This window comes from Triticum dicoccoides, chromosome 2A (genome assembly GCF_002162155.2).
Source record: "Triticum dicoccoides isolate Atlit2015 ecotype Zavitan chromosome 2A, WEW_v2.0, whole genome shotgun sequence".
In the NCBI taxonomy this organism is placed as follows: domain Eukaryota; kingdom Viridiplantae; phylum Streptophyta; class Magnoliopsida; order Poales; family Poaceae; genus Triticum; species Triticum dicoccoides.
Genome location: NC_041382.1, coordinates 423,336,655 through 423,408,743, shown reverse-complemented (window position 1 = coordinate 423,408,743; position 72,089 = coordinate 423,336,655). Strand labels below are relative to the sequence as shown.

The window sequence follows — 72,089 nt, the reverse complement described above, 5'->3', positions numbered from 1 at the left end:
TTAATCTTAATAGTAGGTTCCCACTCATCATAAAGTTTTCTAGGGATAGAAACTTCCAATTCAAGCTTTTCTTCAAAAGATTGCATCATGGCATCAACGATATGTTTAGTAAAAGCTTTGTTTTGATTATAAGCATGAGGTGAATTCAAAATAGATTGCAATAAGGAAATAATTAAATTCTTTGAAATCCAAAAGAGTGGGTTCATTGCTACTTAAAGTTTTGACCTCTCCAATCCCACTTTCATCAATTTTTGCATCAAGATCTAAAAACTCCGAATCATTGGGACGCCTTTTAACTAAAGTTGACTCATATCCAGTCCCATATTTATCAAGATATATATTGGAAAATAAAGATTCAATAGGAGTCACATCAATCACTTTAAGATCTTCATCATTATTTTCTCGGAAACTAGAAGAACACGCTTTTATAAATCAATCCTTTTTAGCACGCATCTTAGCGGTTCTCTCTTTGCAATCATCAATGGAAATTCTCATAGCCTTGAGAGACTCATTGATATCATGCTTAGGTGGAATAGATCCAAGTTTCAAAGAATCAACATCAAGAGAAATTCTATCCATGTTCCTAGCAAAATCATCAATCTTAAGCAATTTTTCTTCAGTCAAAGCATTGAAACTCTTTTGAGAACTCATAAATTCTTTAACACTATTCTCAAAATCAAAGGGCATCTTATTATAATTTCCATAAGAGTTTTTGTAGGAATTACCATAATTATTAGAGGAATTACTAGGGAACGACCTAGGATTAAAATTACCTCTATATATAAGCATTATTACCAAAAATTTTCCTACCAACAAAATTCACATCCATAGATTCATTATTATTCTCAATCAAAGTAGACAAAGGCATATCATTAGGATCAATAGGTGTACTCTTGCTAGTAAATAATTTCATAAGCTCATTCATCTTTCCACTCAAAACATTAATCTCTTCAATCGCATGCACTTTTTTATTAGTGGAAGATCTTTCCGTATGCCATTGAGAATAATTAACCATAATATTATCTAGGAGTTTAGTAGCTTCTCCTAAAGTAATTTCCATAAAAGTACCTCCCGCAGTCGAATCTAAAAGATTTCTGGAAGCAAAATTCAATCCGGCATAAAAGTTTTGTATAATCATCCACAAATTCAAACCATGAGTAGGGTAATTTCGTATCATCAATTTCATCCTCTCCCAAGATTGTGAAACATGCTCATGATCAAGTTGCATAAAATTCATAATATCGCTCCTAAGGGAGATGATCTTAGCGGGAAGAAAATACTTGGAAATAAAAGCATCATTACACTTATTCCATGAATCAATACTATTTTTAGGCGCCAACTTTGACAACAAGTGTATGTGATATGCTGCTTTGTTCCCTATATTTGCACTGGTGGCGAACTTTGATGCCAAGTGGATGTAATCAGTGTAATCGCCATAATATCCTAGCATTAGTTGCTTGCTTATTTATTTTGTTAGTCTTATTTATTTGTTTGCTTGTAGTTATGGAGTTATTTTTTCTCGGTTTCCTAGTGGCCGTAATAACAATAGGCCACATATGGGCCATTGTAGCCATGGCCCTCCTACATGCCATAGGATCCATGGTTCTCCTCCGGACCGTAGGATCCATGGTCCTCCGACAGGCCTTAGGATCCATGGGTCTCCTACTGGCCTTAGGATCCATGTGTCTCCTACGGGCTGCAAGATCCATGGGCCTCTTACGGGCCGCATGATCCATGGGCCATACTGATCGTTGACCACTATTTGAACACGATTTAGACCGTAAATGGTCCAGAATCTGAATAGTCTGTTTATGGGCTCAGGCCATAATGGGCTGTTAACATACCATAATACATGACGGGATGAATAAGGCCCAAAGGGTTAACGGGTCATAGACGGGCCGACTATAACCATGGGCCTCATTTGGCCCATTAGAGGAACATGCCAGTAACGGACCGCAAGTAGTCAGAGGCCTGAAATGAGCCCGAGAATATATGGGCCTTAGAAGGTCGAAAGATAACACGAGATGGAATCGGGCCAACTGAATCATGGGCCATTAATGGGTATAAAGCAAGTTACTGTATATTATGGGCCAGACTCACCACGGGCCGTTAAAGGGCCTAAAGAAACAAAAGGCCTCATATGGGCCGAAAGATGCCATGGGCCATTCATGGGCCGAAAGTGAGAACGAGCTCGAATTATATTGGACTGCCCACAAGAAGCTAATGGCCCGAATTTGAAAGGCCATAACGGGCCGTAAATATACGCGCACAGGCCGCTAGCAGGCTTTCGATGGGTCGGCTCATTAACTTTTGACCAAGTCAAATGGGCCGACCTTTTTAACCTAAATGGGCCACTGTTAGGCCGGGCCATGTGTCGATGTATCATAGGCGCTGTCGGTGTCAAAACCGGCGGATCTCGGGTAGGGGGTACCGAACTATGCGTCTAGGCCGTATGGTAACAGGAAGCAAGGGACACGAAGTTTTACCCAGGTTCGGGCCCTCTCGATGGAGGTAAAACCCTACATCCTGCTTGTTTAATATTGATGATATGGGTAGTACAAGAGTAGATCTACCACGAGATTAGAGAGGCTAAACCCTAGAAGCTAGCCTATAGTATGATTGTTGTTGTGTATGTTGTCCTACGGACTAAAACCCTCCGGTTTATGTAGACACCGGAGAAGGTTAGGGTTACACAAAGTCGGTTACAATGGTAGGAGATCTACATATCCGTATCCCCAAGCTTGCCTTCCACGCCAAGGAAAGTCCCTTCCGGACACGGGACGGAGTCTTTAATCTTGTATCTTCATAGTCCAGGAGTCCGGCTGAAGTTATAGTCCGGCTATCCGAACACCCCCTAATCCAGGACTCCCTCAGTAGCCCCTGAACCAGGCTTCAATGACGACGAGTCCGGCACGCAGATTGTCTTTGGCATTGCAAGGCGGGTTCCTCCTCCAAGTACTTCATAGAAGATTTTGAACACAAAGATAGTGTTCGGCTCTGCAAAATAAGTTTCCACATATTGTCATAGAGAGAATAATATTTACATCAATTTAATCTGCTGACGTATTCCATAGCGTGACACACCACGGCCAAGCCTTTATCCGAGTCGTTCCATTATCCCACCTCAGCGCGTTTTGCGAGGCGGTTTCCTTGGCACGTCTTGTTAAAGCAGAGATCGTGTCCCCTTATCCCGGGATTCTCATCAATACGGGCATGGGTAACCCAACCACGCCATTGATTACGACGCTTGGAGATAAGCGAGTTTTACCAGGCTGGTGGGGACATGTAGTTGCGTCCACCCATATAAGGGGATAAGGATCCACCTTTTCACCTACGCCTTCTTCCTCCTTTGCCTATCCATTCTTGCACACTCGAGCTCCAGCGCCCAAGTCCGCACTCCCCACCTCAACCTTCTCCAGCCATGTCCGGAGCGGGAGGCAAGTGGATGGTCTCCTCCGTCACGGAGGGACACATCAAAAAGCTGAGGAAGGCCGGATACCTATCTAACGACATCGCGTACCGGCTTCCCGAAAAGGGGCAGCTCATCCCCACCCCTAGGCCCCATGAGAGGGTGGTGTTCCTCCCCCATTTCCTCCGCGGACTGGGATTCCCTCTCCACCCATTTGTCTGGGGGCTCATGTTCTACTACGGCCTGGATTTCCACGATCTGGCCCCAAACTTTGTCCTCAACATCTCGGCATTTATCGTCGTGTGCGAGGCTTTCCTCCGCATCTGCCCCCATTTAGGCTTATGGCTCAAGACTTTCAACGTCAGGTCGAAGGTGGTGCACGGCAACCAGGCGGAGTGCGGAGGCGCCATGGTAGGAAATATGGCCAACGTCCTATGGCTCGAGGGCTCCTTTGTGGAGACCCTGAAGGGGTGGCAATCGGGGTGGTTTTACATCACCGAGCCACGCGACGCCGAATGGGTCGCACCCCCCGAGTTTCGATCCAGACCCCCTATGCGGCTCACCTCCTGGAAGGAGACGGGCCTGTCGTGGGGTAAGAAAGGAGAGCTGACCGGACTCCAAACATGCATCCAAACCCTGGTGGACAAGAAGCTCAAACTTGTCAACATAGTCCAGGTTATGCTCATTCGCCTGATCCTCCCGTGTCAACAACGGGCTTTCAACCTGTGGGAGTTCGACCCGGCGCGGCACCAAACTCTGAGCAGGCTCTTCGACACGATGTACAAAGATGCATGGAAGGTGCTTTTCAAGGGCGCCGAGGCCCCATCATCCGCTATCGAGGATCGCGGATTCAGTACGCAGCGTCACGCTCATGCGGTAAGCTGTTTTTTCCTTTTACAGGGTATCAGTTTTTCATAGTTTGACTCCATGCGGGATCTAAGCTCCCTTACCTTTAACAGGACTGGAAGGTGACGTCCGGATAGATCAACTATCCGGCTCCTTTGCCCGAAGGCCCAGCGGACGCTCGCTTGGCGAAGCTGCTAGTTCCGGCACCCTATGTGGTGCCGGAGAAGAAGGCCGCGAAAAAGGCCACGGGGACTCGAAAGAGTGCCCGGCGCCAGGAGGTGTTGGATCCATCATCCGATGGTTCCGAGGCGCATTCCTCCCGTGAAGACGAGGAGGAAGAAGAAGAGACCTCTCCCCCTCCAGCGGGAGGAGAGAAGAAAAGGAAGGCCGCCCCCTCTAGGGAGGACGGAGGGTCCAAGAAGGGAAAAACCCATCCTCCGGACTACTCCACCGACACCGACGACGGCGGAGAGGTGTGGCATCCCAGGGCCAAGCCCCTGGCAAAATCGTAAGTATCCGGATACCAGAGTAATTCATAGTATCCATTTATTGCATAGCTTTCCCTTACGTCGAATATGTTTATGCAGCCCACCCAAAGACCGGCTCGACGCGTCGTCGAGCGGTTCACTGGACTCATCGGATGTGAACTCGCTTCCGACGGCTTCCTCCCCCCGCCCTACGGACGACACCGAAGTGTTTTCCCAACAGGTTCCAAGCCGGGAGGAGGTGGTCCTGGAGGCGCCGCAAGGCGACATCCCGGACTCCAGGAGGAAAGGGGATGAAACCCCCCAGGGCTCCAAGTCCGGCTCTAGGCCGGACACCGCTCCGGAACCTTCAAAGGTTCCAGAGTCCGGTGGGGGACCTCCTTCCAAGAGGAACAAGCCCACCGTGCCGGTGGCCCCTGTCCAACCAGAGGCGCCGGACAATATGTTGGAGGCGCTCCAAGGCGCCTCCATCGACGAGGAGCACCGCACCATTATGAGTGCGGTGGTCCAGAAGGTTCAGTCTGCCAAGAGCGGACTAACTGAAGCTTGTACTAGCTTTTTAACAGGCTTTGAGGTAAGAAAATAATATTACCGCATAGACAGTAGCCCCTGATGCTCTGTTTGGCGTTCGAGAAGAAAAGCCGAATAGAGGATCGAATAAAATTCGCAGGAGTCTAACGAAAAGGAGTCAATATGCGTATGCAGGCTTCTTGCGTCCGCCGCACTGACTGCGGAGGTGGACACGCTAAAGCAGAACCTCGAGCGGTCCGAGCAAGAGCTCGGTCGTGCCAAGAGGCAGCTCGAGGACAATGAAGGTAAGAAATACCTTGTTTAAATATATATAAAAAGGTGCAATTGCAAAAAATGACAGGATTATCGTGGCTATTGTAGGGGCCACGTCTGAGGTGGCGACCCTTAAGCAAGCGCTGGTCGAGGCCGAGAAGAAGGCAGCCACGGAGCGCATCGAGTGGGAGAAGTATGAGGCCGAGGTTGGCAAGGTACGGCAAGAGCTCCAAGCTCTCATGGAAAAACATGAGAGCTTGGAGCTTGACTCAAAGACGCGAGCGTCCGAGCTCGCGGTGGCTATTGAAAATGCCAAGTCTGCCAAGGCCGAATCCTAGAAGACTCTCCAGGAGTTGGATGAGGTGAAGAAGATAGCGGCGGGTAAGGCATTCTTTATGCAAAGCAAACACATAAACGTGAGTTACTTGTTACTTACCCGAATCGGAGCTCTCCAGGAGCGTTCGCAGATCTTCCCCGGAGTGTGTCTGATGCCGCTGCATTCTATCGAGCCGAGGAGGGCAGCTCGACAGAGAAGGTGTTCTGGTCTCAGTATGCTGAGGCCGGACAACCCATGCCCCTGAGCGACCAGCTGAAGCAACTGGTCGAGCTCCACAAGGCGGCCGAACAGGCCATGAAGGGCCTCGTAGTTCGGCTGTGGCCTGGAGGGGCTCTGCCTGGGAGCTATTTCGGGCTGGTGCGGCGGCTGGTGGAGGCCTGTCCAAGGCTCGAAGTCATCAAGCGCTCCATCTGCATTGAAGGTGCCCGTAGGGCCCTTGCCCGTGCTAAGGTGCACTGGGGAAAACTGGATGCTGAGAAGCTTGTGAAGGATGGGCCACCGCCGGGCAAAGAGCATCACAAGCCCGAGAATTACTATAAGGATGTTCTGAAGGGTGCCTGCCTTGTGGCGGATGAATGTTCTAGGGATGTAAATTTTGAGTGCAATTTGCTTGTTTTGTCCTGTGCGCTGAAAACTTGTTCATATGCGCTAAGCAATGCTGTTGGAATTTAAAATATTACCTTCTGTGCGGCTGTTTATCAATTCTGAGAGATGGCGAGTCGTCGGCTTCTGCCCCCATGCCGCTAGTGCTGGGGTGTTCGGGGATAAACCTGAGCGCTCTTTTTCCCATGTTTGGGTCCTTCGAGGGAGGCTCTCAGCCCAACGAACAAGCCAATCGGACTATAATGCGTGAACACTCTCACTTAGCCATAGAATTCTATGATTTTAAATTTCGGCGAAGCCCTTGGTATTCGGAAGACCGAGTTCAGGGCGCTATCCACGCCTTGGCCGGACAGAGCCGGCTCCTCGCCCTAAGCGGCATAAGTCTTTAGGGACTCGAAAAAACCACTCGAACAGCGACCAACTCTCGCATCATCATGATAGTCAGTTTTAGCTTTCTCCACTGACGTGCTCGACCCAGCTCAACTGGGGCACAATCGCAGTGGTTCTCCTAGTGCTACCTTAGCCGATATAGCGGAACGTAAGGCACCAAAACATAGGAGCCGCGCAAACCCAACTATTGACCCAAGACATGATTCGGAGCCGATGCATATAATGCTATAAGTTCGGGGTGCCGCACTTGTTAAAGTGTTCGGACTTCTCACACCATATTGAGGGGTACTAAAGCCCCTGGCGTATTTTGGCCGTACCAACATGTACGGGTGCAACATGTCGTTAAGGAACATATATAAAGAAAAAGGTAATGCAAAAATAGACGAAAGCTATGCATTGTTTATTAGAAAGGGCTACGATCAAAGCAGAACGATACAAATAATGTGATAAGTGAAAGGTTGGACTAGTTAACATGTCCGTTCCAGGGGAAAGCTGTGGAATAGTATGCGGAACATGTATACTGCTCATGATAGAGACTACCTGGAAGTTCCGTAATGCGGCGTGGCTTGTCTGCTTCCCTGGTTCTTGCATCGTTTGTGCGGCAATTGAACTGCCGAACAGGCCTTCCGAAGGATAGAGTCCTAAATGTAAGAGAAAATTAAAAAATCGGCAGCCCTGGTACGGTTTAAGCCGTGTTTCGGGCGTGCCGTGATGGTGCCCCTCCCCCTGTACCCATGGTATCTCTAGAGCATAGTTATGTACGCGAAGTACTGGCGTCGCCTTTTTGCGAGGGTTGGGGTTGGGGCCGCATTGCTACGCCAGCTCGGATCGTGCCAGGTGATCTTGTTGTAGGTTACTCCGGGTGCGCTTGACGGTGTCCGGTCGTTTAGTGGCCAGACTGGAGAACTGCCTTGAGAGGCTGCTTTGTACTTTCGCTGCAAGGGCCACCGTGTGCTCCTCCGTTCGGAGGGAGCGTTCGGTGTTTCCATTGACCGTAATTACTCCTCGAGGGCCTGGCATATTGAGCTTAAGGTATGCATAGTGCGGTACCGCATTGAACTTGGCGAATGCGGTTCGCCCGAGCAGTGCGTGATAACCACTGCGGAACGGGACTATGTCGAAGATTAACTCCTCGCTTCGGAAATTATCCAGAGATCCGAAGACCACTTCAAGTGTGACTGAGCCTGTAAAATTGGCCTCTACACCTGGTATTACGCCTTTAAAGGTCATTTTGGTGGGCTTAATCCTCGAGGGATCTATGCCCATTTTCCGCACTGTATCCTGGTAAAGCAGGTTCAGGCTGCTGCCGTCGTCCATAAGGACTCTAGTGAGATGAAATCCGTTAATAATTGGGTCTAGAACCAATGCGGCGAATCCGCCATGACGGATGCTAGTGGGATGGTCCCTTCGATCAAAGGTGATCGGGCAAGAGGACCATGGGTTGAACTTTGGGGCGACTGGCTCTACCACGTATACGTCCCTTAACGCGCGCTTCCGCTCCCTTTTGGGGACGTGGGTTGCGTATATCATGTTCACCGTCCGCACTTGTGGGGGAAAACTCTTCTCTCCACTATGTTCGGCGGCTGGGGCTCCTCGTCGTCATCGCTATGCAGCCCCGTGTCTTCATTTTCGGTGTTTAACTTGCCTGCCTGCTTGAACACCCAACAATCCCTGTTGGTGTGATTGGCCGGCTTTTCGGGGGTGCCATGTATCTGGCACAAGCGGTCGAGTATTTGGTCCAAACTGGACGGGCCCCTAGGATTCCTTTTGAATGGCTTTTTCCGCTGACCAGATTTAGAGCCTCTGAATCTGGCATTAACTGCCGTGTCCTCAGCATTGTCGCCGTTAATGCGGCGCTTCTGCTTGTTGCGACGCGACCTGCCACTACTGTCCCTGGTGTCCGAATTACCAGGGTTCTTGGTCATATTGTTGCTACAAGCAAGCCAGCTATCTTCTCCCGCGCAAAAGCGGGTCATGAGTGTCGTGAGTGCTGCCATAGATTTCGGCTTTTCCTGTCCAAGGTGCCGGGCCAGCCACTCGTCACGGATATTGTGCTTGAAGGCTGCTAGGGCCTCAGCGTCCGGACAGTCAACTATTTGATTTTTCTTTGTTAGGAACCGTGTCCAGAATTGCCTGGCCGATTCCTCTGGCTGCTGAATTACGTGACTTAGGTCATCGGCGTCTAGGGGTCGCACATAAGTGCCCTGGAAATTGTCGAGGAATGCGGCTTCCAGGTCCTCCCAACAACTAATTGATCCTGTTGGCAAGCTGTTAAGACAATGCCGAGCTGGTCCTTTAAGCTTGAGTGGGAGGTATTTGTGTTGGGTTTCGTAGTAATTTCAAAAAAATTCCTACGCACACGCAAGATCATGTGATGCATAGCAACGAGGGGAGAGTATTGTCTACGTACCCAACGCAGACCGACTGCGGAAGCGATGACACGACGTAGAGGAAGTAGTCGTACGTCTTCTCGATCCAACCGATCAAGCACCGAAACTATGGCACCTCCGAGTTCGAGCACACGTTCAGCTCGATGACGATCCCCGGACTCCGATCCAGCAAAGTGTCAGGGAAGAGTTTCGTCAGCACGACGGCGTGGTGACGATCTTGATGAACTACAGCAGCAGGGCTTCGCCTAAACTCTGCTACAGTATTATCGAGGAATATGGTGGCAGGGGGCACCGCACACGGCTAAGGAATAGATCACGTGGATCAACTTGTGTCAACTTGTGTGTTTTGGGGTGCCTCTACCTCAGTATATAAAGGAACCAAGGGGGGAGAGGGGCGCCGGCCAGGGAGGAGGGCGCAGGAGGAGTCCTACTCCTACCGGGAGTAGGACTCCCCCCCCAATCCTATTCCAACTAGGATTCCCAAGGGGGAAAGAGGGAGAGGGGTGGCCGGCCACCTCTCCTAGTCCTAATAGGACTAGGGGAAGGGGGGAGGCGCGCAGCCCCCTTGGGCTGCCCCTTTCTCCTTTCCACTAAGGCCCATGATGGCCCATATGGTTCCCGGGGGGTTCCGGTAACCTCCCGGTAACCCGGTAAAATCCCGATTTCACCCGGAACACTTCCGATGTCCAAACATAGGCTTCCAATATATCAATCTTTATGTCTCGACCATTTCGAGACTCCTCGTCATGTCCGTAATCACATCCAGGACTCCGGACAACCTTCGGTACATCAAAATGCATAAACTCATAATATAACTGTCATCGTAACCTTAAGCGTGCGGACCCTACGGGTTCGAGAACAATGTAGACATGACTGAGACACGTCTCCGGTCAATAACCAATAGCGGGACCTGGATGCCCATATTGGCTCCTACATATTCTACGAAGATCTTTATCGGTCAGACAGCATAACAACATACGTTGTTCCCTTTGTCATCGGTATGTTACTTGCCCGAGATTCGATCGTCGGTATCCAATACCTAGTTCAATCTCGTTACCGGCAAGTCTCTTTACTCGTTCCGTAATACATCATCTCACAACTAACATATTAGTTGTAATGCTTGCAAGGCTTATGTGATGTGTATTACCGAGAGGGCCCAGAGATACCTCTCCGACAATCGGAGTGACAAATCCTAATCTCGAAATACGCCAACCCAACATCGACCATTGGAGACACCTGTAGTACTCCTTTATAATCACCCAGTTACGTTGTGACGTTTGGTAGTACCCAAAGTGTTCCTCCGGTAAACGGGAGTTGCATAATCTCATAGTCATAGGAACATGTATAAGTCATGAAGAAAGCAATAGCAACATACTAAACGATCGGGTGCTAAGCTAATGGAATGGGTCATGTCAATCAGATCATTCTACTAATGATGTGACCTCGTTAATCAAATAACAACTCATTGTTCATGGTTAGGAAACATAACCATCTTTGATTAACAAGCTAGTCAAGTAGAGGCATACTAGTGACACTCTGTTTGTCTATGTATTCACACATGTATTATGTTTCCGGTAAATACAATTCTAGCATGAATAATAAACATTTATCATGATTATAAGGAAATAAATAATAACTTTGTTATTGCCTCTAGGGCATATTTCCTTCAGTCTCCCACTTGCACTAGAGTCAATAATCTTGATTACACTGTAATGATTCTAACACCCATGGAGCCTTGGTGCTGATCATGTTTTGCTCGTGGAAGAGGCTTAGTCAACGGGTCTGCAACATTCAGATCCGTATGTATCTTGCAAATATCTATGTCTCCCGCCTGGACTAGATCCCGGATGGAGTTGAAGCGTCTCTTGATGTGTTTGGTCCTTTTGTGAAATCTGGATTCCTTTGCCAAGGCAATTGCACCAGTATTGTCACAAAGATTTTCATTGGACCCGATGCACTAGGTATGACACCTAGATCGGATATGAACTCCTTCATCCAGACTCCTTCATTTGCTGCTTCCGAAGCAGCTATGTATTCCGCTTCACATGTAGATCCCGCTATGACGCTTTGTTTAGAACTGCACCAACTGACAGCTCCACCGTTTAATGTAAACACGTATCCGGTTTGCGATTTAGAATCGTCCGGATCAGTGTCAAAGCTTGCATCAACGTAACCTTTTACGATGAGCTCTTTGTCACCTCCATATATGAGAAACATATCCTTAGTCCTTTTTAGGTATTTCAGGATGTTCTTGACCGCTGTCCAGTGATCCACTCCTGGATTACTTTGGTACCTCCCTGCTAAACTTATAGCAAGGTATACATCAGGTCTGGTACACAGCATTGCATACATGATAGATCCTATGGCTGATGCATAGGGAACATCTTTCATATTCTCTCTATCTTCTGCAGTGGTCGGGCATTGAGTCTTACTCAATTTCACACCTTGTAACACAGGCAAGAACCCTTTCTTCGCTTGATCCATTTTGAACTTCTTCAAAATTTTGTCAAGGTATGTGCTTTGTGAAAGTCCAATTAAGCGTTTTGATCTATCTCTATAGATCTTAATGCCTAATATGTAAGCATCTTCACCGAGGTCTTTCATTGAAAAACTTTTATTCAAGTATCCCTTTATGCTATCCAGAAATTCTATATCATTTCCAATCAGTAATATGTCATCCACATATAATATCAGAAATGCTACAGAGCTCCCACTCACTTTCTTGTAAATACAGGCTTCTCCGAAAGTCTGTATAAAACCAAATGCTTTGATCACACTATCAAAACGTTTATTCCAACTCCGAGAGGCTTGCACCAGTCCATAAATGGATCGCTGGAGCTTGCACACTTTGTTAGCTCCCTTTGGATCGACAAAACCTTCCGGTTGCATCATATACAACTCTTCTTCCAGAAATCCATTCAGGAATGCAGTTTTGACATCCATCTGCCAAATTTCATAATCATAAAATGCGGCAATCGCTAACATGATTCGGACGGACTTAAGCATTGCTATGGGTGAGAAGGTCTCATCATAGTCAATCCCTTGAACTTGCCGAAAACCTTTTGCGACAAGTCGAGCTTTGTAGACAGTAACATTACCATCAGCGTCAGTCTTCTTCTTAAAGATCCATTTATTCTCAATTGCTTGCCGATCATCGGGCAAGTCAACCAAAGTCCATACTTTGTTCTCATACATGGATCCCATCTCAGATTTCATGGCTTCAAGCCACTTTGCGGAATCTGGGCTCACCATCGCTTCTTCATAGTTCGTAGGTTCATCATGATCTAGTAGCATGACTTCCAGAACAGGATTACCGTACCACTCTGGCGCGGATCTTACTCTGGTCGATCTACGAGGTTCAGTAGTATCTTGATCTGAAGTTTCATGATCATTATCATTGGCTTCCTCACTAACTGGTGTAGGTGTCACTGAAACAGTTTTCTGTGATGAACTACTTTCCAGTAAGGGAGCAGGTACAGTTACCTCGTCAAGTTCTACTTTCCTCCCACTCACTTCTTTCGAGAGAAACTCCTTCTCTGGAAATGATCCATTCTTAGCAACGAATGTCTTGCCTTCGGATCTGTGATAGAAGGTGTACCCAACAGTTTCCTTTGGGTATCCTATGAAGACACATTTCTCCGATTTGGGTTCGAGCTTATCAGGTTGAAGTTTTTTCACATAAGCACCGCAGCCCCAAACTTTAAGAAACGACAACTTTGGTTTCTTGCCAAACCACAGTTCATAAGGCGTCGTCTCAACGGATTTTGATGGTGCCCTATTTAACGTGAATGCGGCCGTCTCTATAGCATAACCCCAAAACGATAGCGGTAAATCGGTAAGAGACATCATAGATCGCACCATATCTAGTAAAGTACGATTACGATGTTCGGACACACCATTACGCTGTGGTGTTCCGGGTGGCGTGAGTTGCGAAACTATTCCACAGTTTTTCAAATGTACACCAAACACGTAACTCAAATATTCTCCTCCACGATCAGATCGTAGAAACTTTATTTTCTTGTTACGATGATTTTCAACTTCACTCTGAAATTCTTTGAACTTTTCAAATGTTTCAGACTTATGTTTCATTAAGTAGACATACCCATATCTGCTTGAATCATCTGTGAAGGTGAGAAAATAACGATATCCGCCACGAGCCTCAATATTCATTGGACCGCACACATCGGTATGTATGATTTCCAACAAATCTGTTGCTCTCTCCATAGAACCGGAGAACGGTGTTTTGGTCATCTTACCCATGAGGCACGGTTCGCAAGTACCAAGCGATTCATAATCAAGTGGTTCCAAAAGTCCATCAGTATGGAGTTTCTTCATGCGCTTTACACCGATATGACCTAAACGACAGTGCCACAAATAAGTTGCACTTTCATTATCAACTCTGCATCTTTTGGTTTCAACATTATGAATATGTGTATAACTACTATCGAGATCTAATAAGAATAGACCACTCTTTAAGGGTGCATGACCATAAAAGATATTACTCATATAAATAGAACAACCATTATTCTCTGATTTAAATGAATAACCGTCTCGCATTAAACAAGATCCAGATATAATGTTCATGCTCAATGCTGGCACCAAATAACAATTATTTAGGTCTAATATTAATCCCGAAGATAGATGTAAAGGTAGTGTGCCGACCGCGATCACATCGACTTTGGAACCGTTTCCCACGCGCATCGTCACCTCGTCCTTTGCCAGTGCTCGCTTATTCCGTAGTCCCTGTTTCGAGTTGCAAATATTAGCAACAGAACCAGTATCAAATACCCAGGTGCTACTGCGAGCTCTAGTAAGGTACACATCAATAACATGTATATCACATATACCTTTGTTCACCTTGCCATCCTTCTTATCCGCCAAATACTTGGGGCAGTTCCGCTTCCAGTGACCAGTCTGCTTGCAGTAGAAGCACTCAGTTTCAGGCTTAGGTCCAGACTTGGGTTTCTTCTCTTGAGCAGCAACTTGCTTGCCGTTCTTCTTGAAGTTCCCCTTCTTCTTCCCTTTTCCCTTTTTCTTGAAACTAGTGGTTTTGTTAACCATCAACACTTGATGCTCCTTCTTGATTTCTACCTCCGCAGCTTTCAGCATTGCGAAGAGCTCGGGAATAGTCTTGTTCATCCCTTGCATATTATAGTTCATCACGAAGCTCTTGTAGCTTGGTGGCAGTGATTGGACAATTCTGTCGATGACGCAATCATCTGGAAGATTAACTCCCAATTGAATCAAGTGATTATTATACCCAGACATTTTGAGTATATGCTCATTGACAGAACTGTTCTCCTCCATCTTGCAGCTATAGAACTTATTGGAGACTTCATATCTCTCAATCCGGGCATTTGCTTGAAATATTAACTTCAACTCCTGGAACATCTCATATGCTCCATGACGTTCAAAACGTCGTTGAAGTCCCGATTCTAAGCCGTAAAGCATGGCACACTGAACTATCGAGTAGTCATCAGCTTTGCTCTGCCAGACGTTCATAACATCTGGCGTTGCTCCAGCAGCAGGCCTGGCACCCGGCGGTGCTTCCAGGACGTAATTCTTCTGTGTAGCAATGAGGATAATCCTCAAGTTACGGACCCAGTCCGTGTAATTGCTACCATCATCTTTCAACTTTGCTTTCTCAAGGAACGCATTAAAATTCAACGGAACAACAGCACGAGCCATCTATCTACAATCAACATAAACAAGCAAGATACTATCAGGTACTAAGTTCATGATAAATTTAAGTTCAATTAATCATATTACTTAAGAACTCCCACTTAGATAGACATCCCTCTAATCTTCTAAGTGATTACGTGATCCAAATCAACTAAACCATGACCGATCATCACGTGAGATGGAGTAGTTTTCAATGGTGAACATCGTTTATGTTGATCATATCTACTATATGATTCACGCTCGACCTTTCGGTCTCCGTGTTCCGAGGCCATATCTGCATATGCTAGGCTCGTCAAGTTTAACCTGAGTATTCTGCGTGTGCAAAAACTGGCTTGCACCCGTTGTAGATGGACGTAGAGCTTATCACACCCGATCATCACGTGGTGTCTGCGCACGACGAACTTTGGCAACGGTGCATACTCAGGGAGAACACTTCTTGATAATTTAGTGAGAGATCATCTTATAATGCTACCGTCAATCAAAGCAAGATAAGATGCATAAAAAGATAAACATCACATGCAATCAATATAAGTGATATGATATGGCCATCATCATCTTGTGCTTGTGATCTCCATCTCCGAAGCACCGTCATGATCACCATCGTCACCGGCGCGACACCTTGATCTCCATCGTAGCATCGTTGTCGTCTTGCCAATCTTATGCTTTCACGACTATCACTACCGTTTAGTAATAAAGTAAAGCATTACATCGCGATTGCATTGCATACAATAAAGCGACAACCATATGGCTCCTGCCAGTTGCCGATAACTTGGTTACAAAACATGATCATCTCATACAATAAAATTCAGCATCATGCCTTGACCATATCACATCACAACATGCCCTGCAAAAACAAGTTAGACGTCCTCTACTTTGTTGTTGCATGTTTTTACGTGGCTGCTACGGGCTTAAGTAAGAACCAATCTCACCTACGCATCAAAACCACAACGATAGTTTGTCAAATAGACTCCGTTTTAACCTTCGCAAGGACCGGGCGTAGCCATACTTGGTTCAACTAAAGTTGAAGAGACAGTCGCCCGCAAGCCATCTCTGTGCAAAGCACGTCGAGGGAACCGGTCTCGCGTAAGCGTACGCGTAAGCTTGGTCTGGATCGTCTCGTCCAACAATACCGCCGAACCAAAGTATGACATGCTGGTAGGCAGTATGACTTGTATCGTCCACAACTCACTTGTGTTCTACTCGTGCATATAACATCAACATCAATAACCTAGGCTCTGATACCACTGTTGGGTTTCGTAGTAATTTCAAAAAATTTCCTACGCACACGCAAGATCATGTGATGCATAGCAACGAGGGGAGAGTATTGTCTACGTACCCAACGCAGACCGACTGCGGAAGCGATGACACGACGTAGAGGAAATAGTCGTACGTCTTCTCGATCCAACCGATCAAGCACCGAAACTACGACACCTCCGAGTTCGAGCACACGTTCAGCTCGATGACGATCCCCGGACTCCGATCCAGCAAAGTGTCGGGGAAGAGTTTTGTCAGCACGACGGCGTGGTGACGATCTTGATGAACTACAGCAGGAGGGCTTCGCCTAAACTCCGCTACAGTATTATCGAGGAATATGGTGGCAGGGGGCACCGCACACGGCTAAGGAATAGATCACGTGGCTCAACTTGTGTCAACTTGTGTGTTTTGGGGTGCCTCTACCTCAGTATATAAAGGAGCCAAGGGGGGAGAGGGGCGCCGGCCAGGGAGGAGGGCGCAGGAGGAGTCCTACTCCTACCGGGAGTAGGACTCCCCCCCCCCAATCCTATTCCAACTAGGATTCCCAAGGGGGAAAGAGGGAGAGGGGTGGCCGGCCACCTCTCCTAGTCCTAATAGGACTAGGGGAAGGGGGGAGGCGCGCAGCCCCCTTGGGCTGCCCCTTTCTCCTTTCCACTAAGGCCCATGATGGCCCATATGGTTCCCAGGGGGTTCCGGTAACCTCCCGGTAACCCGGTAAAATCCCGATTTCACCCGGAACACTTCCGATGTCCAAACATAGGCTTCCAATATATCAATCTTTATGTCTCGACCATTTCGAGACTCCTCGTCATGTCCGTAATCACATCCGGGACTCCGGACAACCTTCGGTACATCAAAATGCATAAACTACGGGTTCGAGAACAATGTAGACATGACCGAGACACGTCTCCGGTCAATAACCAATAGCGGGACCTGGATGCCCATATTGGCTCCTACATATTCTACGAAGATCTTTATCGGTCAGACCGCATAACAACATACGTTGTTCCCTTTGTCATCGGTATGTTACTTGCCCGAGATTCGATCGTCGGTATCCAATACCTAGTTCAATCTCGTTACCGGCAAGTCTCTTTACTCGTTCCGTAATACATCATCTCACAACTAACATATTAGTTGTAATGCTTGCAAGGCTTATGTGATGTGTATTACCGAGAGGGCCTAGAGATACCTCTCCGACAATCGGAGTGACAAATCCTAATCTCGAAATACGCCAACCCAACATCGACCATTGGAGACACTTGTAGTACTCCTTTATAATCACCCAGTTACGTTGTGACGTTTGGTAGTACCCAAAGTGTTCCTCCGGTAAACGGGAGTTGCATAATCTCATAGTCATAGGAACATGTATAAGTCATGAAGAAAGCAATAGCAACATACTAAACGATCGGGTGCTAAGCTAATGGAATGGGTCATGTCAATCAGATCATTCTACTAATGATGTGACCTCGTTAATCAAATAACAACTCATTGTTCATGGTTAGGAAACATAACCATCTTTGATTAACGAGCTAGTCAAGTAGAGGCATACTAGTGACACTCTGTTTGTCTATGTATTCACACATGTATTATGTTTCCGGTAAATACAATTCTAGCATGAATAATAAACATTTATCATGATTATAAGGAAATAAATAATAACTTTGTTATTGCCTCTAGGGCATATTTCCTTCAATTTGATGGTGTGGAAATCATCGCCGCGGGCCATGTGGATATGAAGGAGATAATCCTCGATCCATACCGCAGGATCTGTTGTGCCATCATATGATTCGATGTTTACGGGTTTGAAACCCTCGGGGATTTGATGATCCATTATTTCGTCTATGAAGCATAGTGGGTGTGCGGCGCCTCTGTACTGGGCTATATCATGACGTAGCTCCAATGAGCTTTGTCTACTGTGTTCGGCCCTGCCGAATTTGTGGCCGGCGTGACGGTTACCAACTCGCGCCGTGGGGCGCCCCTGCGATCCATAGATCGATCTTGTTTGCCTTGCCTTGTCCTCCAACATATCTCGTAAGTCCGGCGCATATTCCCGTGCCTTGGTACGGGGTGCGTCTTGAGTGGAGGGCCGAGAGGCCTCTCTGTCGCGGCCACGAGGTGGCCGGTCAGCCGCATCAAGTGCTTCCTCCTCTAATCGGGGTAGCAACCTGTGCTTTGGGTAGCTCTTGGAGGGGCGTTCGAGTTTATGCTCTTCGGCCGCAAGGACTTCAGTCCATCTGTCGACTAGCAAATCTTGATCAGCTCTAAGCTGTTGCTATTTTTTATTGAGGCTTCTTGTCGTGGCCATAAGCCTGCGCTGAAAACGCTCTTGCTCGACGGGATCCTCTGGCACGATGAATTTATCGTCGTCGAGGCTTGCCTCGTCTTCGGAGGGAGGCATATAATTATCGTCCTCGACCTCTCTGTATGCCGCTCTCTCATGAGGGCTGGTTTCTCCATCGTCCTGTGCTAAATCTTGCTGGAGGGGATTTTCTTCGGCACTTTCCGGAGTGTTATTATCTCCCGTGCTGGAATCGCCGTATTTGTTTTGGCGGGATTTTGAGCGGCGCTGCTGACGCCGGTGCTTAGGCTGTTTCTTGGAGGGGTCATCCTCCGCTGTTCCATCGTCATCTCCTTCTTTTGGGGTGTCCACCATGTATATGTCATATGACGAGGTGGCTTTCCAGGGCCTTGTAGGCGCTGGTTCTTCATTATCTCCTTCATCGGCATCCATACCGTCGATGTCGAGCATGTTGGTTAAGTCGTCGACAGTGGCTACAAAGTGGGTGGTGGGTGGGCTTTGAATTTCTTCATCGTCCGTACCCCAACCTTGCTGACTGTAGTCTGACCAGGGCTCTCCTGATAAAGAGAGAGACTTCAGTGTCTTCAGAATATCGCCGAAAGGCGAGTGCTGAAAGATGTCCGCGGCAGTAAACTCCATGATTGGCGCCCAATCGGATTCGATCGGCAGGGGCGCGGAGGGTTCGGAGTCCGGAGAGGAGTCCGGCTCCTTGGAGTCATGACTTTCGCAGAGTGCGGGGCTGGTGTTCGGCTCAATCGCCGTTGGGATCGCAGCCCCCAAGGTGGCGTCCAATCGCCCATCCTCGATCGACGCAGTTGGCTCCGAATTAAGGGTCGAAGCTGATGCGGGTGCGGCCTCCAGGGCACTGTTCGGCGGCAGAGCTAGATCATGCTCGTCAGGACAGTGCGGCGCGCTCGGCAGTGGCTCGAATCCATCGAAGATCAAGTCCCCGCGGATGTCAGCCGTGTAGTTTAAACTTCCAAATCTGACCTGACGGCCAGGGGCATAGCTTTTGATCTGTTCCAGACGGCCAAGTGAATTGGCCCGCAGTGCGAAGCCACCGAAAACGAAGACCTGTCCGGGGAGGAAGGTCTCACCCTGGACTGCATCGCTATTGATGATCCTAGGAGCCATCGAGCCTGACGGCGACGACACAGAGGAACTCTCAATGAAAGCACCAATGTCGGTGTCAAAACCGGCGGATCTCGGGTAGGGGTCCCGAACTGTGCGTCTAGGCCGGATGGTAACAGGAGGCAAGGGACACGAAGTTTTACCCAGGTTTGGGCCCTCTCGATGGAGGTAAAACCCTACGTCCTGCTTGATTAATATTGATGATATGGGTAGTACAAGAGTAGATCTACCACGAGATCAGAGAGGCTAAACCCTAGAAGCTAGCCTATGGTATGATTGTTGTTGTGTATGTTGTCCTACGGACTAAAACCCTCCGGTTTATATAGACATCGGAGAGGGTTAGGGTTACACAAAGTCGGTTACAATGGTAGGAGATCTACATATCCGTATCGCCAAGCTTGCCTTCCACGCCAAGGGAAGTCCATTCCGGACACGGGACGGAGTCTTTAATCTTGTATCTTCATAGTCCAGGAGTCCGGCTGAAGGTATAGTCCGGCTATCCGAACACCCCCTAATCTAGGACTCCCTCAGGCGCGCTTCGTCCATTGTAGGGATGACATCTGTCCCAACACCGAGCTGACACGTGGAATCATCCAGCGAATGAGAATTTTACAAGTGGAAAATCCCCATTGGTCTGGGCTGCTAACGGGTTATCGGATCCAAACCGGAACCTGATAGCTTAACGGCGACCCGTTATGGTGAATGCCACGTGTCGGTTACCCTTGACGAAAACACTTCCATGATGCGCCATTTTTTGTCATGGAAGTGGACACTTCCATGATGATAATTTTGGTATTTTCATGGAACACTTCTACGACAGCACGGGTATGACTATCTTGATTTTTTCATAAAATCGTCATGGATGTACATGCATGACAGAAAACATGATTTACTATGACAAACACGTATCATCATGGAAGTACTTTTTTTGTAGTGCAATGGTGTATATGATTACTATGATCTGGAATTAATGGAAGAATTTTTTACTTTTAATTGTGCTTATAAAATTGAATCTTTGTTTGAAAAGTATGAATATTGTGATGATGTTCTTTACAGATCTGAAAGTTATGCTATACTTAAATATTGCTATGAAAATTATAAATACAATGCCGATATGAAAGAATTTATTGAGAAAGTCTCCGCTATCCAAGAAGAGATTAATATTTTCCAGGAATCTATGGAAGAAGAAATTGTTGAAACTATGAGCTCATTAAATGAAAAGGATAAGGAGGAAGAGTGGATTAGCTACTTGTGCCCACCTTCTAATGAGAGTAGCTCTTCAACTCATACATTCTTTAATTTCCCTTCATGCTTACCGAATGATGAATGCTATGATCCCTTGGATTCGTTTGAAATATCCCTTTTTGATGAACTTGATGCTTGATATTCTTATGGCCATGATGCCAATATGAATGATGCTTATGGAGATGAACTTGCTATAGTTCCTTATGTTAAAAATGAAACAGTTGCTATTGCACCCACACATGATAATCTTATTATCTTTTTGACTTCTTGCAGCTAGACTATATCATAAGTTTGCACTTATTAAGGATTATATTGATGGGTTGCGTCTTACCGTTACACATGATAATTTTGATGGATATAATATGCATGTGCTTGCTGCTCCTACTTCAATTATCATGAGAGATGAACTTCATCTCCACCTCTCTATATTTCTAGTACAAGAAAATTTCAAGAAAATGTCTATGCTATGCATTGGCCTTTACTTGGTGTCCATGAATTGTTCTTCTATGACATGCCGATGCATAGGAAGAGAGTTAGACGCCGTTGTTCTAGGATATATGCTGCTTTGTGCTCACTACTAATAAATCATTGTTAATTAAAATTGGTTTTTATATACCTTGGGATCCAGGTGGATCAATTACTTGAGCACTTTATGCCTAGCTTAATGGCTTTAAAGAAAGCATTGCATGGCAGACAACACAGAAGTTTTAGAGAGTCATTTTATTTTGTTGTGTGCTTTTTAAAAAGTTCAAAAACAGTAAAGAAAATATAGAGGGAAACCTAAAACTTTTGAAAAAGAAAAGTGAAAGTGAGACAGATGAGCAATGTGTAAGTGGGGGCTAGCCTTGAACTTTGTTCATGCCCATGGAAACTTTGCGAATCTTGGATTAGAGAAACTTCTCAACAAAAATAATTATCCCGGACGGAATTTGCAGTGTGACTCGAAATGACCCGGATGGTGGCATGAAATCCAAGACATGTTGCTAGAGGAGGGGGAAGATGCAGGAGCAGTGAAGGGAGGACCAGGGGCGGAGGAAGGATACCATCACCGGTGGCCGCGGGAAGATCTCGCGTAGCGAACCGCCAGTTCTTGTTAGGGTAGCTAGCAACAGCACCTTGGGGATAGCGCTGATTCTGCCTACCACCACCAAAACTAGGGTTTCCCCACCCACTGCTGGCAGGAGTAGCATGAGGAGGTCGGGAACCCCCCGGCCCACGAGCAGGTGCCGCGGCACCACAGCTGTAACCACCCGTCGCCGCCTCCCAGGGATGGATCGCCACGCCACCACCAACATGCCCATCCGAGGGAGACGGCCTATCCCTTTTGGATCTGAGCAAGTGCTGCCTCCTCCGTGCGGCACTCCTCCTCTCGATGCCACAGAGGGAGGACCAAGCGTCACGATCCACGGCGGCGCTCTCGGGGCCGCAGCTCCGCCTGGAGCTTGGCCCGGAGCGACGCCTTGTAGGCCACAAGATTTGAACCTGCATTGCCGGACTCCTCCAGAGGCCGCTTGTTGTTGCTATTGTGATCACTGGACAAACAACACGAGTGATCCATGGCCACTGTCGTCGCGAACGAGACCTGGAGTGGAAGGGGAGGGGATGGGAAGCAGAGTGCGAGGGAAACCCTAGACCGCCTCAGATCTGCAAGAGTGGCTGAAACCCTAACCATGGGCCGGGGTTGTGCTTAAGAACCCAGAATTAGCAACACGGAGCCGGCCCAGGGTCAGAAGGACTGGACTTCCCAATCAACCTAGCCAAGGGCCCAACGCATGAGCCCACCAATGCAGAGAAATCAAACACGGACAAAAGATCCACAGGGTGGGCCCTAATGTCGCTTGAACTATGTTGGTATTTCCCCAAAGACGAAGGGATGATGCAGCACAACTACGGTGGGTATTTTCCTAAGTTATGAAACCAATGTATCAATCTAGTAGGAGAACCAGGCAACACTATGTAAACGGTACCTACACATAAAAAACAAATACTTGCAACCCGGCGCGTATGAGGGGTTGTTAATCCCTCTTTTGGGTAACGACGCCAGAAATTGTCAAGTTGCCGGGACAAAATTTGTGATAGATTGGATAATAGATCTCGATAAAACGCAAAATAAAAGATGCAAATAAAAAGTGCAGCAAAGTATTTTTGGGGGTTTTAGAATAATAGATTTGAAAACAAAAGCAAATAAAAATAGACCTCAAAGGCAAATAATTGAACAGAAAGCAAATATGATAATGAATAGACCCGGGGGCGTAGATTTCACTGGTGGCTTCTCTCAAGAAATAGCACACGGTGGGTAAACAAATTATTGTTGGGCAATTGATAGAAAATCAAATAGTTATGACGATATCCAAGGCAATGATCAATATATAGGCATCATGTCCAAGATCAGTAGACCGACTCCTGCCTGCATCTACTACTATTACTCCACGCATCGACCACTATCCAGCATGCATCTAGTGTGTTAAGTTCATGGAGAAATAGAGTAATGAAATAAGAACGATGACATGATGTAGATGAGATATATTCATGTAGGAATAGCCCCTATCTTGTTATCCTTAATAGCAACGTTACATGTGTGTCTTGCTGCCCCTTCAGTCACTGGGAAAGAACACTGCACGATTGAACCCATCACAAAGCACCTATTCCCATGGTAATAAAAATCGACGTAGTCGGCGTAACTAAACCAAAGATTCGAAGAAGAAATACGAGGCTATAAAAATCATGCATATAAGAGATCAAAAGAAGACTCAAATAATATTCATGGTTATAGGTCTGATCATAAACTCAAAGTTCATCGGATCCCAACAAACACACCACAAAAAGAGTTACATCAAATAGATCTCCAAGAGACCAATGTATTGAGAATCAAAAGAGAGAGAGAGAGGAATCCATGTAGCTATTTCCTACAGACCCGTAGGTCATGGTGAACTACTCACACATCATCGGAGAGGCACCAATGAGGATGCTGAACCCCTCCGTGATGGTGTCTAGATTGGATCTTGTGGTTCTGGAACTTGCGGCATCTGGAATTGTGTTTCGTCGACTCCCCTAGGGTTTCTGTAATATTTGGGGATTTATAGGGCGAAGAAGCGGTGTGTGAGGCCACCGAGGGGGGAACAACCCCACAGGGCGCCCCTGGGCCTCCTGGCGTGCCCTGGTGGGTTGTGTCCACCCCAAGCTTCCCCTTTGGTACTTCTTTGGCCCACTGGTGGTCTTCTGGTCCAAAAAAATTCTCCAAAAAGTTTTGCTACATTTGGACTCTATTTGGTACTGATATTCAGCGAAGTAAAAAAACAAGCAAAAAACAGCAACTGTCACTATGTCAATAGGTTAGTCCCAAAAATGATATAAAGTTGCTATAAAATGATTGTAAAACATCCAAGATTGATAGTACAATTGCATGGAACAATAAATAATTATAGATACGTTGGAGATGTATCAGCACCCCCAAGCTTAATTCCTACTCGTCCTCGAGTAGGTAAATGATAAAAACAGAATTTTTGATGTGGAATGCTGCCTAACATGTTCATCACATATTCATTTCTTTTGTAGCATGGACATTTGGACTTTTATATGGTTCAAAGAAATAGTCTAGTTTTGACATGAAGATTTCAATACTCAAGCATATCAACAAGCAACCATGTCTTTCAAAATATCTACACTAAAGAAAGTTATCCCTAGCCCATCATGCTTAATCATTGATCCATTCATGAAACACACTCGCATATTAGCTACATCCAATGCTCAAGTATGATCATAGTGCTCCCCTGTTGGTGCTTTATAAGAGAAGATGGAGACTCAAGTAAAAACAAAAATTGCATAAAGTAAATAGAAAGGTCCTTCGCAGAGGGGAGTAGGGATTTCTAGAGGTGCCAAATCTCAAAGCTTAAATTGAGAGATAATCTTTTGAGAGGCATACTTTTCCCGTCAACAACAATGACCGAGTAATTCCCAACACTTTCCATGTTAGATATATCATAGGCGGTTCCCAAATGGAAAATGAAGTTTATTCCTTTTCCACCATTCTTTCACAATCCATGGCTAGTCGTATCCACGGGTGCCTTCCATACCAACACTTTCCAAGGACTTTATTATTTCACAACATAAAGTAAATTTCTTTTTCATTTCGGGACTAGGCATCCCTATTACCGTTGTACTCTCATGCAATGACAAGTGAATAAACACTCATCTTGACAATAACCCATCTAACATGGAAAATATTGGCCACCCCCTGCCGCTTCATTAGCGGTACGAGCACACAAAAAGGAAATCCATTATGAAAATTAGAGATGGCACATACAAATTTGCTTACAATTGCACAAAAATACCGCATATAGGTAGGTATGGTGGACTCATATGGCAAAAGTGGGTTTAAAGATTTTGGATGCACAAGTAGTATTTCTACTTAGTATAAGTGGAGGCTAGAAAATAGATTGAGAAGCAACCAACCAAGAAACGAAAAATCACATAAGCGAGCATTAAGCATAACTAACACAGACTAATGCCCCATAAGTAAGATGTAATTCCATTGCATAACTATTGACTTTCGTGCTTGCATAGGGAATCACAAACCTTAACACCAATATTCTTACTAAAACATAATTACTCACCAACATGACTCACATATCACTATCATCATATCTCAAAACTATTACAAATAATCAAGTTTATTTTGTCCAATGATCTTCATGAAAGTTTTTATTATATCGCTTTTGAATATCTATCACCTTGGGACTAATTTCATATGTTGCTTTTGATAAGCTCATACAAATTTAAGTGAAGAACATGAGCATTAAAATTTTATTATCTCAAAATAATATAAGTGAAGCATGAGAGAATTTATTAAAAAATATTTCTAACGCTCAAATAAATCTAAGTGAAGCATGAGAGCATTTCCATAGCTAAAAAAATTAAGTGAAGCACATAGAGCGATTCTAGCAAATCATAGCATAATTTTTGGCTCTCTCAAATAGGTGTGTCCAACAAGGATAGATGATACAAACTAAAAATAAAAACAAGCAAAGACTCATATAATACAAGACACTCCAAGAAAAACTCAGGATATGTGACGAATAAAAATATAGCTCCAAATAAAATACCGATGGTCGTTAGAAGAAAGAGGGGATGCCGTCCAGGGCATCCCCAAGCTTAGTTGCTTGGTTCTCCTTGAATATTAACTTGGGGTGCCATGGGGCATCCCCAAGCTTAGTCTCTTTTCACTCCTTATTCCTTCATCCATCGTGACCTCACCGAAAACTTGAGAACTTCAATCACTCAAAACTTAACAAAACCTTAGTGAGATCCGTTAGTATAACAAAGCAAATCACCACTCTAAGTACTGTTTCAAATCCATTCATATTTTATTTTTGCATTATATCTACCATATGCTAACTTTACCATGGCTTATACCCCCCGACGCAATACATAGATTCATCAAAACAAGCACACAACACAAAGAAAACAGAATCTGTCAAAAACAAAACAATCTGTCGTAATCTGAAAACTTCGTATGCTTTCATAACTCCAAAAAATCCTGAAAAATTAGGGAAATGTAGGCAATTTGTATATCAATATTGTGTAAAAAATTCAGAATTTTATCACTCTTCTGTGATTTATGAAAATTATTTACTGGGCGCAAAAGTTTTTGTTTTTCAACAAGATCAAATCAACTATCACCAAACATGATCCCGAAGGCTTTACTTGACACAAACACTAATAAAAAATAAAAACACAATCATAACAGTAGAATAATTGTGCAAGCACTCAAGAACATAAATAAAAAGGCAAAAATAAAATTTATCCATTGGGTTGCCTCCCGACAAGCGCTATTGTTTTATGCCCCTGGCTATGAATAAGATTTTATTGATGCTCACATAAAAAGATAAGAATTGAAGAACAAAGGGGGTATCATAAAACATGTGACAAACATATTTAAGTCTAACATACTTTCGTTGCATAGGGATTTTATAAGCAAACAAATTATCAAGACAAGAAATATATAGCATATGCAAGGAAGAAGAAAGAAACAATAGCGATCTCAACATAACGAGAGTAATTCAGTAACATGAATATCTCTACAAACATATTTTCCTCTTTCACAATAATCACATGTAGGATCATAATCAAGTTCAACAATATAACTATCACATAAAATATTTTCTACATGTTCCACGTGCATGCAAAGTTGACACTCTTCCAAAATAGTGGGATCAAATAAAGTCATGACCTCTCCAAGCCCACTTTTATCAAAAAATTATAAGGTTGGACACTCTCCGAATGTGTGGGATTATTTTTACTTAAAGTTGACGCTCTTACAAACCCACTTTTAATATTATTGCAAACATTATTATCAATATCATATTCATCATGAGGCTTAAATAAATTTGCATGATCATAAGAAGAATCACCCCAATCATGATCATTGCAATAAGTAGTGGACATAGCAAAATTAGCATCCCCAAGCTTGGGGTTTTACATATCACTAGCACAATTGACATTAATAGAATTTACAATAACATCATTGCAATCATGATTTTCATTCAAGGAGCTATCATGAACCACTTTATAAATTTCTTCTTTTAACACTTCATCACAATTTTTAGATTCACGAATCTTAAGCAAAATTCATAAAGATAATCTAGTGAACTCAATTCACTAGCAATTGGTTCAACATAATTGGATCTTTTGAAAAATATTAGCAAGTGGATGAGGATCCATATCAATAGAATTTTAGCAAGCGAAGATGCAAGCAAATAGAAGACACATGTCAACAGAAGGAAAGAAAAGATCAAACGCGAAAAAGGCAAACGAAAAATATTTTTATATTTTTGCAAAAACGTTAACTGGGGGAGATGAAAAAGAGAGGTGAATGGCAAATAATGTAAATTGCAACAAGATGAGATTTGTGATTACGAACCTGATAGATGTTGATGATGTCTCCCCGGCAACGGCACCAGAAATTCCTTTTGATGCCGCTTGCACTACGTCGGTATTTCCCCAAAGAGGAAGGGATGATGCAGCACATCTACGGTAGGTATTTCCCTCAGTTATGAAACCAAGGTATCAATCCAGTAGGAGAACCAAGCAACACTATGTAAACGGTACCTGCACACAAAGAACAAATACCTGCAACGCGACGCGTATGAGGGGTTGTCAATCCCTCTTTCGGGTAACATCGCCAAAAATTGTCAAGTTGACGAGATAAAATTTGTGATAGATTGGATAAATAGATCTCGATAAAATGCGAAATAAAATATGCAAATAAAAAGTGCAGCAAAGTATTTTTGGAGTTTTAGAATAATAGATTTGGAAAAAAAGAAAATAAAAATAGATCTCAGAGGCAAATATTAGATCGGAAAGCAAATATGATAATGAATAGAACCGGAGGCCGTAGAGTTCACTAGTGGCTTCTCTCAAGAAATAGCACATGGTGGGTAAACAAATTATTGTTGGGCAATTGATAGAAAATCGAATAGTTATGATGATATCCAAGGCAATAATCAATATATAGGCATCACGTCCAAGATTAGTAGACCGGCTCCTGCCTGCATCTACTACTATTACTCCACACATCAATCGCTATCCAACATGCATCTAGTGTATTAAGTTCATGAAGAAACGGAGTAATGCAATAAGAACGATGACATGATGTAGACGAGATCTATTCATGTAGGAATAGCCCCCATCTTGTTATCCTTAATAGCAACGATACACGCGTGTCTTGCTACCCCTTCTGTCACTGGGAAAGAACACAGCGCGATGGAACCCATCACAAAGCACCTCTTCCGATGGCAAGAAATATCGATCTAGTTGGCCCAACTAAACCAAAGATTCGAAGAAGAAATACAAGGCTATAAATTATCATGCATATAAGAGATCAAAAGAAGACTCAAATAATATTCATGGATATAGATCTGATCATAAACTCAAAGTTCATCAGATCCCAACAAACACACCGCAAAAAGAGTTACATCAAATAGATCTCCAAGAGACCATTGTATTGAGAATCAAAAGAGAGAGGGAGAGAGAGAGAGAGAGAGAGAGAGAGAGAGAGAGAGAGAGAGAGAGGAAGCCATCTATCTACTGCCTATGGACCCGTAGGTCTATGGTGAACTACTCACACATCACCGGAGAGGCACCAATGAGGATGATGAACCCCTCCGTGATGGTGTCTAGATTGGATCTCGTGGTTCTGGAACTTGCGGTGTCTGAAATTGTGTTTCGTTGAGGGTTGTACCCACCTCGGGCCTCCCCTCTAGTACTTCTTTGACCCACTGGTGGTCTTCTGGTCCAAAAAAATCTTCAAAAATTTTCGTTGTGTTTGGACTCCATTTGGTACTGATATTCTGCGAAGTAAAAAACAAGCAAAAAGAACAACTTGCACCGGGCACTATGTCAACAAGTTAGTCCAAAAAATGATATAAAGTTGTTATAAAATGATTGTAAAACATCCAAGAATAATTATATAATAGCATGGAACAATAAAAATTATAGATACGTTGGAGACGTATTAGGCCCTGGCAAGGAGCAGCCCACCAACTATCTCAGGTAGGCCTGGAACTAGGGGCGGCCCACAAGCCCGAACCCGTCGTGCACCAGGGGCTCCACACTCGCATGAAACCATAGCGTCGCCCCCCATACCAGCTAGATCCGAGGACGACAGAACCAGGACCGAGACCGGGGAATGAGGAGAGCGCGACGACTGCGAGGGGAAGGAGAGGGATAAGGATTCGCAAGAACCAAGGATGCCCGCAGAGGAGAAAGGGGCCGAGAACTTACCAGTCCGCCGAGAGTGCCGCGAGACCACTGCTGTCCATCCCATGTTGGCCACTTGGGTCGCATGCCCGCCGGGGGTTAATTTGCGGCGCCTACAGTCACCACGCGGATGGGAGAGAGGAGCAGGAGCCGCCCGCGGCAACTCTGGGAGATCCAAATCTGAATCCCCATCCTCATCGGCTAGCGCCAAGAAGCGATTGGACGACGATGGCACGCCATCTGGAATGGGTGAGGAGAAGAGCAGAGGAGACAGGGAGAAGCGACACCACATTCGGGAAAGAGGGGCCAGAGGCAAGGCCGGCGAGGATGGAAGGGCGAGGGACCGGCGAAGAGGGCCAGAGACAAGAGGGGAGAGAGGGAAAGGAAAGCCATCGACCCCCACCCTCCTCCCTCGTCCGCGGGGATCTCTCACCGGCTAGCTGGCTCGGAGTGCCCAAATCTGAGTAAAATCATGCGTCTGTGTTACCATCTCTCCTAGATGCCTACCTTAGAATCCCTATCTCAGAATCTAGCAACTCAGGTTCCGTCATCGTGGCGCTTCTCATGGCGAGCTGAAATAGCTAACTACCTAACTGAAATAAACATGAGTTAAAGAATTGGATGTGGACATGCACACGCTACGAGCCCTACTATTCAGCTAACTATCTGATCTAGGCTAAGAGCATCTCCAGCCGCGCCCCCAATAGGCCCCCCAGGCCACTTTTTTGGTGCCGGCGCCAAAAAAACGCCCCAGTCGCGCCCCCAGGACGCCGAAAATCGCCGGTTCGGCCCTTTTTTCCGCCCGGCGGTCACAGGCCGAACCCAGCGCACTGGGGGGCAATTGGGGGCTCCGACGCAAGGGAAAAGCGCAGCTGGCCCACATCGTCAGGGGAAAAGTCACGGTTTTCTTCCCTGACTCACCTCCCACCCCCCGCGCCCTCGGCCGCCACTAGCTATATCCCGGCGCCGCCCGCCGCCCTTCACCGCTAGATAGCCATTCCCCGCCGAAAAAATAGCAGAGCTTCGCCACGGCAGCCCCTCCAACAGCAGCTGGGCATTTCCAGCCGAGGAGGGGCAGTTCAGCGGCAGGTACATGCCCAACTAGGCGCAAGGTGTTCAGCGATTTGCCTGCCTCGGCGATCGACTCGGATGACGAGGAAGCGCTCGCCGCGCTGCTGGAGGAGGAAGCCGAGACCGACGTCCAGGAAGAAGAGCATGTCATGGTGCTCGCCGCCCTGGCCCAGCTGCTGGCGAGCAATGAAAAGCCGCGGCGAGGTGGCTCGGCGCCGGGGCGGGTGAAAGCAAAGAACCGGCATCGTCTCGAAGGCTACTGCATGCTCTACTCCGACTACTTCGCCGATGCTCCACTTCACGGCGAGAAAACATTTCGGCGCCGTTATCGGATGAGCCGAAAGCTCTTCCTCAGGATTGTGAATTCCATCTGGGAGTTCGACAACTACTTCAAGTGCAAGATGGATTGCACCGGCGCCCTTGGATTCACCTCCATTCAGAAGTGCACGACAGCGATGAGGATGCTTGCATACGGAGCTCCCGGTGATTCACTTGATGACTATGGGCGCATGGCCGAGTCTACCAGCATAGAGTGTTTCTACAAGTTCTGTCGGGCAGTGGTGGCAGTGTTTGGACCGCAATACTTGAGAACACCCAATGCGGAAGACACTGCTCGGATCCTAGCACAGAATGCAACAAGAGGATTTCCTGGGATGCTTGGAAGCATCAACTGCATGCATTGAAAATGGAAGAATTGCCCATTTTCTTGGCAGGGGATGTACAAAGGCGCCAAAGGCGGTTGCAGTGTGGTACTTGAGGCTGTGGCCACACCAGACCTCTGGATTTGGCAATCTTTCTTTGGCATGCCAGGAACTCACAATGACATCAACGTGTTGTAGTGTTCTCCTGTCTTTGCCAAGCTTGTTGAAGGTTATTCTCCTCCGGTGAACTTCGAAATCAATGGGCGGCACTACAACAAAGGGTACTATCTAGCTGATGGCATCTATCTGAGATGATCGATATTTGTGAAGACAATCTCAAACCCTGTGGCAGGAGGCAAGAATGCCTGGTTTGCGAAGATTCATGAGGCTTGCAGGAAGGATGTCGAGCGGGCATTTGGTGTGCTCCAATCTCGATTTGCTGTTGTCCGGTACCCCGCTCAGACCTGGTCCAAAGATCAAATGTGGGAGATTATGACTTGCTGTGTCATCTTGCACAACATGATCATCGAGAGCGAGCAAGAAGACCCAGTGTTTGACACTGAACCATACTACAGGCAGGGTCCTCTAGCCGAAGTTGATCACCAGCTACCGGCAACCTGGACTGCCTATCTCAGTATGCGTCAGGAGATCCGAGACCCACAGGTGCATCATCAACTACAGAAAGATCTGATTGAGCACCTATGGAGGCTCAAGGGGGATGCCGTGTGATGAAATATGAGTTTTTATTTGATGAACTATATAATTTGTATTGAACTATTTGTTGTTGTACTATTTTGTTGAAGTATTTGATTTTTCTATGATGAAATATGTAATAAGAAAAAATTGTGTTGATAATTGAACGCCGAGAGACGGCAAACCACGTTGAATATGAGCCTATTCTCGCCCATATGGGTCCTTTATTCGCCGAAATGGAGCTGAAAAGTGGACCAATTTCGGCGACCGGGGGCGAGCTGGGGGCGACGACTGAGCGCAAAACCGCCCCCAGCGCCGATAGTATCACCGGCTCGCCCCCAGGGGGCGATTTTTATGCGTCCTGGGGGGAGGGGGGCAACGGCTGGAGATGCTCTAACAAATATTTGCACGCAACAGATCAACTAACTGATTTTACACTTTGGTGTCTCATGAATTCAGATTATTGTTTCATTAATGCAGATTATTTTTTTAATGAGATGCGTTTTTGATCGATAGTGAGGCGTCCATGATGACTTGGTTAATTTTCAAAAGGTGAGACCGTGAGTCAGGCTGATGAGCAAAGATGCCATATCTAATGAAATGGTTACCAACCAGGAAACTTCAATTAGTGGAGCTAGCTAGCTATAATATTTGATTTTGGGATTTGGAAGAGATGCACCGGTGGCCTCCATTTTACAAAACCCCTTCTCCACCGGTGAAGAAGGAAACAGGGGAGGCCACACCGTGCATTTCTTCGATCTTACTCACGGGAGTACATCGCAGGAGTAATCTCGATAGTACCGCTAATGCTACTACTATTACTACACCATCAACTGCAGCCAATTACTACTTGCTAATCCTTAATCACGTCGCCGATCTACTAATTAAAAACTGCACGCCATGCCATGCATGCTGGGCTTGGTACATATCCGACCGAGTGATCATTCATGCGTCGCTCCACGCGGCGAAAATGGGCATGTGAGCGATGGAAACGGCGGCCGGCCTCGCCGACGACGCCCAGGAACCCAGCGGCGCCAGAGTGCTCATCAGCTTCGGGGACGCCGCCGTTGTCGTGGCCGGCTGCTGCGGCGGCTTGGCGAAGAGCATAGACAGGCCACCGCCCCGGTCTGGGCTCTCCTCGCGGGAGTTGCTCAGGCTCGTCACCAGCGACGATGCGCCCGACATCGACATGTGCACGCGCGCGCCGTTGCCGCCCTGCGCGGTGTGGCCGTCCACGGTGACCAGGTCGTGCAGCGCCGAGAAGGCCTCGCCCGAGGACATGACGTCCTGGTTTCGGTGCTGGCCGCTGCCGCCGGTGTCCGTCCCCGGAGTAGACACGGGCACCAGGGCAGAGGCGGCGCAGTCGTCGGGGGCGGGGAGGGGCAGGGGCGCGGCGTTGGCGTCCTTGTTGCGCCTGGCGAGCTCGCCCGGGAGGAGCGTGTTGCTGGCCATGATCTTGTCGACGTCGTAGCGGGTGATGTCGAAGTTGGTGACGGCGTTGAGTCCCCGGAACTTGATGGCGGCGATGTCGTACGCCTCCGCGGCCTCCTCCTGGGTGCCTGCAACCACGGCGCGCCCATCATTGAAACGTACTACGTATACACAGCTACTGCACAATGCACATGCATGCAAAAATAATTGGATATGGAACGATCTCAAGTCTGGACAACTCTGAAGTCTGAACAAAGGAAGGAAACGCGCGGCGCGGCCGCGCGTCGTCATGATGACTGGCTGCCGCCATGGTCAAAGGTAGACGACGGCGACGAGGCATGCAAAAGCCGGAGAGCGCGCGTGCGATTTGGGACAGTGCGAAAACTAGGAAAGGCCAGCCTTATGCAAAAGCGAGCGAGAGAGAATCGGTCACGCATGCACAGGACCATACACACACACACACACACACACATACAAACACACACACACACACACACACACACACACACACACACGCACATGAGGAAGGAGAGAGAGAATGAGATATTTGTGTGTGTAGAGAGAGAGAGAGAGAGAGAGAGAGAGAGAGAGAGCATGAGAAAAGAAGAAGCTTAAAGCAAGAAAACATTCTAACTTTGGCAGGGAGAGGGGCATCATTTCCCTGCAACGACACGTATGATGATTGAGACCGGAACGCCCGGCATGCGCCCTCCAGCCGCGACACCATCTGCGTCACTCACCGCTCGCGAGCATGGCCATGGGCACAGCGCCACGGAAGTTCTAAGGATCTAGAGAGAGTGGCTGTGACGTACCGAAAGTGCCGAGATAGAGGTCCTTGTTGCCGGAGACGCGGCCGATGCGCGCCTGCCACCGCCCGTGCTGGTGGTGCCGGGTCACGCCACGGTACATGGACGCGCCACGCGAGAAGCCGCTGCTCTTCCTGCATGCACGCGCCACTCAAATCACTCTTCCTTCCCGTTCACACACATCACGAAACAAAGATTTGATCTCCATCATTCTATATATATAGACCACTTCCATTAAATTTACCTTCTAAGGTGTGCCACGTACTCCTGCCTCGTCATGTTCTTCATCTCCTCCAGCTCCTGCTGGTAGTCCTCGAGCTGCACCAGGAAAACACCATGTTAGTTAGTAATCAAACTATGATTAAACTGAGAAAAGGTAAATAGATGTACATGTAATTTAAGGGCTTACCGGGAAGTTGATATGGGTGGAAGGCCCCCAGTACTTGAGCGCCGCCTGGTCGTAGGCTCTCGCCGCCTTCTCCTCCATGTCATACCCTCCTGTAAAGTAAAAAATAAACATTGTTTTAACCTTTTTACCACACACTCCCCAACAAGAGCATGAACACGTAGTAGTACCCAATAGTAGTACTGTATTACATTGCACTACTTACCGAGGTAAACTGCATAGCCAGCGGCCGAGTAGTTAGTTCATCACCATGCGGGGGACATTGGTTAACAAGCTTGGTTAGCCACTAATGATAGAGATAAATCTTGCTTTAGGGGTCGGTTAGGTTCAAGTACCTTGCCTCCCTTTCCTGGTCTGGCCTTCCTTCTTGCAGCTGTTGTCCCACAGGTGCGCCTCATACCGCCCCGTCCACCTATGCCTGCTAATTAACCACACGTTAATCTCCTGCTCTACTTCTTGCCCGGCTAATTAATCACGTGCTCATGGGGTGGGCTGGGGTGTACCTGGTGACGCCACGGTACTGCGACGTGCGCTGCCCGAACGTGTCGATGGACTTGCGGTGGTGCACCGGCTGCTTCTGCCCCGCCGTCGCGCCACCGCGTTTTCGCCCGCCGTCCACCGTCGCCACGACGCCGCCGTACTCGGCCCCCGCGGTAACGCAGCTGGAGAGCGACCCGGCGGAGCTCATGGAGAGTGCCAGAGGGTGGTGGTGAAGATGCTGCTGCCGGTCCGCCGCCGCGGACAAGACGTTCTCGGCTGTGGCGTACGCGGTGGCACCGCGCGCGACCTGCACCCAGTTCGCCATGGCCGTGGCTGCCGCGGCGTCCTCATCGGCCGCCAGCACCGATGCCGTTGCGGGCCCGCCGTACACGTCGTATGCTTGCTGCAGGAAGCCGCCGCCGTGGCTCTGTCCGTGTTGCCCACCTGCTCCGCCACCGCCGCTGTAGTAATAGAAGTTGGAGGTGTTGTCCAGGCTCAGCGCCATCGCCGGTTGCCCCGCGCCCAGAAAGTCCTCCAGCTTCGGACCTGGTTAATGAAACCGGAATCACGCCATGAACTCCAAGAACCTAATGGCTGATCTCGGTCGACGGAGGAAATATATAGGCGTATATTTCCGGTGATGAAGTACGTACCGTGGTGATCTTGTTGATCGGTTCGGCGTAGAGCTTCCATGATGCAGAGGGAGCCGTCTGACTTGAGAGGCATGGATGCTAGCTGCGAATAGTACCCGCCGGTGGCGACGTCGCTGCCGAGGCTGTAGGCGGCGGCGACGGAGCTGGGGTAGAATAGGCCCTGGTGTTGTTGCTGCTGCTGCTGCACGTGGTTGTGTTCGTCCATGTGCGGCGAGAGCGAGAAGCCCAGCCAGCCACTCGCCGCCGCGTTGCTGCCGCCATTCCCATTGCCGTTGTTGTTGGTCATCCTGCAGAGCCAAGCTATCTGGCTAGCTAGAGATAGATCGACGAGAAAGAAGAATGAGTTGGAGGTCGATCGGTGGCGGCACTGGTGAACAATGGATAGAGATAGACCAGCTAATGGTCAATGCCCTCCCCGCATTGCTTCAAATGGAGATGGGGCAAGAAGAAGAAGTAGGAGGGAGAGAAGATGAAGATGAGGATGAAGGCGAAGATGAAGTGAGCAAGTGTGTTTTTGCGCGTGGCTTTAAAATAAGCAAAAGGAATGAGCTGAGCTGAGCTGCTCTCTATATGTGACCCAAAAAAAAAGCTCTTAATGGCGTTTATTATGACGATCAGACCAATACAATAACACACACTCTCTCTCATGCCCCAGCTTGGGATCTGTGTAGAACCCCTTCCCCCTCTCTCTCCGCTCTGGTCACAATGACACAAAGGAAAAGACGAAGGAAACTTGCATCGCATGGGCATATTGCTGTTTGTGTGTGTGTATACTGTATAGTATTGATTCTGTGTGGTACAGTATGTATGGGTGTAGCCATCAGGTAGCTAGCTAGGTATGCATGTAGTACTTTCGTTGTTGTACTAGGTCTACTAGCATTCAAGCAGAGGCATGTAGATACTGCACTGCACAACTTGTCACCTCACAGCAGATGCAGTTCTCCTCAATGCAACTTTATTTCTACATAACTCAACCCCTCTCTTTAATGGTTACCTTTAAAAAGGAAAAGAAAAACTCATGTATCCTTAAAAAACTGCAAGTAATCTACATGCATGTGTGAAATTTATACTATATAAATGGAAATGTTAACGCCCACACGTATGGGCGTTAGCCAACTCGTTCACACGCCTTCATTGCCGTCCAGCGCTTTTTGCACGAATCTTGGCATGAAAAGACTGAATTTATGTGCCACGTAGGACAACTCGTGTGTGTGGCGTGTGAGGGAGTTCGCCCGCACGCCGTTTTCTCTCCGCGGTCAACGGTTCGCCAGTCGGGGCGTGCGATGAAATTGATGTCGCGCCCGCACGCCACGCACCATTTCTGTTCCCCATCTCCCACGACTGCCCATTCTCCCACTCTCCCACACCCAGGCTGTCATTTGCCATGTCTTTTGAGGGGTACATGGCAACTGCCCTATTTGTGATAGTAAACAGATGGCAACTCTTTTTCACCCGAACATGTTATTGTTGCCACGTCTGTTTGTAGCACTACATGGCAACTGTCTAGTGTTAGTAGGTGGCAACTCCTAAAGATACCACCATCGCCCACATGCCCGTCTCCTCTCCCACACACCAAAGCTATCAGTTGCCATGTGTTTTTGGAGCGTACATGGCAACTGACTCTAGCGTGCTTGTAAGCAGATGGCAACTCTCTCTTTACTCGAAACATGCTTTTTGCCATGTTTTTTTAGTGCTACATGGCAACTGTCCAGTGTTAGTAGGTGGCAATTCCTAAAGTTTTTCAAATCATGGTAACTGTAGTAGACCAGACCATACATGGAAACAACTGCAGTTGCCCAAAAAGGACATCCGGCACTTGACCTAAGATGGCAACTGCAGTTGAGAAACCATGCCAACTGTAGTTGTCCGACATGGCAACTGTAGTTCAGCAACATGGCAATTGTAGTTCAGCAACATGGCAACATGGCAACTGAAAAGGGTCCGGACCATGGCAATCGCGACGGGGCGCGTGGTTACTGACACGCAGGGCGTGTGACACACAGAACGTGTGGCTCGCAGGCGGGGAGGGGCGACGGCCGAGACGAGTCGTGTGGGCCGCGTGCTCGCTCGCCCGTACGTGCTCGTGTGGGGCGATCGTGCTGCACCGGACGTGCGGTCTGTGGCTGCGCGCGTCCGGACGCGGTCGTGCGGGCGGGGTCGTCTCCGTGCCACACAGGGCGTGTGGCACAACCACCCAATACACCACACGTGTGGCAGTTATCGACGTCCTATATAAATACCTTTTGATGCTCGGCCTACATGGAGATCTTTTTTTTGAAAAATTCAAAAGCAATTGTTTCAATGATTCAAAATTTCTGAAAAAAAAAATCCACAGTATCATATGGATGTATGCTCCATGTGTGCAAATTTTTATGATGAATACATTGACACGCGAGCTACAAAAAAAAGACAAATTGGTGATTTTGAACAGAGTGAACATTGCATGTACTGTTCACTATATAAAACCAATGGTTTTCACTTTTTTGTGTAGCTCACAAATCAATGTTTTTTCTCGGCATCTTACACACATTTAGTATACATCCAAATGCCAACATGCAATTTTTTCAGATGTTTTTTGAACTTTGAAATGTGATTTTTTTGAATGTTTCAAAAAAGGGCTCCATGTAGCCCGAGCAAACGTCGCTCTCATTTACTACCTCCGTTTCAAAATAGATGACCGAATTGAGTCATCTATTTTGAAATGGAGGGAATATACAACAAATACAAGGGATAATGGGAGCACATCGGTTCGGCCTAAAGCGCCGCCGCATGGATATGTGAAGATCCACGTTGACACGTGCATTGCTAGGAGTCAAGTTAGGGGATCAGCAGCGGCTGTCTACCGAGATGTAGAGGGTAACTACTTAAGCTCATGTTTGGTGATTCATGGTATTAACAACATCGTAACATTGGAAATCATTGCTTACCAAGAGGCTCTTTCTCTAGCGGATGATTTGATGGTGCATAACTTCACTGTTGCCTCGGACTCGAAGCAGGTAGTAAGTGACATCCACCAAGGAAGCCATGGACCATTTTAAAACATTATTAGGGAGATTAATAATAGGGCATCAATGTTTAATTGCAAGTTTACTTTTGAAGGCAGAGCTGCTAACAGTGATGCAGATAGGTTAGAAAAGTTCTCTCATTCTCTTGATCAGAGGAGGCACGTTTGGTTAGTCCAACCCCATGATCCCTTTGTAATTTCACTCCATGTGAATTTCGAGTAATAAAACTTGATGATACCCATAAAAAAATACTAGCACTATATTACCGTTGATGCTAACCCATACTACAATGATCAAGTTAGTCAGAGAAGTATATTTCACGGAAGGGAAAAGGCATGCAGGTGTGAACTGTAAAATAAAAGAAATAGTTAAAATAAAAATAATTTTTTAAGGTGAACATGAACATGTCTTCTAACCACATATAAATTTTCGTCGAGAAAAAAACATGTGTGGTGGTCTAAAAAAGACTCTTCTTCCGCGTAGACCATACAACACATGCCTTTTCTCCATGCAAACTTGCAAGCAATTAGACAACACCAACATATATATGTTTAGATATAAAAAGAAATTTTAGTGTAAATTGACATATCTCTATATATGGTAGAACATGATTTGTAATCCGTATTCTACCTTATCTTTAGGAGAGACTTCTTATCCTTGAAGGCTTGCACTATATATTTTCCACACGTATTATGTCAATTCCCCCTTCTATAATCCTTTTGCATAGTATCATACACAAGTTCCTAGACCTAGCTCCACCACAGCTTCCGCGTCGGACCGCCCCTCAGGGAGTTGGACCCATGATCTTCACTAGGGGGTGTGCAACCATCACAAACTTCTTCGTTATCCCCTCCAGTCGTAGTGTCGCCGGAAGTGGTCTATATGGCCATCCCATGTGGTAATGTATACCTTCCACCGTTTGTGCACGGTCTTTGTCACATCGTTGGGTTCTTCCCCCTACTTCGAACAATGCCACTGTGCTTCCACAGGAAAACAATGTGGCCCCTTCAAGCTACCCCTGGTTCCGCATACAACCACTTATTCGTCTTTGTCTGGCAAAAGCTATTCATCAACGTCATCGTCTCTTTACTAACTACTTCGTCTACTATGACTTGGGCTATATTGGCACGTTCTACCATATGTTGTTTTGCACCATAACTATCATAAAAGACCTATGTGTTAGTGCCTCTAACATGGCGTACTATTTGTGATGGTCCCTGTCTATGCACACCTAGTACTGGTAACATCGACGTGTGACTTTGTCCCAACATGTCTTTGGGCATAGCAAACTTGGTAAGATGCCTCGTCTATGATGGATTCGACATCAAAACCCTCCTCAACAACTGCCTGGATCACATCTTCGTCTTCTTCTGACGCATCACAGTGTCCTCGACTCCATGACGCTTTCTTGAGCACATGGCTTCATGTGCAACTATCTTGATCATGGCAACCTTGATATCAACCATGACGTCCACTCGCACGGCTACCTCGACCATGGCTCCACCATCCTATGCTCTCTACTACCTCGACATCAGCACAAAGGGTTATCTTCTCGCTTAAGCACCTCGTCAACTTCTTCTACGGTCAAGGTAATCACGACGCGGCAACCTCCACGACGCTCCCAGTACGACTGCTAAGAGGATGTGTCATCCTGTTTTTTTACCTTTGGTTTCTCTCTAGTCTGACTATCCACATCGTTTGTATTGTCTGCGATGTTACTGCTATGACTATTTGTGATGTTAGAGCATATTGACATATTTGGTAGAGTAGTATTCGTAATCCATCTCCTACCTTATCTATAGGAGAGTCTTTTTACCCTCCAAGGCGTGTACAACACACAACGCATTAAGCCACCCCCTCCCCCCCCTCTCTCTAATTTACTTACAAAAAACCACTCATATGTATGTCTGAATAAATGTATCATGAAGAGTGTGCATGCTCATTTGTATCTCGGGTCTGCATAACATCTTTATACAAGTGTATGAGTGAACTTTTCAGGATGATGTTGAGGCGGCGAAAAAAAAACACTTACAAAGTTGCATGTAGGTCCTCACTTAAAGCTATTAGTTTGTGACTCAAAGGAGGCAAAGTCAATGTCATATCTATTATTCATACCAATACTTGTTGTTTACTCATGTGACCTCTCACATGTGTGCAATTACAACGGTTCACATAGTATTCAATGGTTCACTCTTACCCTAAGCATATCTTCATAATATTGTTTACAACCATTTTAGTTCACATAGTATTCATGTCTCTCACGATTAAGGTTTCAGCGGATTAAGTTCTGACTCAACGGCACTTTATTTCTAAATTTGATAGACCTAGATCAAATTAGAGTACAAGGTTTAGATCACGACCTAATGTGATATCTCTGCCCAATCAGTCATGCATGTACGTGTGGAAAATATCCATGGTTCACAGTTCCATCGAATGAATGTGCAATACCCCTGCCCAACCAAGTTGTTTTCCAAATTGTTTGGGAACCGACATTTAATCGTCGTCTGTCTAGAATGTCTTCTTTTAGCAGTGAGCAACAAGTCTATATATATATGCACCAAATTTTCTTTCATTTTATGTATCTCTTCTGCAGTTACAAGGTGAGATCTTGTACCTAGCTAGCCACTCGTATTTTACTGTACGTACCCTTCGGTAAATATACATATGTGCGTGTGGTCCACCTCATATACGTATTATTATATGTACACACACACACACACACACACATATATATATATATTGGATTGATCGTTGAGATGTTGGTTTAGTTTCAGGGCATCTTCAACAGGTTGTATGTTAGTCTTGTTGGTAAAATGTCCATGTCATCAACCAACAAGATATCATACAACTACTCCAATGAGTTGTATCTAAGTTATCCACTAGATGATAAGAAAATAAATGTGATTGCTCTCCATTTCACCTTGGAGCTTGTGCAAAGGTATGTGATTGCTCTCTATCTTAGCAATGACATACAACTTTGCTCTCTCTCCGCATTTGTTACATGCCACATCATCGCTATGTCCTAGATGGCAAATTTACCAACACCTATCTTACAACTGTTGGAGATGCCCTCACTCGCATAAAAGGTCATGTACAACTTAATAACTAAATGCGAATTAGTTCAGACAGTGATTATTAGTTTAGCATAAAAATTTGCAAAATCTCCATAAATAATCCTACAGGGGTGGTGTTCTGAGTAGCTACATAGGCCTTGACTTTCATATACATGCTTGCCCTGTACAATTATTGTACGTACTTATACAAGCAGACTTACATACGGTTGTCCTTTATTACTGGAGTTAAAAACAAACAGCAGTATAAATCCTTGCGATTGTACAATATGCTACTCCCTCTGTTCCAAAATATAAAAACGTTTTTCACATTACACTAGTGTCAAAAATATTCTTATATTATGAGACGGGGAGAGTACATTAGTAGGGCAGTGCATGGTCGCATACCTTAACTGCGGCAAATTAAAAAGAGGGTTGCATGTCCAAACCTGCACCAGTAACCTGGCGCAGTGATGTATACAGTATTATAGACACAGTATAAAAATATAAAATCATTTGGAAAGTTGAAGGTCTTCTAAGAGAGAGAGAGAGAGTGCAAGGGTATATTTTTAAATGCATACAGGGGTATTTATGTCAATGTGACTGATAGATGCATGTCACTGCTAAGATAGAGTAGATTGTTTTCTTTTGAATTTTGGGTAAGTCAACAGCTGCAGACAAAAAAGAGAGATGTCGGTCAATAGGATGTTCCCATGAATGTTGTAGGACATGAGAGAGAGAGAGAGAGAGAGAGAGAGAGAGAGAGAGAGAGAGAGAGAGGGGAAAAGCTGTTGCTAATTGGGAGGTATCAGTAGTATATGAGCATCTCCTTTGAGAGCATGCTTGGCTAGTTCTTGACAGCCAGCCACTAGATCCGGCCCCTCTCTCTTCTTGGACTCTTGCCTCGTTGAGGCAGATCCCTAAATCAAGGGAAACAGTGGCTGCAATCTTTTCCCCGATGAAACGTCGCCTGGAATACGAGTGCATGTATGGTATCTCTGGCATGGAGCATCTTTTTGGTTAAAAGGTTTCAAGCTATTTTGTTGATTAGTTTAATTCCTCGCAACTTTATCCAGAAGAATGGTTTGGCATGTTTGGCCTAGTGAATAATTTTATTTTATGAATATCTTTGTAGTTTGAACTTTGAAATCGCCAAGACTTATCCTTTTTTGTCGTACGTTTTTTGATTTGCAGATTTGCATGCGGTGGGAACATCCTAAGAGCAACTCTAGCAAACCCCGTAAAAAGTCCCGACCCGCAAAATAACCGCCAAAATGCGGATCGACGTGGAAAATCTCGCACGAACAGACATCGCAAACGTGGCCGGCCCGCAAAAATTGTTGAGGGGCGCGGCAAAATCTCGGCCCCAACCCACAAATACGCGGGTTTCCGCCTTGCCCCTACGGTGCCCCGTATCGCAGTGAAGAGGTTGGCGCGAGGGACATTTCAGCTCGCGCCCTTTCTCCATCTCCTTCCGCCGCCCGTCCGCCCTTGGTTCCACCCGTCTGCCGCCGGCGATTCCGGCCAAATCTACGGGCGGAATCGCGCCGCGAGGGCACCCCCCACCCTCCAGCACCGATTCACTGCACCCCCCCGGATCCGGCGAGAAGAGCTGCCCCTCGTCGCTGTCGCCGTCGGGGGTCGACCGCCCTCGAGCCCGCCCCTCGCCGCCACCCGGGATCACCCGCCACACGAGCCGCCGGTCAGTGTTTGTTTTGTGCTTTGTGCCAAGTGTTATGCATAGTTGATTGATGCGGCGTGCGATTTTTGTCCATGTAGATGGAATTGAGCCCATGCGAGAAGTTCTTGCTCTCCGATTCGGATGACTCGGATGTTGAGACGATGATTGCAACCTTTTGGCAGCAGACAATAGTGATGGCACTTACCGTGAAGGAGCACGAAGACGAGAATCGGAAGAGGCGACGAGGATCGACCGTCGGTCGTCTTTGCATTCCTCGGAACGAGATGTTGACGCAAGACTACTTCGCGGAGATTCCAACATATCCACCGCACCTCTTCCGGAGAAGGTACCGAATGCGCTGATCCCTCTTTGTGAAAATTGTTCAAGCTTGTGAGGCAAATTGTCGGTATTTTTTACTCAAAGAAGAAATTTTGTGGGCTTAAAGGGATTTAGTGCATATCAAAAAAATTCCGCAGCTATGCGGGTGATTGCATATGGCGTTCCGGCTGACTATGCCTTTGAGTACCTTCGCATTGGTGAAGATACCACAATTGAGTCAGTGCGTAGAACTGCCAAAGTGATCATCCGTGTCTTTGGTCCTGAATATCTTCAGGCACCCAACGAGGATGACACAAAGAAATTGATGGCGTCTAATGAGAGGAGAGGTTGGCCTGGCATGCTAGGTAGCATTGGTTGTATGCATTGGACTTGGAAAAATTGCCAGAAGGCATGGCAAGGAATGTATTGTGGCAAGTCTCGTTATGCAACAATTATGCTAGAGGTCGTAGCATCTGAGGATTTATGGATTGGGCATTGCTTCTTTGGTATGCCGGGCACTCTCAATGATATCAATATGTTGCAACGGTCTCATTTGTTTGCTAGGCTTGCTAGTGATGATGCTCCTGCTTGCAACTACACTATCAATGGGCATGAATACAGAAAAAGGTACTATCTTGCAGATGGTATATACCCTCCTTGGTGCACCTTTGTCAAGCGCATCAAAGATCCCCAAACTAGAAAACATTGTGAATTCACAAGGGTGCAAGAGGCAGCCTGAAAAGACATTGAAAGAGCATTCGGGGTTTTGCAATGTAGATTTGCCATTGTTCATGGTCTTGCTCGTTTTTGGGACAAGAGGACCTTGAAAAATATCATGACATGTTGTGTTATCCTTCACAATATGATCCTCGAAGATGAGAGAGCATTGAACTTGGAGTTCTTCTATGACAATGTGGGTAGCCATGTCAAACCAGCTAGAGACCCTAACCGCATTAGAGCTTTTCTTCAGACCTACAAAGAGATAGAAAATGCAAACACCCACTTTCAACTTCAGGAGGATCTCATTGAGCACCATTGGCAAAGGGCTGGACAGTAACAAACTCATTTTTCTATTCATTTGAATTTGTATTCGAGACAAGTTTTGTATTGCATTATTTAGTTTGCTTCCGTGATTTGAATAATTATTTTGTTTGTTTTATTTTTGTGGTGTGGTACTGATATTTACGGACCGGCGGGATGCGGGATGCAGGGGCGCAAGAGCAGACCCCGCAAAGCCGGCCCGTAAAAAAGTATATTCCATGAATATCCTCTTATACGGGTCCGTTTGGGGGGTCTGCCTCTGCGGCCGTCCGCACCGGCCCAGAAAGCTGTTTTTCCGCGAATTGCAAACGCGTTATGCATGCCGACAGGATGCGGGGTCTGCTAGAGATGTTCTAAGGGCATCTCCAACGGCAACCCGCAAATTTCCTCTCGCATCCGTCCGCGGACAGAGGGTATTAGTTCGCGAATATGGATGCGGGAGGATGCCATCCAACACTAACCGCATACATTTCAACCCGCATTTTAACAAACCAGATGAAATTCATGCAACCGGCCGATATTCATCAAAGTTTGGATAGAAAATAGCACAAATCATCCATACATACCATGTAAATTAAGTCTAATACAACAAGGTCTCAAATTCGACTAGATCTCGGATGCCCAACAAGATTTCATAAACGGATTATGTCGTCCCAGACATACTCCCCTTTCAGCTTCATCCAACAATGCATGCACGTAAATGACCGTCCCTCTATCATGTGATACACCACGACAATGCGTGCGGGCTACATATAACGTGTAGGCCAACATTGAGTGAATGAATCAATCAAGGTTGAGCAAGAGGAAGAAAAATTTGGTGACGCTGATCTGGATAGCGTGCCAGTGATACGATAACGACCTCACATTGTGTGGTTGAATGCAGTACATGTCATAGGGCGCAATGTGCTTGCTCCCAGAAGGGCTCCCCTCTGCTCCTGGCTACGAAATCCGCGGATACAGCCAGCCACGCATCGCACAACAACTTATCCTTCATGGTCGAGTAGCTCACCATCCAGTGTACTCTAAAAAACGACATAGCATTTTTAAAATAAGCTCAATGGCATTTGACCGAACACCTGCCGGGCGTAGTGTCCACCATGGAGGTCCTCGACAAGGGGCAGATGTACCTGGGTACAAACGGCTTCAGGGTGGAAACCTCCACCGTAACAGCGAGCGGGCGCGTCATTGCTGGTTCCGGATGTCCGACAATGTCTCTGTGACGGCCGGAGACATATAGTAGCGGCGGCGGAGGTCGAGGGTGTGGTGCAAAGCAAGGGGGGAAGGGGCGGAGTGTAAGGAAATGGGACCAGGAGGGGGGATTGGGTGGGTCGGGGTGTTAGAGTCCTACGTTTCGGGTGTCCGGACTTCCGCAAACCTTGCGGTACTTTGTCTCCAATTTGTGGCAGAAATCGCGTCTGGACTGCCGTGCGGACCGATAAAGGCCTGCGTTCGATGACTTTTTTGGTCTGGACAACACAATTTGGACGGATGTGAGCAGTTTGCAGGTCCCCTTGAAGATGCCCTGATACAGGTATTCGTTGGCACATGATTGCATAGGGAGGAACGATGAGTGTTTTTGTCAAGGTTAGGAGCTCACCCTAGCTAAAAACTTAAGATTCTCCATCAGATGCTCTCTAGTGTCATTGCTTGTGGTCTACCTTGTATACTAGTAATATAATAGGGTCTACTTGAGTGTACCTTGTATACTAGAAATTGAATCAACAATGACGATGAAACATACCCCTCCGATTAAGATGATGTGATTTGATGGTCAAGTGTAAAATTAATCAGATAATTAATTATTAAGAGGATGGGTAGCACTAAAATTATAAGTACACTCCAGCGTGGCTGTCGTATGTCGTTGTCGGTGTTCTGGGAACAGGGGTACCCAGACTTGCCTGCCTGCGGCCTGCGGTGTGGCTCCATCGAGGGCCTGGTACGTCCCAGCTTCAGCATCAACAACTCAAGACCCTCGCAACGGGCTAAGCCTCGCGAGGCGGACGACACCAAGACCCCTCCGAAGAGCGGCCTCCTCAGGCTGGCTCCCGAGGAGTGGAGATTTCTATGCAGGCTTCACCTTATGAGGTTCGGATGACGTGAGCCATGACAACCAAGGCCAGGCGGGCGCCAGCGGGTGCACTGTACTAGTTTCCTCTTTGGTGCTAAGGAGGCAAGAACAGACGCGGAGTCCCGAGGAATCAGCCAAAGGTTTCCATTCTGGTGCAACAAGACCAAGACCGCCAGGATGTCAAGATGGAGGTCATTGCAGGCGAAGACTACTTTTGTTAGGATAGAATGTACTAGTTGTCTCCCTTTGAATTTGGCTGCTGTGGGAACCCTTCCCGCCTTCATTTGGGAAAAGGACCAAGGCCACTATAACTAGGACTTAGCCACCACCATAGAAGGGGGGAAGGGGGAGACCGGATCGGATCCATTCCACCCTCACACTCACCAGCTCATTCGAGCCCAAGAACACTCCTCCTCCTGAGGTTGTTCTCCCACTATATTAGTTCATCCTCAGCCCCTCGAGGCCAATCCACCACAAAGCAGGGGTAGGGTTTTACCATGCAAGGTGGCCCGACCCTGGGTAAACTGCCGTGTCTTGTTCCCTTCCTGTTCATCAAGCTAGGCCGAGAGATTGGCGAGTAGGCAGACTAGGGAGATTGAGTTCTTCTCACGCACCCCAGAGTTTGAACCTCTCAAGGGTCTGCGGAACCCGAAATCCGACATTTGGCATGCTAGGTAGGTGTTGGGGAATGTAGTAATTTCAAAAAATTTCCTACGCACACGCAAGATCATGGTGATGCATAGCAAGGAGAGGGGAGAGTGTTGCCCAAGTACCCTCGTAGACCGAAAGCGGAAGCGTTAGCACAACGCGGTTGATGTAGTCATACGTCTTCACGATCCGACCGATCAAGTACCAAACGTACGACACCTCCGAGTTCAGCACACGTTCAGCCCGATGACGTCCCTCGAACTCCGATCCAGCCGAGTGTTGAGGGAGAGTTTCGTCAGCACGACGGCGTGGTGACGATGATGATGTTCTACCGACGCGGGGCTTCGCCTAAGCACCGCTACAGTATTATCGAGGTGGACTATGGTGGAGGGGGGCACCGCACACGGCTAAAAGATCAAACGATCAATTGTTGTGTCTCTAGGGTGCCCCCTTGCCCCCGTATATAAAGGAGCCAGGGGGAGGTGCGCCGGCCAGGAGGGGGCGCGCCAGGAGGAGTCCTACTCCCACCGGGAGTAGGACTCCCTCCCTTTTCCTTGTTGGATTAGGAGTGGAGGGGGAAAGAGGAGGGAGAGAGGAAGGAAAGGGGGGGGGCGCCGCCTCCTCTCCTTGTCCTATTCGTACTTAGGGGGAGGGGCACGCGGCCCTACCCTGGCCGCCTCTCCTCTTCTCCACAAAGGCCCACTATGGCCCATTAAGCCCCTGGGGGGTTCCGGTACCCCTCGGTACTCCGGTAAAATCCCGATTTCACCCGGAACACTTCCGATATCCAAATATAGGCTTCCAATATATCAATCTTCATGTCTCGACCATTTTGAGACTCCTCGTCATGTCCGTGATCACATCCGGGACTCCGAAAAACCTTCGGTACATCAAAACTCATAATATAACCGTCATCGAATCTTTAAGCGTGCGGACCCTACGGGTTCGAGAACTATGTAGACATGACCGAGACACGTCTCCGATCAATAACCAATAGCGGAACCTGGATGCTCATATTGGCTCCCACATATTCTACGAAGATCTTTATCGGTCAAACCGCATAACAACATATGTTGTTCCCTTTGTCATCGGTATGTTACTTGCCCGAGATTCGATCGTCGGTATCTCAATACCTAGTTCAATATCGTTACCGGCAAGTCTCTTTATTTGTTCCATAATACATCATCCCGCAACTAACTCATTAGTTGCAATGCTTGCAAGGCTTAAGTGATGTGCATTACCGAGTGGGCCCAGAGATACCTCTCCGACAATCGGAGTAACAAATCCTAATCTCGAAATACACCAACCCAACAAGTACCTTCGTAGACACCTGTAGAGCACCTTTATAATCACCCAGCTACATTGTGACGTTTGGTAGCACACAAAGTGTTCCTCCGGTAAACGGGAGTTGCATAATCTCATAGTCATAGGAACATGTATAAGTCATGAAGAAAACAATAGCAACATACTAAACGATCGAGTGCTAAGCTAACGGAATGGGTCAAGTCAATCACATCATTCTCCTAATGATGTGATCCCGTTAATGAAATTACAACTCATGTCAATTGCTAGGAAACATAACCATCTTTGATTAACGATCTAGTCAAGTAGAGGCATACTAGTGACACTCTGTTTGTCTATGTATTCACACAAGTAATATGTTTCCGGTTAATACAATTCTAACATGAATAATAAACATTTATCATGATATAAGGAAATAAATAATAACTTTTATTATTGCCTCTAGGGCATATTTCCTTCAGTCTCCCACTTGCACTAGAGTTAATAATCTAGATTACACAGTAATGAATCTAACACCCATGGAGCCTTAGTGCTGATCATGTTTTGCTCATGGAAGAGGCTTAGTCAATGGGTGTGCAACATTCAGATCCGTATGTATCTTACAAATTCCCATGTCTCCCACCTGGACTAGATCCCGGATGGAATTGAATTGTCTCTTGATGTGCTTGGTTCTCTTGTGAAATCTGGATTCCTTCGCCAAGGCAATTGCACCAGTATTGTCACAAAAGATTTTCATTGGACCCGATGCACTAGGTATGACACCTAGATCGGATATGAACTCCTTCATCCAGACTCCTTCATTTGCTGCTTCCGAAGTAGCTATGTACTCCGCTTAACACGTAGATCCTGCCACGACGCTTTCTTTAGAATTGCACCAACTGACAGCTGCACCGTTCAATGTAAACATGTATCCGGTTTGCGATTTATAATCGTCCGGATCAGTGTCAAAGCTTGCATCGACATAACCATTTACGACTAGCTCTTTGTCACCTCCATAAACGAGAAACATATCCTTAGTCCTTTTCATGTATTTCAGGATGTTCTTGACCGCTGTCCAGTGATCCACTCCTGGATTACTTTGGTACCTCCCTGCTAGACTTATAGCAAGGCACACATCAGGTCTGGTACACAGCATTGCATACATGATAGAGCCTGTGGCTGAAGCATAGGGAACATCTTTCATCTTCTCTCTATCTTCTGCAGTGGTCGGGCATTGAGTCTTACTCAACTTCACATCTTGTAACACAGGCAAGAACCCTTTCTTTGCTTGATCCATTTTGAACTTCTTCAAAACTTTGTCAAGGTATGTGCTTTGTGAAAGTCCAATTAAGCGTCTTGATCTATCTCTATAGATCTTGTTGCCCAATATATAAGCAGCTTCACCGAGGTCTTTCATTGAAACACTCTTATTCAAGTATCCCTTTATGCTATCCAGAAATTCTATATCATTTCCAATCAACAATATGTCATCCACATGTAATATCAAAAATCCTACAGAGCTCCCACTCACTTTATTGTAAATACAGGCTTCTCCAAAAGTCTGTACAAAACCAAATGCTTTGATCACACTATCAAAGCGTTTATTCCAACTCCGAGAGTCTTGCACCAGTCCATAAATGGATCGCTGGAGCTTGCACACTTTGTTAGCTCCCTTTGGATCGACAAAACCTTCTGGTTGCGTCATATACAACTCTTCTTCCAGAAATCCATTCAGGAATGCAGTTTTGACATCCATTTGCCAAATTTCATAATCATAAAATGCGGCAATTGCTAACATGATTCGGACAGACTTGAGCATCACTACGGGTGAGAAAGTCTCATCGTAGTCAATCCCTTGAACTTGTCGAAAACCTTTTGCAACAAGTCGAGCTTTATAGACAGTAACATTACCGTCAGCGTCAGTCTTCTTCTTGAAGATCCATTTATTCTCAATGGCTTGCCGATCATCAGGCAAGTCAACCAAAGTCCACACTTTGTTCTCATACATGGATCCCATCTCAGATTTCATGGCCTCAAGCCATTTTGCGGAATCTGGGCTCACCATCGCTTCTTCATAGTTTGTAGGTTCGTCTTGGTCTAGTAACATAACCTCCAGAACAGGATTACCGTACCATTCTGGTGCGGATCTTACTCTGGTTGACCTACGAGGTTCAGTAACAACTTGATCTAAAGTTCCATGATCATCATCATTAACTTCCTCACTAGTTGGTGTAGGCGTCACAGGAACCGGTTTCTGTGATGAACTACTTTCCAATAAGAGAGCAGGTACAATTACCTCATCAAGTTCTACTTTCCTCCCACTCACTTCTTTCGAGAGAAACTCCTTCTCTAGAAAGGATCCATTCTTAGCAATGAATGTCTTGCCTTCGGATCTGTGATAGAAGGTGTACCAAACAGTCTCCTTTGGGTATCCTATGAAGACACATTTCTCCGATTTGGGTTCGAGCCTATCAGGTTGAAGCTTTTTCACATAAGCATCGCAGCCCCAAACTTTAAGAAATGACAACTTCGGTTTCTTGCCAAACCACAGTTCATAAGGCGTCGTCTCAACGGATTTCGATGGTGCCCTATTTAACGTGAATGCAGCCGTCTCTAAAGCATAACCCCAAAACTATAGCGGTAAATCAGTAAGAGACATCATAGATCGCACCATATATAGTATAGTACGATTACGACATTCGGACACACCATTACGCTGTGGTGTTCCGGGTGACGTGAGTTGCGAAACTATTCCGCATTGTTTCAAATGTAGACCAAACTCGTAACTCAAATATTCTCCTCCACGATCAGATCGTAGAAACTTTATTTTCTTGTTACGATGATTTTCAGCTTCACTCTGAAATTCTTTGAACTTTTCAAATGTTTCAGACTTATGTTTCATTAAGTAGATATAGCCATATCTTCTTAAATCATCTGTGAAGGTGAGAAAATAACGATATCCGCCGCGAGCCTCAACATTCATCGGACCACATACATCTGTATGTATGATTTCTAACAAATCTATTGCTCTCTCCATAGTACCGGAGAACGGCGTTTTAGTCATCTTGCCCATGAGGCACGGTTCGCAAGTAGCAAGTGATTCATAATCAAGTGGTTCCAAAAGTCCATCAGTATGGAGTTTCTTCATGCGCTTTACACCGATATGACCTAAACGGCAGTGCCACAAATAAGTTGCGCTATCATTATCAACTCTGCATCTTTTGGCTTCAATATTATGAATATGTGTATCACTACTATCGAGATTTATCAAAAATAGACCACTCTTCAAGGGTGCATGACCATAAAAGATATTACTCATATAAATAGAACAACCATTATTCTCTGATTTAAATGAATAACCGTCTTGCATCAAACAAGATCCAGATATAATGTTCATGCTCAACGCTGGCACCAAATAACAATTATTTAGGTCTAATACTAATCCTAAAGGTAGATGTAGAGGTAGTGTGCCCACGGCGATCACATCGACTTTGGAACTGTTTCCCACGCGCATCGTCACCTCGTCCTTGGCCAGTGTTCACTTAATCCGCAGTCCCTGTTTTGAGTTGCAAATATTAGCAACGGAACCAGTATCAAATACCCAGGTGATACTGCGAGCTCTGGTAAGGTACACATCAATAATATGTATATCACATATACCTTTGTTCACCTTGCCATCCTTCTTATCCGCCAAATACTTGGGGCAGTTCCGCCTCTAGTGACCAGTCTGCTTGCAGTAGAAGGACTCAGTTTCAGGCTTAGGTCCAGACTTGGGTTTCTTCTCTTGAGCAGCAACTTGCTTGCTGTTCTTCTTGAAGTTCCCCCTCTTCTTCCCTTTGCCTTTTTCTTGAAACTGGTGGTCTTATTGACCATCAACAGTTGATGCTCCTTCTTGATTTCTACCTCCGCAGCCTTTAACATTGCGAAGAGCTCGGGAATCGTCTTATCCATCCCTTGCATGTTATAGTTCATCACGAAGCTCTTATAGCTTGGTGTGAGTGATTGAAGAATTCTATCAATGACGCTATCATTCGGAAGATTAACTCCCAGTTGAATCAAGTGATTGCAGTACCCAGACATCTTGAGTATATGCTCACTGACAGAACTATTCTCCTCCATCTTGCAGCTGTAGAACTTATTGGAGACTTCATATCTCTCAATCCGGGCATTCTTTTGAAATATTAACTTCAATTCCTGGAACATCTCATATGCTCCATGACATTCAAAACATCGTTGAAGTCCCGGTTCTAAGCCGTAAAGTATGGCACACTGAACTATCGAGTAGTTATCAACACGTGACTGCCAGGCATTCACAATGTCTGAAGTTGCTGGCGCAGATGGTACTCCTAGCGGTGCTTCCAGGACGTAACTCTTCTGTGCAGCAATGAGGATAATCCTCAAGTTATGGACCCAGTCCGTGTAATTGCTACCATCATCTTTCAACTTTGCTTTCTCAAGGAACACATTAGAATTCAACCGAACAACAACACTGGCCATCTATCTACAATCAACATAGACAAGCAAGATACTATTAGGTACTAAGTTCATGATAAATTTAAGTTCAATTAATCATATTACTTAAGAACTCCCACTTAGATAGACATCCCTCTAATCTTCTAAGTGATCACGTGATCCAAATCAACTAAACCATAACCGATCATCTCATGAAATGGAGTAGCTTTCAATTGTGAACATCACTATGTTGATCATATCTACTATATGATTCATGCTCGACCTTTCGGTCTCAGTGTTCCGAGGCCATATCTGCATATGCTAGGCTCGTCAAGTTTAACCTGAGTACTCTGCGTGTGCAAAACTGGCTTGCACCCGTTGTAGATGGACATAGAGCTTATCACACCCGATTATCACGTGGTGTCTGGGCACGACGAACTTTGGCAACGGTGCATACTCAGGGAGAACACTTTTATCTGGAAATTTAGTGAGAGATCATCTTATAATGCTACCGTCAATCAAAGCAAGATAAGATGCATAAAAGATAAACATCACATGAAATCAATATAAGTGATATGATATGGCCATCATCATCTTGTGCTTGTGATCTCCATCTCCGAAGCACCGTCATGATCACCATCGTCACCGGCACGACACCTTGATCTCCATCGTAGCATCGTTGTCGTCTCGCCAATCTTATGCTTCTACGACTATCACTACCGCTTAGTGATAAAGTAAAGCATTACAGAGCGATTGCATTGTATACAATAAAGCGACAACCATATGGCTCCTGCCAGTTGCCGATAACTCGGTTACAAAACATGATCATCTCATACAATAAATTTAGCATCATGTCTTGACCATATCACATCATAACATGCCCTGCAAAAACAAGTTAGACGTCCTCTACTTTGTTGTTGCAAGTTTTACGTGGCTGCTACTGGGCTTAGCAAGAACCGTTCTTACCAACGCATCAAAACCACAACGATAGTTTGTCAAGTTGGTGCTGTTTTAACCTTCGCAAGGACCGGGCGTAGCCACACTCGGTTCAACTAAAGTTGGAGAAACTGACACCCGCCAGCCACCTATGTGCAAAGCACGTCGGTAGAACTAGTCTCGCGTAAGCGTACGCGTAATGTCGGTCCGGGCCACTTCATCCAACAATACCGCCGAACGAAAGTATGACATGCTGGTAAGCAGTATGGCTTATATCGCCCACAACTCACTTGTGTTCTACTCGTGCATATGACATCTACGCATAAAACCAGGCTCGGATGCCACTGTTGGGGAACGTAGTAATTTCAAAAATTGTCCTACGCACACGCAAGATCATGGTCATGCATAGCAACGAGAGGGAAGAGTGTTGTCCACGTACCTTCCTATACCAAAAGCGGAAGCGTTAGCATAACGCGGTTGATGTAGTCATACGTCTTCACGATCCGACCGATCAAGTACCGAACGTACGCACCTCCAAGTTCAGCACACATTTAGCCCGATGATGTCCCTCGAACTCCGATCCAGCCGAGTGTTGAGGGAGAGTTTCGTCAGCACGACGGCGTGGTGACGATGATGATGTTCTACCGACGCGGGGCTTCGCCTAAGCACCAGTACAGTATTATCGAGGTGGACTATGGTGGAGGGGGGCACCGCACACGGCTAAATGGTCAAACGATCAATTGTTGTGTCTCTAGGGTGCCCCCTTGCCCCCGTATAAAAGGAGCAAGGGGGAAGGTGCGGCCGGCCAGGAGTGGGCGCGCCAGGAGGAGTCCTACTCCCAATGGGAGTAGGACTCCCTCCCTTTTCCTTGTTGGATTAGGAGTGGAGGGGGAAAGAGGAGGGAGAGAAGAAGGAAAGGGGGGGGGGGCGCCGCCCCCTCTCCTTGTCCTATTCGGACTAGGGGGAGGGGCGCGCGGCCCTGCCCTGGCGGCCTCTCCTCTTCTCCACAAAGGCCCACTATGGCCCATTAAGCCCCCGGGGGGTTCCGGTAACCCCTCGGTACTCCGGTAAAATCCCGATTTCACTCGGAACACTTCCGATATCGAAATATAGGCTTCCAATATATCAATCTTCATGTCTCGACCATTTCGAGAATCCTCGTCATGTCCGTGATCACATCCGGGACTCCGAACAACCTTCGGTACATCAAAACTCATAAACTCATAATATAACCGTCATCGAAACTTTAAGCGTGCGGACCCTATGGGTTTGAGAACTATGTAGACATGACCGAGACACATCTCCGGTCAATAACCAATAGCGGAACCTGGATGCTCATATTGGCTCCCACATATTCTACGAAGATCTTTGTTAGTCAGACCGCATAACAACATACGTTATTCCCTTTGTCATCGGTATGTTACTTGCCCGAGATTCGATCATCGGTATCTCAATACCTAGTTCAATCTCGTTACCGGCAAGTCTCTTTACTCGTTCCGTAATACATCATCCCACAATGAACTCATTAGTTGCAATGCTTGCAAGGCATAAGTGATGTGCATTACCGAGTGGGCCCAGAGATACCTCTCCGACAATCGGAGTAACAAATCCTAATCTCGAAATACACCAACCCAACAAGTACCTTCGTAGACACCTGTAGAGCACCTTTATAATCACCCAGCTACATTGTGACGTTTGGTAGCACACAAAGTGTTCCTCCGGTAAACGGGAGTTGCATAATCTCATAGTCATAGGAACATGTATAAGTCATGAAGAAAACAATAGCAACATACTAAACGATCGAGTGCTAAGCTAACGGAATGGGTCAAGTCAATCACATCATTCTCCTTATGATGTGATCCCGTTAATCAAATGATAACTCATGTCTATGGCTAGGAAACATAACCATCTTTGATCAATGAGCTAGTCAAGTAGAGGCATACTAGTGACACTCTGTTTGTCTATGTATTCACACATGTATCATGTTTCCGGTTAATACAATTCTAGCATGAATAATAAACATTTATCATGATATAAGGAAATAAATAATAACTTTATTATTGCCTGTAGGTCATATTTCCTTCAGTCCCCCACTTGCACTAGAGTCAATAATCTAGATTACATTGTAATGATTCTAACACCCATGGAGCCTTGGTGTTGATCATGTTTTGCTCGTGGAAGAGGCTTAGTCAACGGGTCTGCAACATTCAGATCCGTATGTATCTTGCAAATCTCTATGTCTCCCACCTAGACTTGATCCCGGATGGAGTTGAAGCGTCTCTTATTGTGCTTGGTTCTCTTGTGAAATCTAGATTCCTTTGCCAAGGCAATTGCACCAGTATTGTCATAAAAGATTTTCATTGGACCCGATGCACTAGGTATGACACCTAGATCGGATATGAACTCATTCATCCAGACTCCTTCAGTCGTTGCTTTCAAAGCAGCAATGTACTCTGCTTCACACGTAGATCCCGCCACGACGCTTTGTTTAGAACTGCTCCAACCGACAGCTCCACCGTTCAATATAAACACGTATCTGGTTTGCGATTTAGAATCGTCCGGATCAGTGTCAAAGCTTGCATCAACATAACCATTTACGATGAGCTCTTTTTCACCTCCATAAACGAGAAACATATCCTTAGTCCTTTTCATGTATTTCAGGATGTTCTTGACAGTTGTCCAGTGATCCACTCCTGGATTACTTTGGTACCTCCCTGCTAAACTAATAGCAAGGCACACATCAGTTCTAGTACACAGCATTGCATACATGATAGATCCTATGGCTGAAGCATAGGGAACATCTTTCATTTTCTCTCTATCTTCTGCAGTGGTCGGGCATTGAGTCTTACTCAACTTCACACCTTGTAACACATGCAAGAACCCTTTCTTTGCTTGATACATTTTGAACTTCTTCAAAACTTTGTCAAGGTATGTGCTTTGTGAAAGTCCAATTAAGCGTCTTGGTCTATCTCTATAGATCTTGATGCCCAATATATAAGCAGCTTCATAGAGGTCTTTCATTGAAAAACTCTTATTCAAGTATCCCTTTATGCTATCCAGAAATTCTATATCATTTCCAATCAACAATATGTCATCCACATATAATATTAGAAATGCTACAGAGCTCCCACTCACTTTCTTGTAAATACAGGCTTCTCCAAAAGTCTGTATAAAACCATATGCTTTGATCACACTATCAAAATGTTTATTCCAACTCCGAGAGGCTTGTACCAGTCCATAAATGGATCGCTGGAGCTTGCACACTTTGTTAGCACTCTTTGGATCGATAAAACCTTCAGGTTGCATCAGATACAACTCTTCTTCCAGAAATCTATTCAGGAATGCAGTTTTGACATCCATTTGCCAAATTTCATAATCATAAAATGTGGCAATTGCTAACATGATTCAGACGGACTTAAGCATCGCTACGGGTGAGAAGGTCTCATCGTAGTCAACTCCTTGAACTTGTCGAAAACCTTTTGCAACAAGTTGAGCTTTGTAGACAGTAACATTACCATCAGCGTCTGTCTTCTTCTTGAAGATCCATTTATTTTTGATGTCTTGCCGATCATTGGGCAAGTCAACCAAATTCCATACTTTGTTATCATACATGGATCCTATCTTAGATTTCATGGCCTCAAGCCATTTTGCGGAATCTGGGCTCATCGTCGCTTCCTCATAGTTCGTAGGTTCGTCATGGTCTAGTAACATGACCTCCAGAACAGGATTACCATACCACTCTAGTGCGGATCTTACTCTGGTTGACCTACGAGGTTCGATAGTAACTTGATCTGAAGTTTCATGATCATCATCATTAACTTCCTCACTAATTGGTGTAGGTGTCACATGAACCGGTTTCTATGATGAAATACTTTCCAATAAGGGAGCAGGTACAGTTACCTCATCAAGTTCTACTTTCCTCCCACTCACTTCGTTCGAGAGAAACTCCTTCTCTAGAAAGGATCCAAATTTAGCAACAAAAGTCTTGCCTTCGGATCTGTGATAGAAGGTGTACCCAATAGTTTCCTTTGGGTATCCTATGAAGACACATTTCTCCGATTTGGGTTCGAGCTTATCAGGTTGAAGCTTCTTCACATAAGCATCACAGCCCCACACTTTAAGAAACGACAACTTTGGTTTCTTGCCAAACCATAGTTCATAAGGCGCCATCTCAAAGGATTTAGATGGTGCCCTATTTAACGTGAATGCAGCCGTCTCTAAAGCATAACCCAAAATGATAATGGTAAATCAGTAAGAGACATCATAGATCGCATCATATCTAGTAAAGTATGATTACGACGTTCGGACACACCATTACGCTGTGGTGTTCCAGGTGGCGTGAGTTGCGAAACTATTCTGCATTGTTTCAAATGAAGACCAAACTCGTAACTCAAATATTCTCCTCCACGATCAGATCGTAGAAACTTTATTTTCTTATTACGATGATTTTCTACTTGACTCTGAAATTCTTTGAACTTTTCAAATGTTTCAGACTTATGTTTCATTAAGTAGATATACCCATATCTGCTCAAATCATCTGTGAAGGTGAGAAAATAACGATACCCGCCGCGAGCCTCAACATTCATTGGACCACGTACATCAGTATGTATGATTTCCAACAAATCTGTTGCTCGCTCCATTGTGACACTCCAAAAAATTTAATTTGGTTTTCATCAAAAACTTTGTTGGATTTTAAAAGAGGGCATTTAAAATTTCTTTTCCAGAAATCCTTCCTCTTAAAAACTTCCTTTGCTTTGGCAAGGATTTTATTTTTTCTTCAAACTGTGGTGTTTGATCTTTTGAAACTTCTTCTCTGTTGGTTCCCTCTCAAATTATTTTGGGAGTTTAGCTTGTTTTTCTTTTAAAAAGAAACTCTATGAAAATTTGGGATTTTCATATCTTGGAAACCCCCATGACTTTGTATTTTGCCCATGTGGTAAAACCCCTCCAAAACCTCCCCTCCTCCTTGTAATCAACCTAAGTTCTCTGTCCCAACTAATCCAAGCAAGTTTGGATTTTATTCTAATTATTTTTCCCCTCAAATCATTTCTGAAAATTATTTGGAGCCTGAGTGATTTTCAAAGCAAGTGCCCTTTTGCATTTGAGTTTTGACCTCAAACCAACTCTCCTGGATAGTCCTTTGTACCCACAACCCAGAACAATCTTGATCCACTCCTTATCTTTTCTAATTTTTCAAATTTCAGTCTCTGCAAGTTTGGACCAGATTTGTCAAATTTGGTGAAATTCATATCTACACTCCTTCAAAAATTCCACCAAAATTCAGGCAGCCTACTGGAGCAATGAGTAGCCACTCCACCAAAAATCAGCTCAAGGAAAAATCCCCAGAGGCCAAATTCATTCTGTCGAACACCTGAGCTGCACTGTTCCTTTGCAAGTTCAGAAAGTTCAGAGATTCAGTCGTTTTCCCTTCGTCAGACTCGGTCACACGGCCACAGTGCGCCCTGGCGCGTTGCACGCAGCCTCTTCTCCCTGGCCAGCACCCCGCACGCACGCTTGGCCGATTCCTGGCGTCGGTAGCGACGAGCCTCGCCGGCGTTGGAAGCTTCTGCGGTGGCTGCACCTTCCGTGGCGGCCAACAAGGGCCCGAGCCCTCTCGCCACGCCACCCGGCGCCGCCCAATGCCCCCTGGCTCTCCGCGTGTCCCTGCCATGCCAGCGCACGCCCGTGGCACCGTCGCCGTGGCCCGGCAAGCACGGAACGTGCTCCCTTCTGCCGACGGGCCGCGCCACCCCCGTTCCGTCGAGCTCGCCCATAGCACCAAATCCCAGCCCGATTAGCACCTAAATGGAACCGGTGGACCTCAACGACGATGCCCAAGCCCCTAATCCCACTGCACATCCACAGCGCCGCCGTAATCACTCACCGGACTTATCCCGTTCGCGGCAACCGCCTCGGGCCGGCTATATATAGCGCCCCTAAACTCCCTCTCGCCCCCGCACACCTCCACCACCTCATTGGACCCCGACCAGCAACTAGAAGAGCCTCGAGGGGCCCTTCTTCCTCGACTCCGGCCACCCCGATCCGCCTCGGCCTCCACCATGATTCGCTCCGGTGAGGCCGTCTCCGGCGCCCAAACCCCGTCAGTTACTCCCTCTATCACCCAGTAAGCTAACGCCAGCATCAATTTATCCTTCGCATCTCTCTCCGACGAGTCCCTCGACCACCCGAGCCGCCGTCCGCCGGAGCAAAGCTCGCCGTCGACGTGGTACTCGCCAGCGACCACCACCACCACCAACCGATGCGGAATGGCGCCCTGAGCAAGGAGGTACCCTCCGATCCCCCTGCCTCGCCGTGGATCGCCGCCGGCGACCACCGCGGCTCTCGGGCGCCGACGAGCTTCGTTCCCCCCCCCCCATTTGAAAGTTTAAACCTGACGAGTGGGACCCCACCGTCGGCCTCTCTGTCACTTCTAAGCGAAGCGTTTTCTGAAAACGCCTTCTGCCAAATGCGCTTTCCCTTTGCGCTGGCGTAGTTTCTGCCGAAGCGTTTTCTGTTTTTATAAGCTAGTCCCTGGAAATCTTCTGTTTCATTACAGATGAGTCCCTGTACAAAAACCCTTATAATTTTTAAACAGAAAAGTATTTTTGATTGATTCTTTTTCTGTTCTCTTTAAAATTTTGTCTAGTTTTTATCAGAATTATTTGAAAAATATTTGGAATTTTTTTTGTGCACCCCTTGGTATTTACGATAGCGCATATATTTTCTTTATACCGTAGATACCGAAGGAGGTGACGGAGCCGCGAACTTCACCGAGCTAGTCTCCGACTACTCTGAACCAGGCAAGCATGTTTGAACTTTTGATATGATGAGTGTCTTGGCATGTTTTGCATTTAGTTAGTTTCATGACATGTTGAGGAGCATATCGATGAACGTTATTTTATGCAATAATGAGGTAAGTGAGTTCGATGATCCATAAGTGGATGGATGTGAGTATGAATGGCCATGTGTTGGCATGAGGATGGGTAAGATGGCAGTGTTGTAGCATGCCAGTCTTATGCCAGACTATGTGACTTCAGTGTCAAACCGTATCGGTCCAGTTCCTCTCATTTCCTTCCCTGTACTACCACATGTTTTCCGCAAGGAATATGGTTTAGTAAGTTGCAAACCGATTTTCTGGTACACACCAAAAAGGAGAGGCCGTGATGATGGTTCCATGGCCCTGGATTAAAGCCAGTCATCCGGTCAGGGGGCATGGGTGTTTCCGGTTGGGACCGAGAGGGGGGCACCCCTTAGAGCGCGCGTATATAAATTTGATCCCATGCTATTCGAGATTGTGATCTCCCCATCTCAAAAGTTTTTCTTGGACGATGTCTAGGGTGATTCCTAGCATCGAGAGGTAGGATGGGTGTGTACTGGCTAGCTGTGTTTTCTTCCGAAACACCGTAAACGGAACTAGTCCTTCGTGACTACGGAAATCCTTTGGCTGTGGGAAAATTTTTGTACAAACTCTGCAGAGTCATATATTCCTCCAAATCATCTATTCCCTATCCTAGATCGATATTATCTTATCCTAATCAAATGTCAGTTTTGATGGCAGAGACTCCGGTGATTCGCATGAGTGCTAATTCCGGTTAAATGATTATTCCTGTGGATGGACTAACCCATTTATTGTCATGAATTAAATGTTTATTATGAGTATTATTTACTTGTGAATAAAAGCCCTTTCTGCGATGTCGCTCAGACGTCCGACTGTGGCATTGTTGTATTCTACTTTCTTTTCAAGCCCTTTATGTGGTGTCGCTAAGACGCCCGACTGTGGCATTTCTTTTAAAGCCCTTTCTGTGATGTCGCCCCGACGTCCGACTGTGGCATTTCTTTTAAAGCCCTTTCTGTGATGTCGCCCCGACGTCCGACTGTGGCATTTCTTTTAAAGCCCTTTCTGTGATGTCGCCCCGACGCCCGACTGTGGCATCATTTCCTTATATTTATTTATTCACCTTTCGAGGCGTCGCTTCAGACACCCGATCGGTAGTTATTTATGTTTTGTTGGGATTTCAGGCGGACTACCGCCGTTTCCCTTTTACTTACCCTGTTATGCTAATTTTTGAATGTACATTGGTGAATTATTCATGACGCATCCATGCATGCATTTGTTATATCTTACATCTGAACTGTCTTGCGAGTACTTTCAAAGTACTCACTGGCTTGTTGATTTGGCCAGATGCTGACGAAGGCGATCTCATGGATGAAGAGTTTGATAGCGAGTCCGACACCTAGAGGAGTCCCAGTCAGTCTCGTGCGACCCTGGATTTGGTCACTGTTTTATATCCGCTTCCGCTACCAAATAAATTCATCGAGCCTCACCTCGACGCTCGATGAGATGACAGACTTAGAGTCTTGTATTTCTCTCCCCGCTGTGTTTCTCCACCACCGCCCTATCCTCGAGTCAGTAGTATGCCTCCACACCACTGTGTCATGTCCGCAATTATGTATAATTATTGGCGTGCTTGTAATAATTTGGTTGAGCAACCGTAGTTCGACCCTGTAATATATTTTATGCTACTGGCTTATTGTATCAAGAATTTGGCTACCAGTGAGGAGGATTTCTCTCATACTGGACTCAAAAGATTGGTTTCTCAATAAATATTTTATTGGAAAACCGGTCGTGACAAGCTTGGTACCAGAGCCAGGCTGACTGTAGGAAGCCACTAGGTGCGATCGCTAATTGGTTATTAGCATGATAGAGCTAATTTATATTTTTTGCAATTGTAGTCATTTTCTGTCAGTCAGCATAAATTTATGATCTGACCATGCATAATTTTTGCCTACTTTTGTAGATGGCCGACAACAGCTGCGAGTCTCAGACCTTCGCCAACGTGCCCGATGGGTTCGTCAAGCTTCTTTCCTTCATCGTTCAGGTCGCGATGGGGCCATCCGTGCGCCCAGTCTTCACACTCTGCCAGCACCGAGTCAACGACAGTCTGACTATGCACCAGGCCGCGGTGCAGTTCAAGGGAGGGCGTGGTGAGTTACGCCGCTTCCGGTTCGTGGGAAGAGCCATGCCTACGGAGAGGCATGCTATGCAGATGGCAGCCCGTGAGGCGATAGCTCGCCTCAGGGATGTCCTTCCCGCGATGAAGACTCGTCGCTACCGCTATCTTCCATGCCATGTGCCTTACACCTGTCACTACGCATACTCCTGCCCCAGAGGAGAACGAGATGAGGCTTTTGAGATGCTCATTGAGTATCTCCGGGCCCTGGAGGCAGCCTTCGACAACCTGGTGGACGACTTCGTAGCTACCCGCATGGACTCAGTTCATGGCTGTGCTGCCAACAGGAGGGAGCTCCTACCCATCGCACCGCCACTGACTTTGGTCTCGTCCTCAGCATCTTATACGCCTACTCGTCGCCTGCCTTCTACCGAAGAATTCAACCAAGTAATTGCACCCACTCCAGCGCGCACTGCACCACCCTTCACGCCCACTCCTGTACGTGTTGCTCCGCCCCTGGCAACCGCTCCGTCCACTCTGCGCAACACTACACGTATGGAGCCTATTAGCGAGGAGGAAGTCGAGTCCCCAACCTCGCTACGCCTCGCCCTCGGTAGGGCAAAGGAGGTCGTCAACATCTCTGCCTGAGTACGCTTAGCTGGCATGTAATGTACCGCTTTGTAAGATATGTACATAGGTTGTGAGAAGTAGCCTGTTTGCGCATCATGTAGGATCTGGAGAAGTGCACTAGCCTAAATAACATGTCAGGATTATGTATGCATATCCTGAGTGATGTATTGTATAATTACCGCCCGCGTGTAAGATATGTAATGAGCAGTCCTTCTCCGTGCGCAAGTCGATTTGTTTTTCTTAAGTAAGCTGGGTTATTTAGTTTTATTTGCCAGCTTTATGCATTTTTTTGGAATTGTTTTTGCGACTCTTTCCGCTTTTCTTATGAGTTTTACAAAAAATATTTCCCCAGAGTGAAAAATGTCTCGTCCTTGGACTCGCTCCATGCCAACTCCACCAGAGGAAAATTATGATGCACAACCCAGCAACGAGTTCACTCAGGGACACTCAAGCCAACAGGGTAGTGAATCGGCACTTTCACAAATGTGCCGCCTTTATGAACAGAGTCAGCAACAACATCGTGAAATGATGAACCAAGTCATCAACATGGGAAATCACCATGGACAGTATCAGCAGCATTCTAAGTTATCTGAGCTACAGAAGACACGTCCTCAAACATTTTCTCACACTGACAAACCTCTTGAAGCCAAGGACTGGCTTCGAGATATGGAGAGGAAATTAATTATTGCAAAATGTTCAGACCCCGAGAAGGTATTGTATGCTCCGCACTATCTCACAGGAGCAGCCGCATCGTGGTGGGATAATTTTCTGCATATGCATCCCAACGAAAATGACATATCCTGGGATGATTTCAAGGAAGGTTTCCATGGTGCACACATTCCTAAGAGTATTATGAAAATCAAGAAGAGAGAGTTCGATGACCTCAAACAAAGGAACATGACAGTGTCAGATTACAACAGTCAATTTACTCTATTGTCCCGCTACGCCAATGAAGAGCGTATGACTGAAATCAAGAAGATGGAGAAATTCCTTGACGGTCTGGCGCCCGCGCTTAAATGCCAACTGGTCGTGCACACTTTTCCTGATTTTAAAACACTGGTGGACAAAGCCATTACTCTGGAAAATGAGAGACGCAGTCTGGAAGATATCCGCAAGCGAAAAAGGGACCAGACTAACCATGCTCGCAATCACCGAAGCAGGACAGATTTTCAAAAGGGTGGGACACACAAATCCTCATCCAATGTCTCACGCCCAATCAAGAATTTTCATGCAAGGGACAAGGAATTCACCTATCGCCCCGGCGTTACTTGTTACGCTTGTGGAGAAGAAGGGCACTATGCCAAACAGTGCCCCAAGCCAAGGAACTCAACCCCAAAGCCGAACAACGGTGGCAACAATTCCGTGCCCAAGCGAAACAATTTCAATCCCAACAATAACCACAGGAAGGGTCATCTGAATCACGTAACCAAAGAGGAGGCACAAAATGCTCTGGATATCGTACTCGGTACGTTTCCTGTCAACACAATACCTGCAATGGTTTTGTTTGATTCCGGAGCTTCTCACTCTTTCATTTCAAAAAATTTTGCTTTGCAAAATAATTTTTTGATGCTTCCTTTGGAGAAATCCATGATCATCAAGTCCCCTGGGATTCAGCAAGTTACTCAGAATTACTATCAGAATGTGGTCATTGAGTTTGAAGGATTGGAGTTTCACGCAAATCTTATTGTGTTGGAAAATAAAGGACTGGATGTCATCCTAGGGATGGATTGGCTAACCACCAACAAGGGGTTTATCGACTATTTCAACAGGACCGTAATTCTCACACACCACCAAGGGAAGACCATAAGAGTATCAGCCAAGGAAGGAAAAATACCCCGGCAACCGAGATTAAATAAGGTGGACGTTTCTGAGCTAAACAAGGTTCCAGTAGTGTGTGAATTTCCAGATGTATTCCCTGAAGAGCTACCAGGCATGCCACCAGACCGAGAGATAGAATTCAGCATTGAGCTCGCACCAGGAACCACCCCCATATACAAGAAACCATACAGAATGGCACCATCCGAGTTGATCGAGTTGAAGAAACAAATAAAGGAATTACTGGACAAGGGATACATTCGAGCCAGCTCCTCACCTTGGGGATCACCAATTCTATTTGCCAAAAAGAAGGATGGAACACTGAGATTGTGTATTGACTATCGAGCACTTAACATGGTCACCGTCAAAAACAAATACCCGATGCCAAGGATAAACGATTTGTTTGATCAACTCACTCAGGCCAAGGTATTCTCAAAAATTGACTTAAGGTCAGGATACCATCAATTGAAGGTACGAACAGAAGATATCCCCAAAACAGCCTTCACCTCCAGATATGGACTGTACGAGTTCACAGTGATGCCATTTGGATTAACTAACGCCCCAACATATTTTGTTCACCTCATGAACAAAGTATTTATGAATTTTATGGACAAGTTCGTCGTGGTATTTATCGACGATATTCTAGTATACTCAAAGACACCAAAAGAGCACGCAGAACATCTCAGGATTGTGCTAGGAGAGCTCAGAAAACACCAATTGTATGCCAAGTTCAGCAAGTGCGAATTTTGGCTAAGACAAGTAGGCTTTCTAGGCCACGTGCTGACCCAAGACGGTATCGCAGTGGACCCAGAGAAAGTCAAGGCCGTACTTGGCTGGAAGTCACCAGCCAGCGTAACGGACATACGGAGTTTCTTGGGAATGGCAGGATATTACCGCAGATTTATTGAAGGATTCTCCACCATAGCCAAGCCTATGACACAGTTGCTCAAGAAAGATAAGAAGTTTGAATGGACAGAAGCCTGCGAGAAAAGTTTCCAAGAGCTAAAGCGGAAGTTAACGACAGCACCGGTATTAATTGTACCCGACATACACAAGAATTTTGAAGTATACTGTGACGCGTCCAGAAAGGGTCTCGGATGCGTGTTGATGCAGGAAGGCAAGGTCGTCGCCTACGCTTCAAGGCAACTTCGCAAGCATGAGGAAAACTATCCCACTCATGACTTAGAAATGGCAGCAGTTATTCATGCACTCAAGGAATGGAGGCATTTCTTACTTGGGAATCGATGTGAAATATATACGGATCACAAAAGTCTCAAATATATTTTCACGCAGCCAGAACTAAGTTTACGGCAACGACGCTGGTTGGAATTGGTAAAGGATTATGATGTTGGTATCCATTACCATCCAGGAAAAGCAAATGTAGTGGCTGATGCTCTTAGTCGGAACCCCAGCTCCGACGGAAGCAATCTGCACAGCTTGAGGCCCGAATTCCAACAAGAATTTGCCAAGCTCAACTTGATAATGGTAGCAGAAGGCACCATATAAAACTTGGAAATACAACCCGACCTTGTGGAGAAAATCAAAGAAGCTCAGCCCGGTCACACCAGCATCGAAGGCATCAAAAGAAAGTTGAGTATGGGCAAGGCCTCGGAATTCGTCATAGACAATGAAGGAATATTATGGTACGGAGAAAGGCTCTGCGTGCCAAACATAGAAGACCTTAAACAGCAAATTTTAGCTGAAGCACACACCACTCCATATTCAATCCACCCTGGAGGAACCAAAATGTATAAGGATATTCAGGAAAGATTTTGGTGGCACGGTATGAAGAGGGACATAGCCACCTTCATTGCATGTTGCGACTCATGTCAACGCATAGAAGCTGAGCATCAGAGACCAGCCGGACTACTGCAACCTAACAAAATACCTGAGTGGAAATGGGATGAAATAGGGATGGATTTTATTGTCGGACTACCTCGGTCACGACACGGGAATGATGCCATATGGGTCATCACCGATAGATTAACCAAGGTGGCACATTTCATTCCAGTGAAGACAACCTACAACACTCAGAAGCTTGCTAGGATTTATCTCCCCGTATAGTATGTCTGCATGGAGTCCCGAAGACTATAATATCCGACAGAGGCACTCAGTTCGTTTCGAGATTTTGGGAACATTTACAACAGGCTCTGGGAACCCAACTAGCCTTCCGTACCGCATACCACCCACAAACTGATGGACAAACAGAACGCGTAAACCAGGTTTTAGAAGACATGCTGAGAGCATGTGTCCTCACATATGGAACCAGTTGGGAAGAAAGCCTGCCATACGCCGAGTTCGCGTACAACAATAGCTACCAGGCCAGCCTACAAATGGCACCATTTGAGGCTTTATACGGACGAAGATGTCGTACCCCGTTAAATTGGTCAGAGACCGGAGACAGCCACATCTTTGGGCCAGACATGCTCAGAGAAGCCGAGGAAAAGGTCAAGCTAATCAGAGACCGACTTAAGACCGCTCAAAGTCGACAGAAGAGTTATTATGATCAGAAACATCGTAGGGTCAGCTTCGAACCCGGTGAGTTCGTATACTTGAGAGTATCCCCTATGAGAGGACTGCAACGGTTTAAGATTAAAGGAAAGTTAGCACCAAGATTCATTGGACCATTCTGCATAGTGGCGCGAAGAGGCACTGTAGCCTACCAGCTAGACTTACCCGAGGAATTATCCGATGTCCACGACGTGTTCCATGTCTCGCAATTGAGGAAGTGCGTAAGCAACGCAGAGAAACAAGTATCCCATGAAAACATTGATGTGCAGCCAGACCTCACTTATCGGGAACGTCCCGTAAGAATATTAGAGGAGTCTGAAAGGAGGACCCGACAGAAGACCATCAAGTTTTTCAAAGTCCAATGGAGCAATCACACCGACAGTGAAGCAACTTGGGAAAGAGAGGATTTTCTTCGGACAGAGCATCCACACTTATTTAAGGATCAGCTGAAATCTCGGGGATGAGATTTTTCCTAAGGGGGTAGGTGTTGTGACACTCCAAAAATTTTAATTTGGTTTTCATCAAAAACTTTGTTGGATTTTAAAAGAGGGCATTTAAAATTTCTTTTCCAGAAATCCTTCCTCTTAAAAACTTCCTTTGCTTTGGCAAGGATTTTACTTTTTCTTCAAACTGTGGTGTTTGATCTTTTGAAACTTCTTCTCTGTTGGTTCCCTCTCAAATTATTTTGGGAGTTTAGCTTGTTTTTCTTTTAAAAAGAAACTCTATGAAAATTTGGGATTTTCATATCTTGGAAACCCCCATGACTTTGTATTTTGCCCATGTGGTAAAACCCCTCCAAAACCTCCCCTCCTCCTTGTAATCAACCTAAGTTCTCTGTCCCAACTAATCCAAGCAAGTTTGGATTTTATTCTAATTATTTTTCTCCTCAAATCATTTCTGAAAATTATTTGGAGCTTGAGTGATTTTCAAAGCAAGTGCCCTTTTGCATTTGAGTTTTGACCTCAAACCAACTCTCCTGGATAGTCCTTTGTACCCACAACCCAGAACAATCTTGATCCACTCCTTCTCTTTTCTAATTTTTCAAATTTCAGTCTCTGCAAGTTTGGACCAGATTTGTCAAATTTGGTGAAATTCATATCTACACTCCTTCAAAAATTCCACCAAAATTCAGGCAGCCTACTGGAGCAATGAGTAGCCACTCCACCAAAAATCAGCTCAACGAAAAATCCCCAGAGGCCAAATTCATTCTATCGAACACCTGAGCTGCACTGTTCCTTTGCAAGTTCAGAAAGTTCAGAGATTCAGTCGTTTTCCCTTCGTCAGACTCGGTCACGCGGCCACAGTGCGCCCTGGCGCGTTGCACGCAGCCTCTTCTCCCTGGCCAGCACCCCGCACGCACGCTTGGCCGATTCCTGGCGTCGGTAGCGACGAGCCTCGCCGGCGTTGGAAGCTTCTGCGGTGGCTGCACCTTCCGTGGCGGCCAACAAGGGCCCGAGCCCTCTCGCCACGCCACCCGGCGCCGCCCAACGCCCCCTGGCTCTCAGCGTGTCCCTGCCATGCCAGCGCATGCCCGTGGCACCATCGCCGTGGCCCGGCAAGCACGGAACGTGCTCCCTGCCGCCGACGGGCCGCGCCACCCCCGTTCCGTCGAGCTCGCCCATAGCACCAAATCCCAGCCCGATTAGCACCTAAATGGAACCGGTGGACCTCAACGACGATGCCCAAGCCCCTAATCCCACTGCACATCCACAGCGCCGCTGTAATCACTCGCCGGACTTATCCCGTTCGCGGCAACCGCCTCGGGCCGGCTATATATAGCGCCCCTAAACTCCCTCTCGCCCCCACACACCTCCACCACCTCACTGGACCCCGACCAGCAACTAGAAGGGCCTCGAGGGGCCCTTCTTCCTCGACTCCGGCCGCCCCGATCCGCCTCGGCCTCCACCACGATTCGCTCCGGTGAGGCCGTCTCCGGCGCCCAAACCCCGTCAGTTACTCCCTCTAGCACCCAGTAAGCTAACGCCAGCATCAATTTATCCTTCGCAGCTCTCTCCGACGAGTCCCTCGACCACCCGAGCCGCCGTCCGCCGGAGCAAAGCTCGCCGTCGACGTGGTACTCGCCAGCGACCACCACCACCACCAACCGACGCGGAATGGCGCCCTGAGCAAGGAGGTACCCTCCGATCCCCCTGCCTCGCCGTGGATCGCCGCCGGCGACCACCGCGGCTCTCGGGCGCCGACGAGCTTCGTCCCCCCCCCCCATTTGAAAGTTTAAACCTGACGAGTGGGACCCCACCGTCGGCCTCTCTGTCACTTCTAAGCGAAGCGTTTTCTGAAAACGCCTTCTGCCAAATGTGCTTTCCCTTTGGGCTGGCGTAGTTTCTGCCGAAGCGTTTTCTGTTTTTATAAGCTAGCCCCTGGAAATCTTCTGTTTCATTACAGATGAGTCCCTGTACAAAAACCCTTATAATTTTTAAACAAAAAAGTATTTTGATTGATTCTTTTTCTGTTCTCTTTAAAATTTTGTCTAGTTTTTATCAGATTTATTTGAAAAATATTTGGAATTTTTTTTGTGCACCCCTTGGTATTTACGATAGCGCATATATTTTCTTTATACCGTAGATACCGAAGGAGGTGACGGAGCCGCGAACTTCACCGAGCTAGTCTCCGACTACTCTGAACCAGGCAAGCATGTTTGAACTTTTGATATGATGAGTGTCTTGGCATGTTTTGCATTTAGTTAGTTTCATGACATGTTGAGGAGCATATCGATGAACGTTATTTTATGCAATAATGAGGTAAGTGAGTTCGATGATCCATAAGTGGATGGATGTGAGTATGAATGGCCATGTGTTGGTATGAGGATGGGTAAGATGGCAGTGTCATAGCATGCCAGTCTTATGCCAGACTATGTGACTTCAGTGTCAAACCGTATTGGTCCAGTTCCTCTCATTTCCTTCCCTGTACTACCACATGTTTTCCGCAAGGAATATGGTTTAGTAAGTTGCAAACCACTTTTCTGGTACACACCAAAAAGGAGAGGCCGTGATGATGGTTCCATGGCCCTGGATTAAAGCCAGTCATCCGGTCAGGGGGCATGGGTGTTTCCGGTTGGGACCGAGAGGGGGGCACCCCTTAGAGTGCGCGTATATAAATTTGATCCCATGCTATTCGAGATTGTGATCTCCCCGTCTCAAAAGTTTTTCTTGGACGATGTCTAGGGTGATTCCTAGCATCGAGAGGTAGGATGGGTGTGTACTGGCTAGCTGTGTTTTCTTCCGAAACACCGTAAACGGAACTAGTCCTTCGTGACTACAGAAATCCGTTGGCTGTGGGAAAATTTTTGTACAAACTCTGCAGAGTCATATATTCCTCCAAATCATCTATTCCCTGTCCTAGATCGATATTATCTTATCATAATCAAATGTCAGTTTTGATGGCAGAGACTCCGGTGATTCGCATGAGTGCTAATTCCGGTTAAATGATTATTCCTGTGGATGGACTAACCCATTTATTCTCATGAATTAAATGTTTATTATGAGTATTATTTACTTGTGAATAAAAGCCCTTTCTGCGATGTCGCTTAGACGTCCGACTGTGGCATCGTTGTATTCTACTTTCTTTTCAAGCCCTTTATGTGGTGTCGCTAAGACGCCCGACTGTGGCATTTCTTTTAAAGCCCTTTCTGTGATGTCGCCCCGACGTCCGACTGTGGCATTTCTTTTAAAGCCCTTTCTGTGATGTCGCCCCGACGTCCGACTGTGGTATTTCTTTTAAAGCCCTTTATGTGATGTCGCTAAGACGCCCGACTGTGGCATCATTTCCTTATATTTATTTATTCACCTTTCGAGGCGTCGCTTCTGACACCCGATCGGTAGTTATTTATGTTTTGTTGGGATTTCAGGCGGACTACCGTCGTTTCCCTTTTACTTACCATGTTATGCTAATT

At 46.3% G+C, this 72,089-nt stretch overlaps 1 protein-coding gene across 2 annotated transcripts; it reads right to left on the bottom strand.

The window, feature by feature from the left end:
• Positions 1-32,637: 32,637 nt before the first annotated feature.
• LOC119354777 (AP2-like ethylene-responsive transcription factor CRL5) lies at positions 32,638-36,370 on the bottom strand. Of its 2 annotated transcripts, none has more exons than XM_037621523.1 (8): positions 35,793-36,370; positions 35,163-35,685; positions 34,995-35,080; positions 34,865-34,873; positions 34,663-34,751; positions 34,498-34,571; positions 34,260-34,387; positions 32,638-33,575 (listed from the first exon to the last, which is right to left on the bottom strand). In XM_037621523.1, exons 1-8 carry the CDS (start codon positions 36,076-36,078, stop codon positions 32,962-32,964), a joined length of 1,809 nt encoding a protein of 602 aa, XP_037477420.1. In that variant the 5' UTR covers positions 36,079-36,370; the 3' UTR covers positions 32,638-32,961. The 2 variants fall into 2 exon arrangements, with proteins under 2 accessions (XP_037477420.1, XP_037477421.1); XM_037621524.1 differs by having other exon boundaries at positions 34,995-35,077; positions 35,793-36,368.
• Positions 36,371-72,089: the final 35,719 nt, after the last annotated feature.

Excerpts from the sequence above, each read along its gene's own strand:
- LOC119354777 (XM_037621523.1), bottom strand. The coding sequence starts at position 36,078 with ATGACCAACAACAACGGCAATGGGAATGGCGGCAGCAACGCGGCGGCG. Across the intron at positions 35,081-35,162 it reads CAGTACCGTGGCGTCACCAG|CAGGCATAGGTGGACGGGGC; the intron begins GTACACCCCAGC and ends GTGGTTAATTAG. Across the intron at positions 33,576-34,259 it reads CCTCTATCTCGGCACTTTCG|GCACCCAGGAGGAGGCCGCG; the intron begins GTACGTCACAGC and ends CCGTGGTTGCAG.